General features: G+C 46.2%; 2 protein-coding genes and 6 non-coding genes across 11 annotated transcripts; 3 read left to right on the forward strand and 5 right to left on the reverse strand.

The window, feature by feature from the left end:
* Positions 1-22,133: 22,133 nt before the first annotated feature.
* On the forward strand, positions 22,134-34,414 carry LOC102915752 (low affinity immunoglobulin gamma Fc region receptor III-A-like). The gene is made up of 5 exons (XM_076547954.1): positions 22,134-22,265; positions 22,786-22,806; positions 23,141-23,395; positions 30,274-30,531; positions 33,863-34,414. The coding sequence occupies exons 1-5, from the start codon at positions 22,226-22,228 to the stop codon at positions 34,039-34,041; spliced, it is 753 nt and encodes a 250-aa protein (XP_076404069.1). The 5' UTR covers positions 22,134-22,225; the 3' UTR covers positions 34,042-34,414.
* A 2,952-nt stretch (positions 34,415-37,366) lies between these two features.
* Positions 37,367-37,440, reverse strand: Trnan-guu (transfer RNA asparagine (anticodon GUU)). The gene has a single exon. It is a non-coding gene; the product is annotated as a tRNA-Asn (tRNA).
* A 2,088-nt stretch (positions 37,441-39,528) lies between these two features.
* Trnad-guc (transfer RNA aspartic acid (anticodon GUC)) lies at positions 39,529-39,600 on the reverse strand. Its single transcript has one exon. It is a non-coding gene; the product is annotated as a tRNA-Asp (tRNA).
* A 927-nt stretch (positions 39,601-40,527) lies between these two features.
* Positions 40,528-40,599, reverse strand: Trnag-ucc (transfer RNA glycine (anticodon UCC)). Its single transcript has one exon. It is a non-coding gene; the product is annotated as a tRNA-Gly (tRNA).
* Positions 40,600-41,115: 516 nt separating this feature from the next.
* On the forward strand, positions 41,116-41,198 carry Trnal-cag (transfer RNA leucine (anticodon CAG)). The gene has a single exon. It is a non-coding gene; the product is annotated as a tRNA-Leu (tRNA).
* A 7,486-nt stretch (positions 41,199-48,684) lies between these two features.
* On the forward strand, positions 48,685-48,755 carry Trnag-gcc (transfer RNA glycine (anticodon GCC)). The gene has a single exon. It is a non-coding gene; the product is annotated as a tRNA-Gly (tRNA).
* Positions 48,756-51,523: 2,768 nt separating this feature from the next.
* Positions 51,524-59,644, reverse strand: LOC102915232 (low affinity immunoglobulin gamma Fc region receptor III). Of its 4 annotated transcripts, none has more exons than XM_042258574.2 (6): positions 59,060-59,644; positions 57,987-58,090; positions 57,283-57,303; positions 56,485-56,742; positions 52,671-52,925; positions 51,524-52,166 (listed from the first exon to the last, which is right to left on the reverse strand). In XM_042258574.2, the coding sequence occupies exons 2-6, from the start codon at positions 58,051-58,053 to the stop codon at positions 51,982-51,984; spliced, it is 786 nt and encodes a 261-aa protein (XP_042114508.1). In that variant the 5' UTR covers positions 58,054-58,090; positions 59,060-59,644; the 3' UTR covers positions 51,524-51,981. The 4 variants fall into 4 exon arrangements, with proteins under 4 accessions (XP_042114508.1, XP_042114509.1, XP_006994506.1 ...); XM_042258575.2 differs by having other exon boundaries at positions 56,485-56,739; positions 59,060-59,643; XM_006994444.4 differs by lacking the exon at positions 59,060-59,644 and having other exon boundaries at positions 56,485-56,739; positions 57,987-58,108.
* A 6,411-nt stretch (positions 59,645-66,055) lies between these two features.
* On the reverse strand, positions 66,056-66,127 carry Trnag-gcc (transfer RNA glycine (anticodon GCC)). Its single transcript has one exon. It is a non-coding gene; the product is annotated as a tRNA-Gly (tRNA).
* Between the last annotated feature and the right edge of the window lie 3,966 nt (positions 66,128-70,093).

The following is a 70,093-nucleotide window of genomic DNA, read 5'->3' on the forward strand; positions in this document are numbered from 1 at the left end:
TTCAGCATCAGTTTCGAGAATTAACATCTGAAAACACCAGACCCAAAGCATTCCACCAGGAAGCTCAGGGTCAACATTTCCAGATCTACATTTTGATTAAGCTTCATGGAGATAAAGTCCTTGCATAAGGAGCTCTTTTTCTTCCCTCCCAAATTCTACTGTTAACTCACCAATACCTGAATTTTAGCTAGACCTGGCTAAACGCTGCTCTTTCAAAATAGTGCTTTTGCAGAGCTGGGGATCAAATTCTGGTCCTCTGGGAGAGCAGCAGGTACTCTTAACTACTGAGACTTTAAAAAAAAAAAAAAAAAAAAAAAAAGAATTATCTGATGGATCAGATGACTGCTCAGCTTTAAATCTTTCCATGGCAAGAGAATGCCCAACCCTTAAAGTGACAGTCACACACTTCAGGGCGGCACATAGCATTTGAGAGTCTCGCTGTCATCCATTTCCCCGCTTCATTTTTTTTTTTTTTTTTTTTTTTTTAAGATAGGTTCTCACTGCGTAGCCCTGGCTAGACTGGAACTCACTACGTACACTAGATTGGCCTCCAACTCACAGAGATTCCCCCTGCCTCTGCCAGGATTCAAGGCATTGACCACGATGCCCAGCCCCCACCCCAACTTTAACAGCTTCTAGCTGTTCTCAGATTCTCCAAGCCTTTGCTGTGTGGTGGGTGCAAAGCGACCTTGCACCGCTCACATCCATTCTTCACAGTCACACTCCCTCTCCAGAAGTCTTCCACAAATCATCTGACCCTAATCTGTCACAAGAGGAAAGGTCATCTGCGACTTGCTGACTCTCTGAGGTCAGGTCTGTCTGCACAAAAATCTCCCCCATCTGAGAACATGTGGAGCTTGTGTGACGTTGGAGATGACCATGAGGTTTTGTATTTTTATTTGTTTGTTTCTGAACTTAAAAATATATACTGTTTCGCCACTGTCTACCACCCTCTGCTGAAACAAAGTGAATATCGGCTTCTATGTGACAGGTGAACAGAGTCTAAGACTGCTGAAGAAAGCTCCAAGTAGGTTAACATAAGAAGCAGACAGCTCTTCGTCTGAGGGAATGAGAGTCAGTTTCAGGAACAGAGAGAAGCTAAGGACACCTCTGCTTTAACACACTTGACCATCTCTTCTGGTTGAACAACTCCTGTTCTGTCTCAGTGACAGGATCTCACGGTGTAGTCATAGCTATCCTGAAACCAGTGGTGTAGACTAGGCTGGCCTTGAGCTCTCAAAGATGTCTCTGCCTCCTGAGTGCTGGGACTGGAGGTGTGTACCACCGTGCTCAGCTGACTGAGTGACTTGGTTTTTAAAGAGTTGTGTATTTTGTGTATATGAGTGGTTTGCCTGCACGTATGTCTGTGCACTGTGTGCATGGTGCCACTGGAGGCCAGAAGAGGGCGTAATATTACTTTGAACTGAAGTTACAGATGGTTGTGAGCTGCTGTGTGTGTGCTGAGAACCAAACTCTGGTCCTCCGCAGGCGCAACAGGTGCTTTTAACCACTGAGCCATCTCTCCAACCCCTGATAGAGTAGCCTGGGATCTCAGCATGACCTCAGATTTCAGCATTCAGAAACGCTTCCTCGCTTTTGTTCACCTGGATTCTGAGATGGTATAAACTCACACAACAGCCATCTGGATTTTTACAAAGATGTCAAAAGCATCCACTGGAGAAAAGACAATCTCTTCAACAAACGGTGCTGGGAAAACCGGGTATCAACATGTAAAAGAATGGGACTAGATCCCGTTCACTCATCCTGTACAAAAATAAACTCCAAATGGATCAAAGATTTTAAAGTGAGGTCTTGAACTCTGAAACAGAAAAAAAAAAATAATAAGGGAAGCCCTTCAAGATACAGACATAGGCAAGCACTATATGAGAAGGATTCTAATTGCACAGGAAACAGTGCTAGCGATTGACAGCTGGAATAGCATGACATTTTAAAGTTTCTACAAAGCAAGGGAGACAATCACATAAAGAAATAGATTATAAAATGGGAGAAGGACGTTAGTTAACTACATATCTAACAAAGGATCAATATCTAGAATATAAAAAGAACTCAAGAAATCAAACAACCTACTCAATAAATAAACTAGTGAAACGAACAGACAGATCTTAAGAGATGATGTAACAATGGCTGAGAAACACGGAAAACAATGTTCTGCATCACTAGCCATCAGAGAAATGCAAATTAAAACTGTGCTAAAGCTGGGTGTGGTTGTGTAAACCAGCAACCCCAGCACTCGGGGAGCAGAGGCAGGAAGATGTATATAAAAGGGAAATGTTATACACTGCTGGTGGGAATGTAAATTATCCTAGCCACTGTGGAAGTCCATACGAAGGTTCTCAAAAATGTAAAAAGTCTTTCTCTGTCCCACCAGTCAGCTCTCAAATAATGACACAGAGAGACTTCTTATTAATAAGAAAGCCCGGCTTTAGTATTGTTTCTAAGGAGCTCTTATAACGTAAAGGAACCCATTTCTATTCATCTACATGCTGCCCCACGCTCATGGCCTTTGCTGCTCCTCCTGCATGCTCTGCTTACTCTGCATCTGGCTGTCAAACCCCCCCCCTTTGTTCTTCCCAGAGCTCTCTCTGTCCAGAAGTCCCATCTACTTACCTCCTGCCTAGCTATTGGCCATTTAGCTTTTTAATAAACCAATCACAGTGACATATCTTTATACAGTGTAATCAAATAACTCGAAACACAAAAATCTGAAAATAGATCTGTTACCTGAGTCATCAGGGTCATCCAGGGTCCTAGCAGCCCCATAAAACCATGATCAACCACCTGTTAATCCTACTGGTGGAGAATAAGACCACTACCACAATTTTGAGCCAAATTTGAAAGCTTTCATTAAATACTGGTCAGGAAGTTATATCTCTGGTCAGGTCCATCTCTGGGTTCCCAGAAAATGGCCCCCAGTCACATTTTGCAAGGGTTTAAAAAAAGGCAAAGCCTACAGCTCACTTCATTTCCCATCAGGTCCCATCAGGGACAAGCATACATCCTGACATATTTCCTGCCCACGTACCTCCCACCCACATGTGATCAAGCACACCCAGTGCAGGTGGGAGAAACAAACTTGTCCAGGGGAGTGAAAACATGAACAATAGCCTCCAGCATTTAACTTTGGTTCTCATACACCCTGCCCTCACTAGGTCAACTAAAGAGACAAATCAATCATAAAACAGTAGATTTATTCAATGCGACCATGTTAGGAAAGGGAACAGAGACGCTTGGTGATCCCTCAAACCAATTTTGGGGGTCCTAACATGGAGATTAGAGAGAGTCTGTCTCCAGGGCACTGACAGGAGCTTCGGGCTTAAACGGAAGAGGAACCAGGGCAGAGCGAAGGGAGAACAGATGGTGAAGGCGTCGTGGTCACGGTGTGATCCAGTTGGTGATTCTCTCAACCTGACTGCACAGTGGCCCAAAGAAGTGGTTATGAACGTCATGTGGAGTATCCACCTGATTCTTACATGATCACTTCTTCTTGGGGATGTCTTGTCATCAGAGATAACTCCCTCCTCTGTAGAGTGGTCTGTCTATCTAAGGAGGCTTTCTATTCCTGGAATCCAGGGTCACCATAAGTTTAGGACAATGACTGGACACCTCTGGGCTGCTTTAGGGTGCCTGGAACAGGACATTGTAAAAGCTTACTTTCTGTTATTCTTATCTTTCTGTCTCCAGCCTTGAAGAAGGATGAGGTAGGTTAGGTAGCACTGGTTTTTAGATGAATACTCTGAATGATGTTCATGGCTACGCAGAGTGAAATAGCGGAACTCTAAGTAACTGCCAGGCCTTTTGTCCTGCTTTTGCTTACCAAGTGGATCCAAGAGAGTCAATGCTTTTTAGAAAATCAGTTCCTAAGTGCCTGTTATAACTATTTTTTTTTTCAGCTTCCAGTTGATTTTCTCAAAGCACAATTCATCTCAAGCTCATGTATTTAGCTCTAGCAAAGACCTCTCCTGGAGATACCCAGCTAGTCCTGACCAAGCCACCCATGACCAAGCATGACCCATAGACAACCCACCACCACCACTACCAGATTCAAAATACCCAAACCCCTCACTCAGCTCCACCCCAGCCAAACTACACCATTTCCTCCTTAGTCTGAAGCCAGATTCATCTGCCCCCAGAGCTACTGCAGCAACTTAACTCATCTTTCCCTCGGTCTTATCCCTCAACCTGTCTGCCAACTGGTACCAGAATAGACTTCTTAAAGCCCAAGGCACATTTTGACACTTTCCTGTTTAAAATGATGAGTGGCTCCCCATGACCTAAGGAAAAAGCTCAAAACTCACCATGGGGCATGGAGAGATGGCTCAGCAGTTAAGACCACTGGCTGCTCTTCCAAAGGTCCTGAGTTCAATTCCCAGCAACCACGTGGTGGCTCACAACCATCTATAATGAGATCTGGTGCCCTCTTCTGGCCTGCAAGTATACATGCAGGCAGAACACTGAGTAGCTAAAAAATAAATACATCTTTAAAAACAAACAAAACTCACCATGACATGTAAAGGCCAATGGTGATGTGCAAACGCCTTTTTGCATTCTGCTTGCATCTCACTCTGCTACACTCCTCACAATCAAAATGCAGCACCTTCAATGGGCAGAGGTCTTTTATCTCATTTAAATACTCTGTCTACGAGATGCCTGTCCTGCCTTCCTAAAGTTCAAGAAAGTTTTGCATTTGTATTGGTGTGGTGTGATGTGTGTGTGTTAGGGGGAGAGGCGGGAATGTGAGGTCCTTGAGAGAAATGGAGGCTTTCCCACCTCAAGTGTCTGGGTCCTTTGTCTTTGTGAACTCAAAGCATGAATTTCACAGGCAACAACAGGATATAATAAGTTTATAAAGTTTATTATAGGTTGACAAGGAAGCGTTTAAGAGAAAGGAGGCAGGAAGCTCATGGACAGCAAGAGTAGGCCCCACACAAAGGATTGCCACCGTCGGTCGTTGCCTAGGGATTAGTATGGCTTTTCAAGGTTGAGGCATAGGAATGAGCTGGTTAGCTTTCCAGGCGCTGGGCTCTGGCAGGCTTCCTTTCCCCCAGTGCTTGGCAGCAGTGAACAAGTGGTGCCCTCTAGTGGTAGAGTCCATATGTTAGATGTCCCGGCCTCGGAAATTGGTTCTCTACTACACGTCATGATTCTTTTGTGCATCTAGGAAGTAAAGATTCCTAACCCTTGGTTATGGCTATGGGTAGTCTCTAGTCAGTCCTACATATTTCTATTCCTCAGACTTGGCAGGAGAGAGAGTTATAGCCTTTATGCTACAAGTAACTTTGTGCCATAAAATCGAGGAGTAGGGATTCCTTAGAGCTTAGTATTGGGCAGCATTACAGCCCTTAGCCTGAGGTCTGGACACCCTGGGCCCTCTAGACTCTGCTACATTAACTGGTGTCTCTGAGTACTGGAAGAGAGTATTATCAGGTGGATTTCCACAGCAAATGACAGAAAACAGCTTAAATAAAAAGAATGGCTTAACCAGGTAGTGGTGGCTCATGCCTTTAATCCCAGCACTCGAGAAGCAGGAGCAGGCAGATCTCTGTGAGTTCAAGGCTGGCCCAGGCTACAGAACTAGTTCTAGGATAGCCAGGGTTACACAAAGAAACCCTGTCTCAAAAAAAAAAAAAAAAAAAAAAAAAAAAAAAAAAAAAAAAAAAAAAAACACCAAAAATGTAGGACAGTCCTGGAATTATATAATTTGTAATAATATTGTCACTGGTGGTGAAGTTGAGGAAGCCCCAGAGGGAGGGAGGGAGGGGGAGAGAGAGAGAGAGAGAGAGAGAGAGAGAGAGAGAGAGAGAGAGAGAGAGAGAACTGAAACCTCTACCCAGTGTTTCCAGTTTCTCATCATCAGAAAAATAATCTTTACACTCCCCCCCCCCCATCAATGCCTAAGGTACGTAGTAGAGCTGGCCCCCACCGCCTGCAACACCCAGGAGAGCAGGATCCGCCCCTCATCAGGGCAGCACAATAGAACCAAGCCTGTTAGTGGAGGTGTGGGTGAGCCAGCCGGGAAGTTGTGAGCATGGGAGAACTGTCCCCATTACTCATCTGTCACCTGAGGCAGGTGGGGGAGCTGGCCCAGTGGTCATCAGAATGGGAGAACTCTCCCTGACCCCCATCAGCTGCAACACTCGGGAGAGCAAGGCCTTGCACCAACCCCGGAGCCAACCCTGCTGGCGTAGGTATGGGTGAGCCAGTCACGAGGTTGTAAGCATGGAAGAGCTGTCGTGTCCACTACTGTCTGTCAAGCGGCTGTGTGGGAAGGGGAAAGATGCCCCGCTCACCCCTCGCCCCTTACCACCTGCAAGGAACAAGAGAGCTGACCCTCCCCCCTTACCAACTGCAGCCCTCAGGAGAGTGGGCCCTGATCCTTGCCTAGGCAACATAGCAGAGCTGGCCTAGTAGTCTTTGGAGGTGAGGGTGATCCAGCCCCGATGCTGTGAGCAAGGGAGAGCTGTTCCCATTACTCATCTGAGTGTGGTGGGCTGTGGCGGGCAGACGGGCGGGCAGCATGGGCGGAGGAGAGATGCGCTCCTTCCCATCCACCCACTCCGCCCATCGATGCCTGAGTCAGGTGGAGGAGCTGGCCCTGAGGTCATAAGAGTGGGAGGGATGTCCCTGACCCTCACCAGCCGCAGCGCTCGGGAGAGTGACCCCTGTATCTCAGCTGCGCAACACTCTAGAGCCGGCCCTCAAGGTGTAGGTGTGGGGAGAGCTGACTCTGTGGGCCTGAATGCGGGAGAACTGGCCCCACCCCTCGCTCATTGCTGCAAGAGGTGAATTAGCCTGCAATGCTGAAGAGCTCACCCTGGTGGTGAGGACGGGAAGAACTGGTGGACCGACCAACCCTGCAGCTGCCCAGGCCCAGAACCAGGGTTGTGACTTGGCCCGCCTGAACATCCACCCTATCTATGATCTGTAGCATGTGAAGGGGCCGGTCCTGCAGACCCAAAGCTGCAGATCTCCAGGACACAGAGCAACAACAGGATATCCAAGAGGAGTCCCAGTGAGGACCCAGCATGGATAATGTAGCAGAAACCAGAGGCCTCGAGCCAGACCAATGACTAGTAGCAACGAACACTTGCAAGTGAAGATATATGGACAAAAAAAGGGGGGGTTACTGCGTGACTCACTGTGTCACACTGCAGCTTACATGACGAGATTTTTTTTTTTCATTGCTCCTTTTAATTTTTTTTTTTTACTTGGGGGTGTGCAGGGGTGGAGGGCAGATGTGAAGGGACAGGGAAATGAATGGGATCGAGATACATGATATAAAAGACACATAGAATAAATAAAAAGAAAGAAAAAAAGTAATTTTTAAATGAGGCAAAGTAAGGAATTGGGAGGAAGTTCTGAGGAAGTACCTCAGAACGAAAGTGCATGCTCAGCCAGGGCGTGAGGGCCCCTAGACACAGTCACACTACCCAGGATTTCGGGTAGCTTGTTTGGGGCAAGCTTTAATGGAGGGGAAGATTATTCATGAGTAAAAACAGAGAAAACTCGGGGAACCCAGGAATGGGTTGGGATCCCTTTCATTTCCCCAACAGGGTTACTCCCTCCTAGGGAGTTTTCAGATACATCATAGAGCAGATGCAGGAAGGAAATAAAGCCCCTGTACAAGGCTAATCATATAGAGACATCATTCTGACGAAGCAAATGCTAGCTGGCGTCTCTGTTGTGTCCCAGTCGGTTTGGGGTGGTCTTGCTTTTTACTTATTACGGAGTCTCATCCCAGGGCTGCTGGTGCAGCCGCTCCTAGCCGACCACAGCCCCAGCCGTCACCCAGACACTTCCTCCTCCGCTTCGCTCTCTGCAACACGCCAGCTGCTCTTCTTGTGAGAGCTTGACGAAGATGACTGCGATAGCTCCCAGCATCCCGCTTCAAGGAGCACCTCGTCTAAAGACGGACAGAGAACTCGCCCGTCCTCGTACCTCAGAATCCAGGAGCCTGGGATTCGCTACCCACAGCCGCATCACATGCCCAGCCTAATGACTGACAGTCGGGTGGATTCAGATGATTGCCTCAGAGCTGTGGTTTTCAAAGTCAACATCAGCATTACTTGGAGACTTATTGGAAATGCAAATTCTCTGGCCCTACCAAAATTAGAAACTTTAAGAGAGAGAGTCCCAGTCCTCCAGATGACTCTGTTGAAGCTCAACGTTGAGAACCTCTGGCTTAAACTAACTGAAAATTATTTCCTGGTGCTGGGAAAGTGCTAGCCTTCACTAAACTGCCTGATTATCATAGAGTGAGAAAGATCGTGTTTTGTTACTGTATTAGTAGGTCAGGGAAATAGAACTGATTAAAGGGAGTGGTTATTGGATTGGCTTACTTGGTACAGTCTAGGTAGTCCAACAATGGCTGCTTTCCCAAAGGAAAGGCTGCGGACTGATAGCCAGCAGCTCAGTCCCCAGGGCTGGGAACCTCCACAGTCCCAGCCTGGTGCTGCAGGCCAGGAGGATTCCTGGGGGAGCCACTGATCTTCAGTCCACAGTGAAAGGCAGAAGCTGGGTTCTTGTCAGTGGACAGTGGTGGTAGCAGCAGTGGCAATAACAGGGCAGGTGACCTCACAAGCAGGGCATATGAGCCGGGCGGTGGTGGCACACTCCTTTGATCCCGGCACACGGGAGGCAGAGGCAGGCGGATCTCTGTGAGTTCGAGGCCAGCCTGGGCTACAGAGTGAGTTCCAGAAAGCGGCACCAAAGCTACACAGAGAAACCCTGTCTCCAAAAACAAACAAACAAAGCAGGGCATATGCACTCACTAGTGGGATGGGATGGCGAGAATGCAGAAAGCAGAAGCTTTTCCCTCAGACCTCAGAATACCTGGATCAGCAGCAGCAGCAGCAGCTGCTGCTACCCACGTTTAGAGTGGGTCTTCCCATGTCAAGACACCTAATCAAGAAAACCCCTCACAGATGTACCCATGGGATTGTCTCCTGGTTGATCCCAGTCAATTTGACAACCAAGACTAACAATTACAGTTAATAAGTTAAATTACAGTTGATGTTAAAAAAGAGGAAACAGAAATGGCTGTGGAGTAGACGGCCTCTATCCAGGGACAATTTCAGGTTTGGCTGTTCAGAATGGCCCAAGGTGCCGGGCACAATGGCACACACCTTTAATCCCAGCAGAGGCTGGCAGATCTCTGAGTTGGAGGCCAGCCTGATCTACTTAGTGAATTCCAGGACAGACAGACCTATGTAGATAGACCCTGCCTCACCCCACCCTACCCCACAAAAAAGAGAACAGAATGACCGGTCACTAAGCGATAGAAGAACTCAAAGAAATAAGAGTCTCATCCTTTCCACTGTGAACTGAAGTTCCCTGAGAAGCCTGGTCAGTGTTGAAGATTCTGCAGAATGAGCCAGCAGTGGAGAGGGACATGTTCCTAGGCTGCTGCCCTCAGCAGCCTGTTAGTGACTTCAACTCAGACCAAACTAGGGTCCTTGGCCTCATCACAGAAAAGAATTTCAGACCTGGCTGGTACACCAAAAAAGCACTGGAGATTCTATTAAAATACGTTTATTGATTGATTGCTTGGTTTTTTGAGACAGGGTCTATCTATGCAGTTAGTTCTGACTATCTTGGAACTCACTATGTGGACCAGGCTCACAGAGATCCTTCTGCCTCCTCTCTCTGGACTGCTGGAATTAAAGGTGTGTGCCACCATGCCCCTCTTTATTTTATTATTTTTATTAGTGTGGGTGCATGCACTTGTGGAGGTGGAGAGCAACTTGCTGGAAGTGATTCTCTCCTTCCATTGTTGGGGGTCCCAGTGATCAAACTCGTCTCTGCAGGTCTGGCCACAGCGCCGTTACGAGCTGAGCCATCTCCATTCTGGGCCCCCTAAGTTTTCTCTTCTTTTCTTTCCTTCCTTCCTTTCTTTTTTCTTTTCTTTTCTTTTCTTTTTTTTTTTTTTTTTTTTAGACAGGATTTCTATGTAGCCCTGGCTGGCCTGGAACTCTCTATGTAAACCAGGCTAGCCTCAAACTCGCAGAGATCCACCTGCCTCTACCTCCCTAGTGCTGGGATCCAAGATGTGCCCAGCTCAAGATATTTTAATAAAGGATTGAATTTAAGTGCTAGGGTTAGGAGGAAGGAAGTTCCTTAGGGAAAGAAAATAAGATACACCTAAGATGTGGTGTGTGGTGTGGACTTCTCCAAAAGATGCAGAAAAAGACATTCCCAGGTATGAGTATGTGCTCCTCAAAGGACAGCCTCAGTTAAGTGGATTAGGATTTGTCATATATACCAATTTGGTGGCTCTCAGATTACATCTCAAGAGGTGGCTGAGAAGTTCACCCCCTCCCCTCTTTTTCTAAGGGAGATTCTAGGGTGGTTCTGGAGGTATCTTGTTCAGAATTATAATCTGATAAAACAAAACCAGAAACCATTAGAATTATATAAGGATTTTGGGCATGTCCTTTCCTATAAATGAGATTTCTGGTGCAATGCCTAGAAAATCATAGGCTTGTGGCTGGGAGGGAAGAAGGCCTTACATGGCTACTAGTTCTTTTCCTTTCTCATCTTCAGTAACATTTCCCCGTCTTTCTATCCTGCCTCAGGATGCAGGATGCACTAATTAAAACAAAGCAGTACTCTCACTTCCTTTTTTTTTTTTTTTTTTTTTTTTGAGATAAGGTTTCTCTGTGTAGCCCTGGCTATTCTGGAACTCACTCTGTAGACCAGGCTGGCCTCCAGCTCACAGAGATCTGCCTGCTTGCTAGGATTAAAGGCTTTTGCCACCACCACCACCAGGCTCCCATTTCCTTTTCAAGAACTAAGCCTTCATTTTCCTAACTGGCCCTCTGACTATTTTGCATCTCAGTAAAAGCAAGAATTCCATTTTTTATAACTAATTTTTACATGTTAAAGGTTTGCTTTGCTGACTCTTTTGCCTGCCCGACATGGCCTAAAGGCCTTCATTTGGATTTTCCAGGAAAGAAAGAATACCACTTTCTACACTGTCTAGAAATTATTGATGTCAGTAGTGTGGGGTGGAGACAGGAGGCCCAGCTCCCCAACCATGTCACCTACAGCATCCCCCAAAAGCTCAATTAATCTTTTAGAAACCTTAACTCAGGTCTAATACAGGATTCATGGCTTTGGCCCAGACAACAATTTCAGGAATAGTCAGTATGAAGCAGAGGTGGGGTCTAATTAAGAAATTTTAACAGACTTTAGCATGAAGGTTAAGAGGAAGGGAGGAGGCGCAGAAGCCACAGACACCCTTGAAAGCATGAGTGTGGGGTTGTCCGAGAGTCCTTCCTCATCTTTACGACACTCAAAGATACCATTCTGGTGGATTTTGAAGTTACTGTCTTAAAAGTCTGCTATGAAATGTGGGGGGAGGCTGAGATGATTGCACTCAATAAAGGAAAGCCTGGTTCCCCTGAATACATGGTGGAAAGACATCTGTACTGTAAACAAAGTTAAAAGTCTTGGTTGAGAGCCTCAAGAAATGACAAAGGAATGAGACCCTGGGACCCAAGGTCCGTAAGACTAATTCACTGCTATTTTAAAATAAGATATCTCTACATAAAGGGACATTGATTTTTTTGTTGACATCCTTCACAGCTAATGGTCATTGTACTGGAATTCCTGCTTCTCAGTTGGCAGGAGACTTTAGACTCCTGGGTGAGGGGCTTCTTGCCCATCATATGTTCCCTTAATTTTTCCTGCCTTTCTGGCCTACCTCCACTGGAAGCCAAATCCAGAACTATTGGAAGAGATCGGCTGGAAAGAGCTAGATACATCTAACCTAATTACCTAACTTTATGAATGAGGAAACAGACTTAGGGAAGGGAAGTAGTTTGATACCCCATGAGACCGAAACCAAAACCTGGATTTCCTTCCTTCTAGACCCAATTCTTCTCATAGCAAAACACTCCACCAGCAGTCTTGTGCTTTGAAAATTTTGCTGTTTCACTTAGTTTAAACATTATAGAGTTATAGGCCAGTCTGAAAATATCACACGGTATCCATAAGTGCATACGGCCTTTCTTTTTTTTAATGTGCTAGTTAAAAGGTAAAAACCAACTTTTCAAAAAATTATTTATTAAAAAGAAATTTAGACTTTATTTTTATTTTCTGTGTAGGATGTTTTGCTTGCATGTATATATGTGCATGATGGGCATGCAGTTTCTGTGGAGATCAGAAGAAGGCATCAGATTCCTTAAGACTGGAGTTACTAAGCCACCATGTGGGTGCTGGAAATCAAACCTAGGTCCTCTGGAAGATCAGTCAGTGCTCTTAACGGCTAAGCCATCTCTCCAGCCCCTAAAACTAACTTAAAAGAAAAAAAAAAACTTACTTGATAGGATTTCTGGAGAGATGGCTCAGCAGAAAACCCAAGTTTGGTTCCCAAGACCCACATCTAGTCTCAACTGGCTCACAACTGCCTATAATTCCATGTCCAGGGGATCTGATGCCTCTGACATTTGAGGGCACCTGCACTCATGTTCACATACATACATACATACATACATACACACACACACACACACACACACACTTTAAAATGATAGAAATAAAAACATGGGGTTAGAGAGATGGCTCAGCAGTTAAGAGCACTGGCTGTTCTTCCAGAGGTCCTGAGTGCAATTCCTATTTGGTGACTCAAAACCATCTATAATAAGATCTGATGGCCTTTTCTGACATGTGGATATACATGCAGAGCACTCATACATAAAATACAAATAAATAATTTTTATTTTTTGGTTTTTCAAGACAGGGTTTCTCTGTGTAGCTTTGGAACTTGTCCTGGAACTCAGTCTGTAGACCAGGCTGACCTCAAACTCACAGAGATCCACCTGCCTCTGCCTCCCAAGTGCTGGGATTAAAGGTGTGCACCACCACCACCCTGCTTAATAAAATATTTTTAAAAAAAGAAATAAATATACATTTTAAACATTTTAAAAATTACTTTGTAATTTGAGCAGTGTGTAGCAAGTCTTTCTTTGTACCACCAGCTCCCAATAAGACTTCTTATTAATTATGAAAGCTTGGCCTTTAGCTTAGGCTTGTCTCAACTCGCTCTTATAACTTAAATTAACCCATTTATACTAATCCACGTTCTGCCGTGTGGTATTCTCTCTTTCATCTTGCACCCCCTGTTTCCTCTCCATGTCTGGCTAGTGACTCCACCTTTCCTCTTCCTGGAGTCCTCTCTGTCCCTGGAAGTCCCACCTAACCTCTTCCTGTCTAGCTATTGGCCATTCAGCTCTTTATTAAACCAATCACAGTGACACATCTTCACATATGCTGAGCCTACCTGAAAGAACACTTTCTCAGGCCCTATGTGGAAATTTGAGCCTCCATGTTGGATGCCATATGTAGTCAGACTTCCCTTTGGGGCCACCTCACAATTAACAACATGGAGACTTATTATTAATTATGAAAGCTCTGCCTATAGCTCAGACTTGTTCTTAACTAGCCCTTACAACTCAAATTTACCCATTTGTATTAATCTACATTCCATCACATGACGCTACCTCTCTTCCATCTTATACTTCCTGTTTCCTCTCCATGTCTCCTGGAGTCTCCTCTGCACCTAGATTCTCCTCCTCTTCCTTTCTCTCTCCAGAAATCCCACATATATCTCCTGCCTAACTATTGGTCATTCAGCTTTTTATTACACCAATCACAGCAATCTATCTTCACACCGTGTACAAATATCCCACAACATCAGAGTCTAACTATGCTCTAATGTGGGATAACATAAGGTAGGCTGGTTATAAGTAGGTCTAAGTTTGGAAACTTAGATGGTTTGGAATCATAGTTTGGAAAGTTCCCATATGGCAACATGCTATAATATTTGAATACTCACAGGCAAAGTAAACAAGCTATGGCTTAATGTCACACCACAATCTGTGTTTAAATTCCTCACCGTGTTCTCCTCTTACTTCTGTCTCTCTCTTCCTGTTTGTGGACGTTGTTCTCAGCTGCTTCCCATGACTGCTATTCTGTCTCCAGGTGTACCTGTTTCTGGACCTCTCAGTGTGCGCCTGACTCTACATGCATTTCCTTCTATTTCTAAGACTTGATGTTATTGAACTTGAATGTCTTCCTTAGCATATTCTTTCACTTTTCCAGCCGCTGTCTGCTTTTTTTCCCTTTGAGACAGAGTCTTGTTATGTCATGATAGCTCACCTGGAATTCACTATGCGGACCAGGTTGGATTCAACCCCACAGAGATTCCCCCTACCTCGGTCTCCTGAGTGCTGGGATTAAAGACATGTGCCACCATATCTAGTAACATCTGTCTTTTTATTTACCCCCAGGGGTTCTCTTCTACCTTTTGCCCCATTTAAGATCTCCATGTCCCCGAGGCTGGAGAGATGACAGCTCAGTAGTTAAGAGCACTGGCTACTCTTACAGAGAAGACCAGGGTTTGATTCCTAGCATCCATATGGCTGCTAATAACTGTCTGTAACTCCAGTTCAGGGGCATGTGACGCCCCCTTCTGGACTGCATGGGTACTACATGCACCTGGTGCACATCCATACATGGATGCAAAACATCCATAGAAATCTAATATAAAAGTAAATACCTTTATGTCTCTAACTACCCTCCTCTTCCTTCTATCCTGCCAGTTTCCTGTTTCTTTTCCTTATTTACTAGACATGTAAAGTAAGCACTGTTTTTATTAAATAATTCTGGTACTTATTAGATATAACTTTGAGCTTACATATTTTGTTTTGAGAACTAAAATAGGCAGCTAGAATATTTGCTTAAAAGATAATTAAAGATAACTGCAGTGGTGCATGTCTGTAATCCCAGTTCCGGGGAAGCTGAGCAGGAGTATCTCAAGTTGGAGGCTAGCCTGAGCTACATAGTGAGACCTTGTCTCAACAAAACAAGACAATTAAATTTCTTTTTGTCTTTCTGTGGACATTAATTGTTCATTTGTGTGTGTGTGTGTGTGTGTGTGTGTGTGTGTGTGTGTGTGAGAGAGAGAGAGAGAGAGAGAGAGAGAGAGAGAGAGAGAGAGAGAGAGAGAGAGAGAGAGCTGGTGGGGAATTATCTTTCCTCTGGCTGATATTTGTTAAAACATAAAATTAGATGGGTGAAGCGAGCATGCCTTATAGTGCCTGTTTTTAGGGGGTTCAAGCAAAAAGTCCACAGTGAATTCAAGGTCATCTTGGCCAATATATAAAGACCTTGTAACCAGGGGGCATCTTAGCAAACACATAGTGTGCTCCCCCATTTTACAGATATAAACACTGAAATCCAGCCAGACTCAACTTCTCACCTGGGTTAAACAGCCAGGCCTAGAGTTCCTGGCCTCTAGGTCAGTGTTCTCTCTTCTTCACTAATTGCCCCCTCCTCCCCCAGTCATCACTAGTTTCTTCCAAAGAGAGTTTTGCCAAGGGGTCACGGCTCATGCCTGGGGTTTTAGCACTCAACAGGCTAAAATGGGAGGATCCCTGTGAGTTCAAGTCCAACTGGGCTACAGAGTGAGACCCTGTTTTAAAAAAAAATCAGAGAGTTTCTTGTCCTTTGAGTAGATGCTCAGGAAATGTCTATATATCCCATGGATTCCTTCAGCTGAAGGCAACAGCCTAGAGTTAGAACCGCTTAAGCAACCAGGAGATGTATTTTAAACTGTAGACATATGAATTGGGTGCCTCAGAAGCTCATGATGTCACCAAAAACATATTCCACCTGCCATTGGTCTAGTCTTGATTTTTTTTCTTTGCCTTTGATCTTAACCTTGTAGTCTTTGAAGTCCCAGGCTAAGTGAATGCAAATGCTCCATCATTCAACTACATCTCAAGCTCTTGGATTTGGGGAACATTCTCTCACTAGGTAGTCCAGACTGGCCTGGAACTCATGATCCTCCAAAGCACTAGGATTACAGGTGTGTGCCATTACAAACCCAGCCTCAGAGTCTTCACAAAAGCTGCCAGAAGAATTTGAAAAAAAATCAACCCTTCTTCATGTCCGGTAGAAAAAAAAATACTCTCTCCCAAACACAGTATGCCCTTCTGCCTGGCTGATCAGATTAGGACAATGCTCCCCTTTCTTCCTCATGACTAATAAAAGCCCGAGGGGCTCAGATCAGTGAGAGAATAAAGTAGACTACTGAATAAAATCAGGTTGTACTGTAAAGAAGAAAGATAGGCAATTAATTAGATTCTGTTGAATCAATGAGTTACAGAATTGTTGAATTAGATCAAGCGTTTGAGTTATTATAGACTCAAATCCAGCAAATCTATGTTTCCTATACGTCTCCTATACATGTTAGCATTGCTCTGTAATTGAGTTAAGAGTGTCTCCTTGCTGTTCTAATCTTAGGCAAACCTCTATGTGGTCAAGGGAAGGCATGGGTAACATCTGACTTTCTTCTTTCTAGTTAGTATCAGCTACTTCCTGTTTTCTATGACTTTTCTTGGAATAGAGACTTTTCTTTCCTTTTATATTCCTGTCTCCCAAACATAACTATCGGCCTTTTTCTACACTGAAGGGTTTCATATTAACCACCACAATCCTAAAAGATGGAGAGGTTTTTAAAATTCGTTAGTTGATAGCTGTGGCCATTTTTTAAAATGGCTATAGGTGTCACATGCATATCTCTGTGAGTTCCAGGCTGGGGCTACACAGTGAGACCCTGCCTCAAAATGACTGTGAATACTTCTACACACTTTTCATCAAGATATGGGATCCCCACCCCACTTGAGACAGACTTTCTCTTTGTAGCTCAAGCTGTCCTGGAACTCACTCTGCAGACCAGGCTGGCTTCAAACTTAGAGATCCACTTGCCTCTGCCCCCCAAGTGCTGGAATTAAACGTGTGTGCCACCACCACTTGGCATTTGTTTTGGTTTTGAGATTTTATTTTTATTTTATATGTAGATGAGTATTTGCTTGAGTGTATTCTTGTGCAGTCATGCATGCAGTGAGGAGGCCCTGGAGGCCAGAAGAGCGCATTGAATCCCCCTGGGACTGGAGTTATAGATGGTTGTAGGCTACTATGTGGGTACAATCTCTTCAGCTCCCTGAATCCCTTCTTATGCTGGTCATATCAGAGTAGGACCCATCTCAATGACTTTGCTTTAATTTAATGGCAGGCCACTTTAAAGCCCTGTCCCTAGTACAAGAGGCTCAGCACTTCAACTTTGACATATGGATTTGGGGTAGACACAATTTTGCCCATAACAGTGCCCCGAAGTGGGGCAAAGGAGGATCTGACCCCTGTAGTGTCTGGGGTAGAAAGCAGTAGCCACGTTTTCACACTGAACAGTGGGCTTCCCCAAAAGAGAATGAGATGGTCACAGGAGGAGAGGGCAGGAGATCTGCACAGCCAAGACAAACATCCACATTCCTTCTAAGAAGGAGTGGGACTCTATTCAAAGACCCTCCCTCTTCTTAATTCTCAGTGTGAACTCTCAAGCTTCCGTCCTTCACCTCTGACCTCGGAAACTGGGCCACTGCTAGTTCCCCAGTTGCAACACCGATGGAACCCCATGTACCCTTTCCATTTTGTGGACCACTCCCTGGCTGATGAGCTTCCTGCTTTCTCTTTTGCCCCAACTCCTTGGGCAGCTGTTTTTCCTTTTCACAGGGTGTGAAAATTTGTGCCAAGTTTCTCTTTTCGGCTTCCTCTCCCTCTCACGTTTCTCTCATGGTCCCCCCTTCTCTCCCGGGATACTCTCCATAGTTGGATACAGGGACACTATAGATCTTATCTGTCCTCTGTCGGGAGACCTTCTTCCCCCTATAATGCCGGGAGGCTATCAGGCTAGCAAGCACTTTGCAACTGAGCTGCATGTTACCTTCCTCGGATTTCTGCAGGGGTCAGCATGGATCTCCTTAATAGAGGGGGAAGAGTGTGAATTTGCACATTGTCTTGGGAAAGAACCTAAACTCTTATCTAAAGTTTAGAACATCAAACACGTGTGCCTCCCAAACTGCGTCGTTTGTCCTAATGTGCCTTCTGAGGTTCGGGACTTCACGTCAAACTGATTTCTTGACGTCCTCAGCTGACATCTCCGCAACTGCCTCACACTCAGCAACAACAAAAGCTGAGAACACGGTCCCCCTTCGCAAAGCTGCCTACTCCTCCTGGATCTCTCATGGAAGACACCACCACCCTCCTAATCAGGAAGGGAGGAGTTGAGCCTCACCCAGGCCCTCCCTCTCCATTACCTCCAACGGACAATCATGCACTCAAAGTCTTGTCAATTCCACCTTCTTGGCTCCTCTCTTAGGTTCTACAAATGCATAATCACTTTTAAAACAGAGATCTTTTTTGTTTGTTTGTTTGTTGAGACAGGGTCTCTCTATGTAGCCCTGACTGTTCTGTAACTCACTATGTAGACCAGGCTGGTCTTGAACTCATAGAGATCAGCCTGCTTTTGCCTCCCAAGTGCTGGAACTAATGGCATGTGTCACCATGTGTGGCAAACCAGAAGACCTTTAAAATCTAAGCCCTTTAAAATCTAAGGCCTAAGTTTCAACTAGGTAGTTGACATAATTTCACTCTTCCCTGTTTTTAATCTCTCTGCCCTGTAACTCACTTTCCAGGTGATTACAGTGCTTTTAGATTTTTTAAATATGACACTAATTTTTTTATTTTTTATTTTTAAAATGTATTTAGTTAGGGAGCTGGAGAGCTGGCTGCTCTAGCAGAAAACCTGGGCTCAGCTTCCAGCACCCACATGGCAGCTAACAATCATCTCCAGCTCCAGTTCCAAGAGATCCCAACCCCCTCTCCTGACCTCTACTGGCGTCACACACACACACACACACACACACACACACACACACACACACACACACAGTGCACAGATAAACCTGCAAACAAAACATCCACACAAGTAAAATTAAAAAAAAATACGATTTTCTTTTGGGACTACCAGCCCACAAATAATGACACAGAGATGTGTTGTGAATTATGAAAACTTGCCTTTAGCTTAGGCTTGTTCCCAACTAGCTCTTATAACTTAAATTAACCTGTTTCTGTTCATCTACATTCTGCTACGTTCTTTGCCTCTCCTCCATTCTGTAAGTCAGACTCCCTCCATGTCTCACTGGTGTGTCCCGCATGCCTAGATTCATCCTGAGTTCCTCTCCCTGCCAGGAAGTCCCGCCTAACCTCGGCTGCCTAGCTATTAAGCGAATCACTACTTGGTGCCAGACCCTAGGCTGAATATTGGGAATAAAGCCGTTAAACAAAATGAGCAGACCCCACGCCCTCCAAGGCCTTACGGTCCACAATGTGATGAGTCATACCGAAGCAAAAGTCTCAGAGGTCGGCTGTGTCGCAACTGCTACAGCTCAAGTGTGAAATGTCACCCACAAGCCCTCAGCCTCTAGCTGGTGACACAACCCTTAGGAGGCTGTGAAGCCTTTAGGAGGTGAAGTCTACCTGGGGGAACTGGGCGGGCCAGCGCTTCAGGTTCGTAGCCTCACTCTGCTTCCAGGCCCTTTGCTCTTTTTGCTGCCAAGCCATGAGTAGGTGCATCATGTTGCTCTGTAAGAACTTTAATCTTACCCGACACTGTAAAATGAATCCTTGCAACAACCCCAACAGCATTCCATAAAGGACTACTCAATGAGCAGTCATAAAATCCCTCTGGATGCTTCTTGCCTGTGACGATCAGAATGAAAAGGGCCCCCATAGGCTCACATATTTGAATACTTGGTCCCCAGTTGGTAGAACTGTTTAGGAAGGATTAGGGGGTGTGGCTTTGTTGAAGGAGGTGTGTCACTGGAGGTGAGCTTTGAGGGTTCCAAAGTCCATCCCCAGTGTTTCTCTCTGCCTCCTACCTACCGATGAGGATGTAAACTCTCAGCTACTCCTCCAGCCTGCTGCCATGATGGTGGTGAACTTACCTACTGAAACTCCAAGCCCCAATAACCTTTCTTCTATACGTTGGCTTGGTCATGGTAGTATCTTGTTACAGCAATAAATAGTAAATAGGATGTGATCCATACTGGGCCCCTTTCTCTTCTCTTCTGTTCTCTCTCCTCTCTTTCCTCTATAGCCTAGGCCCATGCTACTAGCAACTTTTTCCATCATCAGAGACGAAATGAAACTCAAAGGAGGCAAACTAAAGTGGAGCCTTATGCCACAAGTTAGCAGAAAGCCACCAGGAAGTTGAAGAACAGAGTGTGCCTGGGAACGCATACCCTTTACCTTAGAGACTGTCCTCAGGCAGATAGGCATCCTTTTTTTTTTTTTTCTGTTTTAGGTTTTCTGGACAAGCATCAAGGCTCTATAGCAAAGTTTCCAGAGCCTCAGCTGTATTTTACATGGCGTGAATTTATTAAGCAACATTAGAAAGGCTGTCTGGATCGTGCCCATTGCCCACCTTCATCAGACATCTAAACCATGGGCCACTTAGAGAGGGGCTTCTGCAAGAACATCCTTTGGAGGGCAATGGGCAGCAGTCAACTAGCTCTACCCGCAAGCAACACAAAACAAAAGTCAAAACTTTTGAGAGAAATGATGTTGGTCTGATTCTGGAGTAGAGAGGGCATTAGCCCAAGGCGGTGGTCAGCAGGACCCTTTGGCAGCCCCTCAACCCTTACTAAGCCTCGTTTACCCTACTTAAATTGCTCACTCAAGTCAGGTGAGAGCTGCCCAGATCCCCAGGAGCCCATTGGGGGACCAGCCCTACCAAACAGGATCATTTGATTTCTTTTGTCTGGGGGCTGAGTTGAGATGACTGTCAAACACTTAGCTTTGTCAAGGGGAGGTTGAGGGAGAACAATGTGTGAATACATTAGGGAGGAGGTGAGACTGAGATGTTAACCAATCTTACCACTTCCTATTCCTCTACTCTCCATGTTTTCTGTTGAGGGGCCCGCACTTGGGCCTTTTGACCTACAGACCAGCCCAGGCCCAGAGAAAGACAGAGCTACCCTGAGCTACTGTGGTGAGCACAGCCCCAGCCACCCTAGAGTGAGGCTAGAGCTTCTGTCCCATCGGCTTTCTGCTGATTGCTTGCCATGAGGTGAGCAGCCTCCTTCGCTACGTGTTCCTGCAACCACAGGGTCTTGCCTCATCATCGGTTCGACACATGGAGCTAAGTGGCCCTGGACTGGAAACTCTGGCCCCCTTTGCAGCTCAGCAGAGAAAGAAAATCCCCTGAGAACGGTGGCGTATCCAATAGGGATGCCTCTACTTCCCTCAGCCCTTTACTGGACACTTGGCTGTGACATCAGCCGCAACGGCTGGCACTCAGCACAAGCCGCTGCTGTTTCATCCAGAAACCCACTGCCAAGTCGCCCACAGCTCACGTCTTCGTCTTGGTTTCCCCACAGAAGAAGTGTGTGTACTTGGTGTGCTGGCTGATTCCTCTATAGAATCAATGAAATCATACAGAGGGGGGAAAAATGTTTAAGGAGTTCCTGTCCTTGCCTGGAGCTCCCGCTTTTCTGTGATTCTCTCAGCCTCCCATTGTTGTCTCCTCTTTCCAGAACATGTCTTTCTCCCTGTGTGAGTTTCTTCAGAAAGACTCAAAACAAACATAATAAACAAAAACAGGAGAATTTAGTGATCAAATTCACGCACAGAAGTTGGTAACTCCTTTGGATTATACATCCCAGGGGTGGACATTTTGAAAGAAAATGTAGGTCAAGATACTATTGAAAAGATGTACTAGTGGATTGAAAGGTTTAAATTATTATTTTATATATAAATATACATTTATGTATTTTTTATATATGTGGTTAGACCCTGGGTTGGATGTGGGCCAGGCAGGAGACTAATGAATTCTGAGAGAGCCAAGGGACCCCTGGGACATGGCCTTGGCTGTGAACGCCATCATCAGGTCATGCTGTCCCAATCTTGGCCCTGGTTGCCCTGAGCCTGCCCAAAGTACCCTCTGATAGAGTCTGTGTGTGTCCCCCAGATGCTCAGCTGTGACAGACATAGAATAAGTGGACCCCCCACCCCCCTCACCCCCCACTCCCCCACCCCCCTCACCCTCCACCCCCCCCACCCCCCACCCCCGGTGTCCTCTCCAGAGGCTCTCCCTCCTGTTCCTAACCCTGCCGCAGGGCTCACTCATCAGAGTTTACATCAGGAATCAGATGATGATGTTTCTGGAAAAGGAAACTAGTGAGAGAGATGGGGGAGGGGGGTTGAGAGGGTTGGGGAAAAACTATTTACTTCCTCTCTTCTAGTCAAATAGGCCCCTTAAGGGTTCCGGATCTCTGTGGTGGCATTTTCTGTCTAGTGCGGCAGCATGTGGCCACTACTACTACCAACCGCTCTGCTACTTTCAGGTAAGTGGGGCTCAGTCTAGATGAAGGTAGAGTTTATGGTGGTCTGTGTTCAGCAGAGACCTCCCCCCTTTTCAGGTCAGGCACGGAATCCCCACTACGGGCCCAGATTTAACTCCTAGGACAGCTTGTTAGAGATGAGCAGCGCCCTGGCTCTGATCCGTTCTTCATCGGGGGTGGGCTGTGAGCTCGCCCATCTGGGTCCCCACTTCCCTAAGTGGAAGCCGAAGAGCAAGGACCCTGCCCTCCAGTCTGACACCCCAGGTTTCCCTTTCCTTCTCTTTCCAGGTGGGGTTAAAGTGGTGTCTGCGGCTTGATTTAGGGAAATGCAATCTTTACTTTTAACCTGACAGTCTGAATGAGGAACAAGAATAAAGGAAACGGTGTCCAAGTCTAGGATTTGAGTTTCCTGCAGGACAGGTCCAGGGCATGGGAGGAGAGAAGGAAGCAGCCGGAGCAGAGGTAGGGGGAGTTGCCCTGCTCAACATCTGATTCGTGCTTCTATTTTTTTTTCCCCTTGCAGTTTCTTCTGACATTGGAGCTGGTGAGTCTGCTTCTGAGTCTTAGATTGGTCAAGTGCGGTACTTACAAAGGCCACAGAAAGTTGGGAAAGGACCATTGTATGGTGTCTGGCATGTCTGGGAGCTGGGAGCAATACCCTAACACAGTTGGGATCAGCCCTACGCATCTCTGGCCACTTTTTCTCCAACTACGGAAAGGGTCAAAAAATGGAGCCAAGTGCTTCCCTGCCTAGAATGAGTCGTAGACAGGCTGAGAGCACCAGGGGTTTGTTCATTCCGCCTGGGTTACCCTGGGAGTGCCAGTCAAGGGCTCACTCATCTGTGTCCTCACTCCGTATTCTCTTGACTCCTCATCAGGTCTCCAAAAGGCTGTGGTGATCCTAGACCCTGAATGGGTCAGCTTGCTCGAGGAAGACAACGTGACCCTCAGGTGCCAGGGCACCTACTCACCTGAGGACAATTCTACCAAGTGGTTCCATAATGGAAGCCTCATCTCACACCAGAGCGCCAACTATTCCATTAGAACTGCCAGAGTAAATGACAGTGGAGAGTATAAGTGCCAGACAGCCCTCTCCATGCCCAGTGACCCGGTGAGACTTGAAGTCCATATAGGTGAGTTGAAGGGAAAGAAGGGCCCTGAATTACTTGGGGGAAAGCCCTATGGTTTGGGTTAATATGGAAGTGAAGTGATATGTGTTCCATCAGATGGGAACAGAACTATGGTTCTCGCTGTAAGTAAGCCCTAAGCAAAGCATCAAAACCTTTCTTGCAGTGTATACAGGATGGAGACATTGAATGATTCCAGGAATTGGCATTTTCACGGAGCACATACAACATAGATATGTGCTCTGAGGTCAGGGCAGGCCCCGCAACATTCATTACTTAGACTAATGAATGTGTTCTTAGGATCTCAGTTTCCTTCTCACTCTCAGATATTACACTCAAGCTCATCTAGAAGGCCAAAACAGCGGCCCTTCTCCATTTCAGAGCTTTCGTAGTCTGTTACCTATGTTACACTAAGTGTTACATCACTTAGTGTCTGTCTGTGCTATATTCCCATCAACGCTATGCTGAAACTCACATGTTAGCACACACTTGGACCCTTCCAGGGGTGCCACGTCTAGTACAGCTCCAGAGACAGATCTGACTAGGAAGGAGAGGGAATAAAGAAAAGATAAACACACATGGACACCCAGAAAAACTGGGATCCGATGGACTGGGCTCTCTGATGGAGAAACCACAGCATCCAGGAAGCTCAGCTTGTTTACTATATAGAGTTGAACAGGGAGTGGAGCTACTGCATACAGCTGAGCAAGGAACCTGGGTTATCACACACAGATAAACAAGGAGACGGGCGTTCCTGCTGTATACAAATGATCAAGGAGGCAGGTTTGGCTAATCTAGGTGGGAACCGTCTCCGTAGCTGTCTTCAGGCCATAATCATCCAGGGGGAGAGAGCTATGATGGGCATTTTCTGCACACACTATCAACGTCCACACTCAGACCATCCCTCTAAATCTCACCCTCTAGAGAAGGCTTTGCCATTGGCCCATGGGTCTGAGGCTCTGGAATCCTCAACACAGCTGTGTGGAGGTGTCTATACACTCATCCTCTGCATTTGTCATAGGATGGACATGTCTGTGTCCATTAGCAACATCCTGCTATCACTAGTGGGTAAGAGAACTATTTTTTTCAGGTGTAGATCTTTCCCAGCATTCTTGGAATGACATCAAATACTGTAGGTTTTACTCTATTTACCCAGCTGTCCCTTTTGTACAGTGTGAGTTGGTGGACAGGTTGGGGGGCAGGGGTAGATGAAACAGAAGCAGCTCTGCAGTAGGGTCCCACTGAATTAGGCCTATGGAATAGCTGGGTTCTGTGGCTCCTTTGCCTCAACTATATCACCTGGACAGCATGGTTCTCACTCTGCAGAGCGACAAAAAGGAATATCAGTTAACCTTGTTGGGTGAGAGACGGCTACCTAAGAGTAAATAAAGTGAGGAATTACTGAGAGGAAGCAATGGGAAAACCAAGTCTCAGGGCTGGGGAGGTGGCTCGGCTGGAAAAGGTGCTTGCTGCTAAGCCTGAGTTCAGGTCCCAAAAGCCACAGGGTGGAAGGAAAGAGCCCACTCCTGGAAGCTGTCCTTGGATCTCTCGTAAGCATGATCTCTCTCTCTCTCTCTCTCTCTCTCTCTCTCTCTCTCTCTCTCTCTCTCTCTCACACACACACACACACACACACACACACACATTTTGAAAAAAAGAAAAATCAAGGATCAGGCATGGTGGCTCATGCTTTTTAATCCCAGCACTCATGAGGCAGAGACAGGAGAATCTCTGTGAGTTTGAGGCCAGTGTGATCTACAGAGTGAGTTCCAGAACAGCCAGAGCTACGTAGTGAGACCCTGTCTCAAAAAAAAAAAAAAGAAAAGAAAAGAAAAGAAAAGAAAAAGGAAAGAAAGAAAAGAAAAAAGTTAAAAAGAGGAAAGAAAAGAAATCTCAAGGCTAAGGATTATTAGTTTGCCTTGACTTTGCTCTAAAAATGGGCTTTGGACGTCTAGTTAACAAGACCTGCATGAGGCGGCAACCATGAACATTAAATTCACCAGGAAGACCGCAGACTCTCTTTTAGGACCAGTTTCACTGCACTCATACCCTGTACTTTCTTTGAGTAGATGTTTTTTTTTATTCTAATCTCATTGGCTCTATATAGACCTTACCACACTGCAGTATACCGCTTCAGAGTATATGTTTCTAAGTTCTAGACTGTAGGTTCTGTGAGGTTAGGAATCATACACCTTAGTCATCTGAAAATCCCCAGTGTAAAATGTCCGTCACATGTTTGTTGAACAAATATGTGCCTGTGTATTAGTTATGTTCACAACAAGACAGACAAAACAAGAATAGTCCCCCAGCCATTGTAGTGAGCATACCTGTGACCCCAGCTCTCGGGAGGTGGAGCAGGAAGATCAGGGGACACAAGACCATGCTTGGCTGTATAAAGTAAACCTTGACTACCTGAGACCCTGTCTCCAAACAGAAGTAAATGAACATACTATTTTAAATAAAAGAATATTACCCCCAGACACCAAGCTATATCCATATCAATCACAATCTTATGCTAATTGCAATACATTCCTTATTGATAACCAATATATCTTGTTTATTTATAGTTTTCATTTGTTTGGGGGGCATTTCCTTCTCTTTTTTTTTTGGGGGGGGGGGGATCCATGCTGGTAGATCAGAGAGATAGAACAAGCCACAGCTATCTCACCTTGCCAATTCCTCAGCTGGTCCTGTTTCCTCAGACTGGAAGCTTCTGTGTCCTCATCCCAATGGCTCTCAGCTGAACTGCTGCTTAAAAGCCTGAATGCTTATCCAGCCAAATCTTAACCAGCCAAATGCCTCTAGTTTCTGGTCCTCACGCCTTATATATCTTTCTACTTTCTACCACCACTCCTTGGGATTAAAGGCTGGCTTTCTGGGATTAAAGGCGTGTCACCATGCTTGGCTGTTTCCAATGTGGCCTTGAACTCACAGAGATCCATAGGGATTTCTATCTCTGGAATGCTAGGATTAAAGGTGTGAGTGCCACCATTTTCTAGCCTTTGTATCTAGTGGCTGTCTGTTCTCTGACCCCAGATAAGTTTATTAAGGTACACAATATTTTGGTGACACAATACCACCACATCTCCTCTCTTTTTGTCTAAAATTTAAAAAAAGCTTATAACTAATACATGAAAAACTATCCAATAAGCATATACAATATATACAGCCAAAAATTACATTAATGATGTCTAATCCATTAACATTTGACAGATTCAGATAAAAAACTCGATTATATATATTAACAATGTCCCGTCCAGTAACATCTGATAAACTCAGACCAAAAAATTTTCATTACTTATCTTATTTAAAACAAGTAGTTCCTTTTTAAAAGTAGATTCCATAATCTCCCTTTTTTATCTTATCATATCCATATTTTCTCTTTTTTCTTTTCATAATAGATTCAGTAGTCTACCTTTTGTCATTTTTATATCTTCCCCTTTTTCTTCAGTGTAGATTCAGTGATCTACCTATTTATCCTATTATTTCTTTATCTTTTTTTCTCAGAGTAGATTTGATGATCTATCTCATATCTATATTCTCTTTTTCTTTTTGCTTTCTAGGGGTGAAGATATCTTTAGGTAATCTTGAAAAGAAAATTTTGGGGTTAATCATCAAGTCCTTTTTCGTTTGTCCACTCTCTGCATAATAGGAAAATTCAGGGCTTGTTTCAAGTCCTTGTTTGAGTAGTCTGTCAAGCTGGATCATCTCAACTAGTCCTCTCGAAATTGTTCTGACCAGTTTGTAGTCCAAAGTCGAGTTTTCCATGGTGTTAATCGGCTTAATGGCCTTATCATAGTCCATGTGGAATCATCGTTGTAGGATCCTGTCATCTTTTTGAAGATTTCAAAGTCACTGTTAGGCATGGTCATGGTTTCCTGCAGACTTTTTTTTTTTTTTTTTTTTTTTTTTTTTTTGCCTCCTCTGTGGTTTGGAGCAATCACAGTCTGATAAATGTCTCTCTCTCGGAACCATGAACATTCTTCCCTAGTACAGGAAATCTTCACAGCAATTTCTCCCCACCATTTGTCTTGCCAAGCTTTTCCAAACTGACCTTTGCCGATGCTTTCTTGTAACATGATGGTCCTGGCAATTCTTCTCTGAACCAGCAGCAGTAAACCCTTTGTTCCAGGTAGCAGCATCACCGCAGTCACCAACATGATGAGAAGGAGCTGGCAATGTGGAGCAGTAGCCACTGCTTCCATGGTCCCACCACTGTTTGCGGCTCAGTCCAGGCCAAAGCTTCTCCCAAGCCTCCTAGGCCGGCCTCAAACTCCGGATCCTACTGCCTCTGTCTCCTTCAGCAAATCCTACCGGTGCGCCACCACCGGCCGAGTGTAGCTTGGGCCTGAGCTAGGGCTCACAGGGCCACAGGCAAACAGCTTTTTCATGAATTCGTAACACGAACGTTGGGCGCCAGATGTAGCAGGAATCTTAAAAGTTCTTATTAATAAAATCAAACCCGAGGCGAGTTATTGGGGTCCATGCTGGTAGATCAGAGAGACAGAACAAGCCACAGCTATCTCACCTTGCCAATTCCTCAGCTGGTCCTGTTTCCTCAGACTGGAAGCTTCTGTGTCCTCATCCCAATGGCTCTCAGCTGAACTGCTCTCATTCTCTTTTTTTAAAATAATAAGTCCTATGTAGTTCAGCATTGCCTGGAATTCACTATGTAGTCTAGGCTAGCCTTAAAATGCTGTTTTTCTCTCCTCGGCTCCTTGTATACTGTCTTCACTGATAAATGACCTACCTTATTAAATATTAGAAATTGCTCTCTGCTTGGCAAGTTTTCCTGGGTAAAGAATCTCCATCAAAATGTTCTACCAATTTTGTTTAGCACTGGGCAGCAAAATTTAAAAGCTACCAAATATTTTGCTTTGTTCTTACTATAAACATCATTTGGGTTGTATTTTGAAAATCAGTAAGAAGGAACCAGGTATGGTGGTGCATGCCTTTAATCCCGGTACTCGGGAGGCAGAGGCCAACTTGGTCTATAGACTGAGTTCCAGGACATCCAGGGCTGTTACACAGAGAAACCCTGTCTTGGAAAAAAAAAATCAATAAAAAGGAAAATATTTTAATTTCCTTTCATCCTACACCTCCTGTGAAAATTCCTGTTAATCTTCAAAAACACATCCTTCATTTTTCTGTGCATTGTCCCATTAATATCTGCACCTGCCACTGATACTTTTCGACATGTCATTTTTATTTCCCCAGGTCCCCTCCTACCTTGACGTCCCCTTCTCTCTGTGGAGTCTGATTACCTGAGGTGATTGTGAGAGAAGGCAACCTGGCTGTCATTTCTCTCTTCAAAGCTATGCTCGTCATGGTCTCCCTGAGGCCCCATAGCCTGTCAAAAACCAGCCAACATTCACCTTTCCCTCCCTCCTCCTCTTCTTCTTCCCTCCCTCCCTCCCCCCACTACCCTCCTCCTGACTTCACAGTGAGGGTTCCTACACCATCTTTGTAAGCCCTTCCATGGACACTGGTCTCCTTAATCCTGACTGCTGCAAGAGTCTTTTGAAATCCAACTTTTTTTTTTTAATGTGGAAAGCTTTTGTTTTGTTTTGTTTTGTTTTGTTTTGTTTTGTTTTGTTTAGAGGCAGGATTTCCCTGTGTAACAGTTCTGGCTATCCTAGAACTCCCTTTTAGACTGCCTAGAGCGCACCAAGATCCCCCCGCCTCTGCCTCCCAAGTTCTGGAATTAAAGGCGTGTGCCGCTGCCGCCAACACCGCCGCCGCCGCCGCCGCCGCCGCTGCCACCACCACCACCCCCCAGCTAGAAAGCCATTGTGTGTGTGTGCTGTGGGATGTTAATGTATGTCCTGTGGGAGCCCTTCTTGGGTTCCTTGTGGCGTTACCCAGCAGGTTTGCATAGAGGATGATTAGGACCATGGGCCTGAGTGCAGGTGTCTGAGATGGTCTGCACTTGGCTGTACTGGGGGATGGTCTGTATGTCAAGTTGCTCTGATTGGTCAATAAATAAAACCTGATTGGTCGTGGCTAGGCAGGAAGTATAGGTGGGACTAACAGAGAGGAGAAATAAAAGAACAGGAAGGCAGGGAGAGACGCTGCAGCCGCCGCCATGACCAGCAGCATGTGAAGACGCCAGTAAGCCACCAGCCACGTGGCAAGGTATAGATTTATGGAAATGGTTAATTTAAGATAAAGGAACAGTTGGCAGGAGGCCTGCCACGGCCATACAGTTTGTAAGCAATATAAGTCTCTGTGTTTACTTGGTTGGGTCTGAGCGGCTGTGGGACTGGCAGGTGACAGAGATTTGTCCTGACTGTGGGCAAGGCCGGAAAACTTTTTTTTTGTGTGTGTGTGTGTGTGTGTGTATGTGTGTGTGGTACAGTCTAGTGTTTATTTATGCTACGGCAGATACACTTGAATTTCAAAATTTAAAACATATAAAAAGTGGCTTGGGACTGACACCTGCATCAACAGTTGACAGGTGTCTTGGTGGTTTATTATACAGCAGCGTATGTGGTTGTGCTGATGCCAACTGGGGGCATGGGATGAGATCATCAGTAGGCTTTCTACAGGCAACAGTGTATGCTGCTGTTTGAGAGATTCAGAATCTGCTTCCAATGCTCACTATTTAACCTTAGAGATGTTAGAAAGCCATTTTTAAATGTAATTTTTACCCTTTGGTTTAGAAATACTGTGAGTCCTTATTACCCCTGCCAAACCAAACCTAAGCCCAGCACACAGGGAACCCGCAGCTGTCCTCAGCTGCGCTTCTCACCTCCCTCATTCCCGCTTCTTCATTCTAGCAATCCTCAGTCTGCTTCCCCATCCAGGATCGAGTAGTTCCGAGTTTCCCCTTCGGAAGATTCGCAGAGTCTGACCTCCGGCTCTAAGACCTCTCTGTCTTTCAGGCTGGCTGTTGCTTCAGACCACTCAGCGGCCTGAGTTCCAGGAGGGGGACACCATTCGGCTGAACTGCCACAGCTGGAAAAACAAACGTGTATATAAAGTCACCTATTTACAGAACGGCAGAGGCAAGAAATTTTTCCACGAGAATACTGAATTCCGCATTCCAGAAGCTACACAAAAGGACAGCGGCTCCTACTTCTGCCGAGGGATGATTGGACAAAACAACAAGTCTTCAGAGACTTTAAGAATCACCGTAGGAGGTGAGAGCTCTTCAGAACCTTTTATGGTGTGCTAGGGGTTTTTATATTATTATTATTATTATTTATTATTATTATTATTATTATTATTAGGTTTTTATATTATTCCTTATTATTATTCCTTTTATTTATTGTATGTGTGCATGCATGTCTGTGTGCACATGCCACCGTGAGCTTGTAGAGATGAGAAGACAACTTTTAGGAGTCAGTTCTCTCATTCTGCCACATGAGTCCTGGGGATTGATGAACTAAGGTGGTCAGGATTGGCCTCTTTTCAATTTTTGTTTACTCTTAATCTGGCACAGATAAGGAGGACCTATTGTACTTCCAAAGGATGTCTTAGTTCCTTTCATATTGCCGAGAAGAGACACTATGACCAAGGACACTCATAAAAGAAAGCATTTAATTGGAGGGTTGCTTACAGTTTGAGAGGGTGAAGTAGCTGAGAGCTGCTTCTATCTTCTCCACAAGCTAACTTTCCCATAGCTGGCAGAGAGCATGAGAGACTCGGTGATAGATCTCCTCCAACAAGACCACACCTGCTAATCCTTCCAAAACAGTTCCACCAACTAGGGAACAACAGCTAGGCTCGTTCAAATACATGAGCCTTTGGGGACCATTTTCCTTTCACCCACCACGAGAGGTGACAGAGGGAAGACCAAAGGAAGAAACTAACAAGTAAAATGAAAACAATTAGAGAATCTAAGTAGACATATGAGAGTTCTTCATGCTAGTAAGGTAAATTTGTTCATAGTTTAAAACCATATCAAAATTTAAAGTTAAGGGTCTGGGGGGACGACTCAGAGGTTAAGAGCACTAGTTGCTTTTGCAGAGGACCTGAGTTCACTCCAAGCACCCACATGGTGTCTCACAATCATCCATAATTCCAGTTCCGTGGGATCTGATGCCTGCCTCTTCTTACCTGCCAGGGCACTACATGAATGTGGTGCCATGCACACACCCAGGCACACATACATACATTAAAAAAAATTGCCGGGCGGTGGTGGCACACGCCTTTAATCCCAGCACTCGGGAGGCAGAGCCAGGCGGATCTCTGTGAGTTCGAGGCCAGCCTGGGCTACCAAGTGAGTTCCAGGAAAGGCGCAAAGCTACACAGAGAAACCCTGTCTCAAAAAACCAAAAAATAAAATAAAATAAAATAAATATTTTTAAAAAGTAAAAATTAAAATTAAAACTGGACTAGACATGGCGGCTCATGCCTTTAATCCCAGCACTCTGAGGCAGAGGCAGGTGGATCTCTGTGAGCTGGAGGCCAGCCAGGACTTTATAAGTGAGTTTCAGGCCAGCCAGGGCCACATAGTAAGACCCCGTTTCAAACAACCAAAGAAACGTAACTAGGTCTGGGGAGCTAGCTGAGTTCATCTTAAAGCGCTTGCCTCACGAATGTGGGGGCCTGCATCCAAGTCCTAGAGTCACGAAGCAATGCTAGGTGTGGTGGCACACCAATAACCCCAACACTAGGAAGATGGAGACAAGGGACCCCGGGGCACTCCGTTTAGTCTAAATGGTGAACTCCAGGCCAACGAGAGACCCTATCTCTTCGAGCTGGCTTTCTGTTGTGATAAATGCCGTGACCCAAAACAACTTGGAGGAGGAGAGGGTTTATTTCACCTTATGTTTCTAGGTCCTAGTCCATCGTTGAGGGAAGTCACAGCACAAACACGAACAAGAACTAAAGCAGAAACCATGGAAGAACACTGCTTCCTCCCTTGCTCTCTGGCTCAGACTCAGCTTGTTTTCTTACATAGCTCACCTGCCTAGGAGTGGCGCTGCCCACAGTGGGCTGGCCTTCCCACATCAATCATCAGTCAAGACAGTTTCTCACAAGCAGTCTGACTTGGGCAATTACTCAACGGAGGTTCCCTCTTCCTAGGTGATCTTAGGCTGTGTCAGATTGACAGTAAAAACTAACCAAAACATTGTCTAAAGGAAGTGAACAGCATCTTTCTTTCCTTTCCTTTCTTTCTTCCTTTCTCTTTGGTTTTTCAAGACAAAGTTTCTCTGTGTAGTCCTGGCTATCCTAGAACTAGCTCTGTAGACCAGGCTGGCCTTGAACTCAGAGATCCACCTGCCTCTGCCTCCCAAGTGCTGAGATTAAAGACATGCACCACCATCACCCAATTGTGAACAGCATTTCTGAGGATAATGGCCAAGGTTGTCCTCTGATCTCCATATGCACACACAGACAAACACACATATATACACACAGAGACATACAAATGCATGAGCACACACACACACACATACCACATGCATAAAATTTTTAATAGAAAAATATTGAACCCAGGGCTAGAGAGATTGCTCAGTGGTTAAGAGCACTGGCTGCTCTTCCAGAGGACCTGGGTTTGACTCCCAGCACCCACATGGAGGCTCACAATTGTAACTCCAGTTCCAGGGGATTAACACCCTTTTCTGGCCTCTGTGGGCACCAGACATGAACCTGATACACACATATACATGCAAGTAAAATGCCTATACACATAAAATAAAAATATTTAAATAATGAAAATATTGAGCTGGACTTGGTGATGCACATCTTTAATAGCAGTACTCAGGAAGCAGAAACAGGTGGTTATCTCTGAGTTTGAGGACATTCTGGTACATAGCAAGTTCCAGACCAGCCAGGGCTACATAGTGAGACCCTGTTTTTAAAAATTAACAAAGAGAAAGAAAGAAAGGGCCAGGCGGCGGTGGTGCACGCCTTTAATCCCAGCACTCAGGAGGCAGAACCTGGTGGATCTCTGTGAGTTCGAGGCCAGCCTGGTCTGCAGCGCGAGATCCAGTACAGGCACCAAAACTACACAGAGAAACCCTGTCTCAGAGGGAGGGAGGGAGGGAGGGAGGGAGGGAGGGAGGGAGGGAGGAAGGGAGGAAGAAAGAAAGAAAGAAAGAAAGAAAGAAAGAAAGAAAGAAAGAAAGAAAGAAAGAAAGAAAGAAAGAAAGAGCAACAAAAAAAGCTGAAATGCACAAATTGGTCCACTTTCTAGACAACGGTAATATGGCAACTTCACAACTATCATGTGACTCCTGTAGACAACTTATCTTGCCAGGCCTCCCAACGCCCCCCCCAGTTGCGTCACCCCCAAACAAGCGGAAGCAGTGACTAAGTGTTTGGTCTGCGGAGCTCGGCTCAGATCGAGATTCAGTGCTCGAGAGGAAAGAGCTTGCCCGGGCTCTCCCATCTGTTTGTTTCCTCATACCTGATTCTTGGCAGACGTCAGGAACACTGTCTGTCTGGTGGTGTTGACTTCACTGTGTATTCCGAATCTCTGCCTTAATGAGAGTCATCTTTCTCATCTATCTCTCCTACTAGATCCGACAACATCGCCGTCCGTCCCACCGTGGCATCAAATCACTTTCTGCCTGCTGATAGGACTCTTGTTTGCCATAGACACAGTGCTGTATTTCTCTATGCAGAGGGGTCTTCGAAGCTCAACGGCCGTCTATGAGGAACCCAAGTTGCACTGGAGCAAGGAACCTCAGGACAAGTGAGCCGTTGTCTCATCGAGTGCTAAGAGCAATGATGTAACGCCTATGAACCTCGCTGTGGACTTGCAGCCTCATTATCCGCACTGGGCATCATGCATTGAGCAGCAGGAATAACACAAAGAAAGGCCCCTCCCCCAACTTTTCTTTTTGTCTCCAAAGACCGTCTCAGGGGACAGGAAAAGCTTCAGATCCCAAAAGGCCAACAGTGAAGCATCAGAGAGTAGGTAGCTGACCTCCGGAGAAGTGATGCTGCCGAGTTTTATTATGCTTTCTCTGTCCCAAACTCCCTCATAGCAAAGCAGCAGCCCGGGCTCTGGGTGGTGACCCTTTCCATGCTTAACAATTGTTCCTAAATAAACTTCTGTAGAAAAGTGAATTACTGGTGGAGCTATGGAACAGCTGCCTGCGTCTGTTTCTTCAGGCCCGGTTGCCTTCAGGGAACCCCCAGACTTCTTCCAGAGCGTGGGAAGTCCTAGAAGACCCAGGCAGTGCAGCTGAACTGATGAAGTAGACAGCTGGGGGGGGGGGGGGGCGGTCTCACCCCTCCCTGAGCAGCTGGGGCCAGTAGGCGATTTCTGGGGAGGAGGAAGTCCCTTTCTTCCGTCCTGTAGCCTCTGTAAATTCCCCTTATTCCAGTAAATATGACCTAGCACCTGTTCTCCTGTGAGTAACCCAAGTTAAACTCAGCGGGAACCAACAAGACATAAAAGAAAGTTGGGGAGGGACTGGTTTAGAAGAGGGGCTTCAGTGGGAATGAGAAGGGGTAAGAAGGTGGTGTCGGGGTGTCCCGTGGGCTGGTAAAGGGCACGGAGATGAACTACTCCAGAGACAGTTTCAGGGAACAGCGTCTGCTTTATTGCGTGTGAGTAGCCACTTACAGAGTGGAAACCTACCGACTGTGATCATTTAGTCCATTACCTTGGATTGGACAGTGAGCGTTCATACCACCAGGGTCTCTGTGAGGAAGAATTACATTAAAGAAGACAGGGAGAGTGCAAACAAACCAGCTACCAGCTACTCATGTTACTTCAGAGTTCAGTGTTCTGACTTCTGGGGCATGGGGTGCCATGCCTCTTATTTAGAAGTACAGGATGCCAAGTAGGCTGGCCACCAGATCATGCCTGCATTTTCTTCTACAGAGAATGACCAAAATATATTGTACGCATGTATAAAACTGTCAAAAATATTTAGATTTATTTATCTTTATGTGTATGAGTATTTTGCCTTCATGTATGTATGCACACCATGTATGTGCCTGGTGTTTTCAGAGGTCAGAAGAGGGAGTCAGATCCCCTAGGATGGAGTTATAGATGGTTGTTAGCCACCATGTGGGTGCTGGGCACTGAATCCAGTGCCTCTGCAAGAAATGCTCTTAACCACTGAGTCATCTCTTCAGTTCCATGTCAAACAATTTTTTTAATTATAAAAAGCAGGGGAGGGAGCTGGAGAGATGACTCATCAGTTAAGGGCATTTGCTGCTGTTCTCGCAGAGGCCCTGGGTTTGACTCCCAGAACCCACAGCGTGGTTCACACGCATCTGTAATTCCAGTTCTAAGGGATCCCATGCCCTCTTCTGACTTCCGCTGGCACGAGGCACCAAAAGCAAAAGTGGTGTGCATATGGATGCAGGCAAAACACTCATACACATAAAATAAAAATAAAGCTAAGAAGGAAAACAGGGGAGCCCAGAGCAGCCCAGGGAGACTTCACCATCTGACTCCGGAGATAAGGTTATCTTCCCAGACCAGGAGCCACGACTAAGTGAGCTAGTAAGACATTGCACATGTGACATCAGCTTGAGCTGTTCAGGGGGCTCTCCACCGGAATTGCCATGGTCTCAGAGCATGTCATATTGAAATGTCTTCATGTGTGGGCCTGGGGCATCACTCAATTCTGTGGGGGTGGGGTGGGGGTGGAAAGAAAGCAGCGAATAACCTGAGCTGTGCTGAGTGAACAAACGCAGCTAACTCAGGATCTGGACAGGGAAAGCATGTTAAGAGTCCACCTACAAGTTCACAGGAAGGAATGGCCGGAAGGTGAAGAGTTTTGTTGACCAAAGTCGTCTTAGTAAAAATTAGAAAAGGCACTGAGACCATAAAAAAACAGCTTTTCTGTTTCTATGTCCCTTCCCAGAATACATTTGATTTTAGTCATATGCACTCTCTGTTGTGCCTAGGCATAAGATGCTAAGTAGGAGAATCTCCCTAAAAGGTGCTAAAGGACATGTACCCCAAACCAATTCAGGCTGGGTCAGTTCTTCTGCTCTTCATACCCAGGTACACTGGGCATGCACTTGAATAATAGAAACTATCTAAATTTGATTGTTGCCAGGAGTGGGGAGACGTTATTTTTCAAAGATGGAGTACGTATAACCAACCGTGCAGGTTGGGAGTGGGAGGGTTCTGAGGTTGCTCCAAGCATTGCTTGGAGAGGGATATGTGTGTCATAGTCATTCAGGTGGAGGAACTAGTCTGCCTATTGCATTATAGCAAGAGTGTGTGTCGGGTCCCAGGGGAGTGACTGTCTCCCGTGCGTACCTTCTTCGCCTACAATGTGCCAGCAGTGAATATAGGTGCTGGAAAGGTCACATCAACACTCAGTTTCATCCTGGATCCAGAAGCTTCCGTTCTAGTGAGCAAACCAGACAGGCAGCGGGAGAGCGGAAGAAGCCCGCAGAGAAAGTTTGTTCCGGGTGAGGGCATGAAAGCGGAAGTTTGCCGGGCAAGAAAGAAAGAAGTTGGAAGTCCATAGCAAAGATTTAAGAGCCAAACTGTGCGTTTAGGAGCTGTGGTTCTACGGGGTCTAAAAGAGGCAGTGAGAGAGAGAAAAGGGGGTGTTCTGAGGCCACTCGCTGTAAGACCTTGCTCTCCGAGCTGGAGAGATGCCATCAGAAGGCGCCAGGTCCCGAAGGAGCTGACGCTGATCCCGTGCGGAGTTAACAGATTCTAGGGCAGCTACCGGAGCTGAGAAGTAAAGAACTGAGAAACGGAACCCCTCGCGGTCCTAGCAGATGATGCTGAGACTGAGGAGGCTTAAATAAGGAGTGGCAAGTGGCAGCCAGGGAGGGATTCGGGAACAAGGAATACAAAGGAAAGCTAGGCACAATTTCCCCGGGAGTATCAGCTTTCTGGTGTAATTTCAGCAGCGAAACTGCAACCTTAAACGCGAAAACTAGAGGCGGCTAGCAAAACAGGTAAGCTAAGGAGTTTTTAACCACAACACTAAGAAAGTCAGTCACGGGGACACGGGCGGTTAGCTGAGTTTAGATTGAAGTTCTTCGAACGACAGATTTCGAGGAGGTGAGCGAGGTACACAAAATGCTCCTTCCCGTCCCTGGGTGGGCTCGAACCACCAACCTTTCAGTTAACAGCCGAACGCGCTAACCGATTGCGCCACAGAGACAGGTGATCCTGAGGCTTGCTGTCAAGTCAGTTCACTAAAGAATATATTGGTCAAGTCAGTTCACTAAAGAATATATTGGTCGTCTACGTCTGCCAAAAACTGTGGTTGGAATTGAAGCCGAAACTGGTGGCACCCCGCCGTGAAGACCGTCAGCAAGGGCGCCAACGCCTACTTCGATAAGAACCCACTGAGGCTGAGAAAAGGGGAGCGCAAGAAGATGAACGAAGCAAGAGCGTTTGTGAAATCCGAAATGGACGCTCTCTGAGTTTGGGAATTCGGTTGGTTTTGCTCAGAAACATTGCTGGTCTAGGTAATTTACGTGCGTGCCGAAGTACTGATTCATTTACTCATTATTTTTAACCTGACATCCACGTTTCCGGGCATGTCTGGCAGAAAGTATTAAGGGTTCTTACAACAAAACAAATCACACCAACTGTTTTGAGGTCTACAGGCGCATGAGTCATCCAGGCAAAACAGGAAATGTTTAAATTCTTGTAAACTCTTGACGCTAACCATGACACACCTGCAAACAAATATTAAAGCGCGCATTCTCCTTATTCTACTGCCTTCAGCGAAGGGTCCTCATCAGGGCTGGGGTCTAATGAGCCGTTTTCTATGTTGCTCAGGTCTCAGAGTTTCCTGGAGCCTCTACGCACTAGTACCTCCTTGTAGACACATTTCTGTAGCATCTTCCATTAATACTGAGGTTCAGTTTAAGTGCTGGTCAGTATTTTCAAAGATTTTATACAAACATAGTTACCTGTATGCAGAAATTATACATGCATATATCTTATATTTTATAAATCCGTCTCTCATCTTCACTATGAACCCAAGGCAGCTCTAAAAATCAGTCTTATCAAAGAGCAAGCAACACGCACAGTTTTATCCAACTTTATTTTCAAAACGTGCACCCCACCCCACCCCCACGCACACACACACAAACCAAGGGAGCTAGCTGGAGATGTAGCACTTGCCTAGCATGCAGGAAACCCTAGACTCTATTCCCAGCACTGGAAGAATAAATGCCAGAGAAATATTCACCAAAACATGAACAGGTATTTTCTGTATGAGGGTGGAGTGTCTTTTATTCCTTTATTCTCTATTTTTCTGCAATGTATTACAGGAAAACAAATACACACACACACACACACACACACACACACATTTTTCAAAATGAGCGTATGAGCAAATACTATATGCCAGGTTCTTTTACACATACAATCATTTACACTCAAAGCAACCATTCAAAATAGATTTAATTAACAGAGAGAGAGAGAGAGAGAGAGAGAGAGAGAGAGAGAGAGAGAGAGAGAGAGAGAGAGAGAGATCCACTGGAAATAAGAAATTTGTTAACGAAATTATGGTGTAGTTATGTAGCTTAACACAACGAAGTGATTAAAACGAATGCTGAAACTTGAGCTTTAATAAATTGAACAATTTGAGGTCAGAGAGCTGAGATTAAAAATCCATTTGTACAAATCACATTCTTCCTTGTGAGAGATTGTGCTTCGCGGGACCTTAATACTGCAAAGGGTTTCGGAGATCGTGGATCCAGTGTGTGAGTGTAGAACACAAAGTCTTGCCGAAGCAAACAAATTATTTCCCCCAAAGCAACTTTTCCTTAGTGATTTAAAACAACCAACAATAAAACAAAAGGCAAGCCTCCCGATCTTCAGACCCGTGCTCCTGTGCTAGGGTCAGACAGGACATTTCTGTTATTCTGCGTCATCACCTGCAGGGGTGAATGGCTGTTTCCCAGATTTACATGCCTGCAGTGTAGCAGTGGAAAGGAGGTCGGACTTCAAAACTTGGTCTGGTCGGGGCTGCCACCTCGCTATGGAGCAGCATCATTGGTGGGAATCATCGTGATGGCCAGTATTTCAGGAAGTGTGAAAATGTCTGAACCTTAGACACATGCAGGGTTAAGTAACTGCACTTAATGAATTAATAGCTAGCCCTTTCATACTAGTTTGGATAGAGAGAGACAGTTTCCTGAAGTCTAAGCCTTGAGCTTTTAAAAAATGATTGTCCCTCTTTTATAGGAAGGCTGATCAAAGGTAGATATGGATGAAAAAAGACTCTGCTAGCCTCCCCGTCGGGGAATCGAACCCCGGTCTCCCGCGTGACAGGCGGGGATACTCACCACTATACTAACGAGGATGACCATGCTACGGGCCTCAAAACAGCTGCCCAAGAAAGGTATTTCTAAGCGATCTCTGTACCCTGGAAGTTAGTGGAATGCATTTTTATTGTCTGGATCAGCAGACTAAAAAACAAATGCAGCATATATCCGCCAGTTTTCTAACAGCCAGATCAAACAGTAGAAAGAAACAGGTTCCTCATTAAAATCAGTGGGTCACAAAGGACTCGAAAGTGGGAAAGGGATTGAAGGGAGAAGGAAGGAAACACAGAGGTGAGAGGGAAATAAAAAGGGGGCGCGAGGTGAGTATAAACAAGTCACGTGTGCAATTATCAAAGAACAAATTTAATCAATAACAAAAACATGATAAGTTTAATAATTCCTATTTAGCCCCACACATCCAAAATATTTCAACATATAATCATACCAAAAAATTAATTAGATTATTTCTTCTTAGTCTTCAAAGTCTGGAATGTATTTTACACTCAAAGTTTTAGAAAGAACAAAGGGTATCTATACAGATTTCATAAAAATATACAAATCAAAAATACACATATACCTTTTTCCTGCTTAAAAGGTCTTCAGTAGCCGAAATGAGTAGCCATTTAGATATTTCCATCTATTTGATTGCTCCATTAATTACTTATTTCAATTAGTTCAATTAAAACAAAATTTGAAAATGTGATTCTTACACGCACCGGCCAGTTTCAAAACGCTCAAGAACTCGCGCCTACTGTATAATCCTCTCCGGTACGGAGGCCTGTACGAGTCTGAGATTCTGACAAGAGATTCGAGACTCCAGAAGATTCCCAAAACAAAAAAAGGTAAGATGAAATACCTTCAGGAACCTAATTCGGTCGGCCCCAATTTGGCGGGACTGGTTTTGTTCAAAAATAAAAAAATAGAACACTCTTGTCCTACATAAGAAACAAAAGCAAAAGCGGACATGCGTTGGCCGGGAATCGAACCCGGGTCAACTGCTTGGAAGGCAGCTATGCTCACCACTATACCACCAACGCAATGCGCGGGGTGGCTCCCTCTAGTTTCTCTAATACATGTGAGAAATTTGCCGACCGTGTTTTGGGTCTGTTTTCTACAAGCCTAAAAATGGGTCCCGTAAGAAAACCTGGCATCCGCCTGGCGGAAAACATTTTCTCTCCTCCCCGGCTCACAGCCCAACATTCCCAGCTCCGGGCTCCACACCCACTTAGCTCCGCCAGGCAGAACCCAGAGTCCACTCGGCACGGGTTCGGTTAGGCGATAATTTAGGACAGAAGCGGGGAGAACTGGCCGATAGGAGGTTCTCCCTGGCCTGATGCAGCCCCTCTAGACGAGAGACCGAAAGGTCCCCAGAAGAGATGGAGATGGAAAGTTTAAAGTGATGAGGAAGTAGGAGGTAGGAAAGATCTGTCACTCACTTTCACCTCTCCAGCTTTGCTTTTTATTTGAAACCATAGGCAAACGAAACACAGGTGATGCGTGCGTCATCAGTGCTGATGAACTCATAAGGAAGTATGGAAAACAGAGCACACTATGTCAGGATGGCCGAGCGGTCTAAGGCGCTGCGTTCAGGTCGCAGTCTCCCCTGGAGGCGTGGGTTCGAATCCCACTTCTGACAACACTTACTTTTCCTCCTGTTGGAAGTGTATTTGACCTTTCTGAGTTTTAATTCCCTTCCTAGTAAAATGGATATAAGAATTGATAGCGTCTATTCATTAGGAAATCTGAATTCAGGTTCTGTCACAGGCCTGCTGTCTGCCCCTTATGAGATACTTAGGTAATTGGCATGTATAGGACAGTTTAGTAAAGTTTCAGAAGGCCAATCCTTTTCACTCATACTGACCTAGAGGTGCCCTTTCTCTTGCCTCTCAGGAGGCCACCTTTTACTCTGTATCATTTAATCATTTATAATAGGTCAGACACTAAACTTAACAAAGGATACAAAGTCACCATGTAGGAAAATAGATGTTAGACATGTCAGAAAATTCTTTGGGGGGGAGGGAGGTGTGGTTTTACGAGTCAGGGTCTCTCTGTGTAACACAGTCCTAGCTGTTCTGGAACGCTCTGTAGACCAGTCTGGCCTACGAAACTCCTGCTTCTCCCTCCCAAATTCGGGGATTAAAGGCTGTGCCACCATGCCCAGCCTCTTAAAAGGAACGTGAGCCAAGCATTAAAAGTAGTATCACGTGTGATTAGTCACACTGATATATGGACAGGTACCCAATGCTATAATGTGATGCCTTGAGCACTCTCGTTCCTGTGTTATTCTCCACAAAAGTGTCAACCATGTCAGGAAAAAACAAAATCAGCTTCCCCCAGAAGACACAGTAATTAAAAGAAAACCACAGTGTCAAAGGTAGACTCCCTCTCTGTGAGCTATTATTAGTCAGAGAGGCCCCAGAGGTTGTTGCCATCCCACCTGGTTGCCCACCATGCTATTTGGTAGGACCCCATTGCTGAAGACACAACGTACTGTAGCTTCGGGACATAGAGAAATCAATCTTGTACTGACTAGAAATTTCCTCCCTGATGGCTAGCAGTCATGTTGCTAGGAGCTGTTATTCAGGCTGCAAGGACACACAGACATACACAATTAAAAAAACACACACACACACAAATCAACATTACGAGATCATTTATAAAATACCTGACTTGTCTTTAAAAGACTGTGAAACTATCACAGAATATATAGAGTTTAGGAAGCATGATGTCAGTGTGATATGATACCCAACACTGACTTCTGAAACAAAAAAAGGACGCATTGGTAGGAAGTGTGAAACCCGAAAGAAGTCAACAGCTTAATTAAGAGTAATTTTCCAATGACATTTCCTGAAGTTTGATAAGTGTATCATGGTTATGTAACACCTAAACATTAGAAGTTGGCTGGCAGGCATGTAGTAATTTTCCATCATATCTTTGCAGTTCCTTTATTAATCTAAAATTACTGCAAAAAAAAAACTTGAAAGTAATTGCCTATGAGGAGGAATTGGGAGGAGGGCAAGAAACAGCCCATAGCAGTATTGGATTTCTTCATAATGGGCATGTATGCTGATTTAATTTGTTCTAACCTTTTGTAGGAACTGAGTAAACATAGTTGTGATTACAATAAAGTAAGACGGTGGGAGTGGAGGCGGCCCTGAGCGAGGCAAGTCCTGCGGGAATATGTGCTGTTGACATGGCTGAGGGCCACGGGAGAGGGAAGCTCAGAGGATGGCAAAACCTTCCTCTGGTCTGGGCATATGTTGACAGAAGGGCAGAAATGTCCACCATAACTCTCTCCCCCTGGATGTTTAAGGCCGGAGACTGCTCCCTAGAGAGACTGCTCCCGGTGAGATTAGCTAAGCCTGCCTCCTTATTCAGCGGTATGCAATAACCGCACTCACCGCTCAGCTCTCCATAATAAACACGCTGAGCTGCTTGGGCGCTGTGGTCTCTCCAACAAAAGGCCAACCCCCTTGACCCTAGATTTCCTAGGTGTTCATGTGCCTGTGCGTGTTTTCTTTTCTTCATTTCCTTCTTGCCTCCGTCAGGTCAGTTCCTAAGGCCATGCAAGGGCTCGGTCATACGACCATCATACAACCAAAGGATCTGTAGTGGTCAACTATATAAGAAACATTTTAAAAGAAACTAAGTCAAAATGGTCAGCAACGGCCACTTAAAAATAGATGCGGAACTTAATTTGCTTTAATCTTGCTATACAAAATTAATACCACCCATTTGGGAGGAGCTGTGGTTTTTTGTTTTTTTTGTTTGTTTGTTTGTTTGTTTTGTTTTTTACAACAAATACATACATTTACAAACTTAAAAGAGAAAGGCCTGCTGTTGAAATGCCAAGAAACTCTGAAATCCTGCATCATCGTTCCTCTTTGGAAGAACAGGTTGAAGTGATGAATGTTATAAGTTAAAGAGAAAGGAAGGGGAGGGCCTACTCTATGCAACTCTATCTTTCCTGGCCTGTCTGCAATGCCTTTAAAAAAAAAAAAATACGATTGCTTTTCATGTAAAGCCAGATTGCATTTGGATCAGGTGCAGGCAAACAACACACTTAAAAATAACATCCAGGGACTTGGTAGTGTAACCTCCTCTCTACCAGAAAAAGATGATCGGACTCAATACAAGTAGCATTGCTCTGTACAAGCTCATTTCCCTTTCTGAAGCCGAAGCATCCCACAGTTCATGAAACAGAAGTGAAATGAGCTGAATGGAAATGAAGCCATGCTCGCTTATCCTCGTCATTTGCTAGGCTGAGCTGGAGGATATTTTCCTTGTTTCAGTCACTTGAGAATGGGTCTTTAAGCCGAGCTGTCCCTCTCTCTGTTCTCACAATAACTATATGACCTTGAACAGATTGTTTGACCTCTTTGTACTTTAGAATATTCATCTTTAAATTAGAGCATGGTAAGACAACTCAGCACACGAACCTGACAACCTGAGTTCTATCCTAAAAACTACCTACAGGTGGAAGGGGAGAGCCAACTCCACAGAGCTGTGCTCTGATCTCCACACTCACGCTATGTGTATTATAATAATAATGCTTCATGACACTGCTATTGGATTAGTTGGGTATACCAAATATCTGTTACTGTTGTACCCGTGTTGAGAAACCCCCAGAGACCACCAAGGAGCCGGTTTCCCATGTAAGAACACAAGGGTCTTTTTATTGTCAGGTTCCAACCTGGACTGCCGCCTGGTGGATGGAGGGAAATTTGGTGGCCCAGAACTCAGTGTAGGAGGGTTCTTAAGGGAAAACACACACACACACACACAATCCAGGAATTACATGCCTTGGCCCTTTTGGATTGGGTAAAAGGGATATGAGGCAAGGTGATTTTTGAAACCATTGGTCGGGAATTTCAGTGCAAAATCACATTTGAAACTATTGGGTTAGACTTTTGGTGGGGAACCACAACCTGCTGACAGGATTATCTGGATATCTGCAAGGGCCATAAACCGCCAACAAAATGTCTGTGGGAGCATCTGGATCTTGTTAAACTTTACTGCCCTGTTTCTTAATTGGCTGCTTCTAGGGTAGCTGTTCAAGTTGTCATGGCACATTCCTGAGGTTCTTCCTGGAACTGAGTACAGCCCTCGGTCACCAGGTAGTCTAAGATGGTGGCCCTTCCCTGAGATGGAGGCTGCAAAGTCAAGTCTAGGCCTTCATATTGCCTTCACATTACCTAATTAGTACTCAAAGAATAATACCTAGTAACAACTCATGTTTGTCAGCAGGGCTGAATGTCTAACATTCTTCTTCACCTCTTACGTCTACTGAGCCCTCACAGCAATGCAGAGGAATGCTGTTGTAGAGGGGAAGGTTGACGTTTGGAGGGTTTGATTTGCACACTAGTTTATGGTGGGGCTGAGAAGCTAAGCAGGCTGGTATGTTGATGTTATTATCCTCCTACCCTGCTCCTGTCCTCATCAGAAACAGAAGCAACCTAAGCTTAGTTGCCTCCTCAGACCTGCTCTAACATACCTAGAGACTTGAGTGGTCTTATCTCCAAAAGGACAATGAAATGACATGATTAAAAATCAGGCATGCACACGGGCCCAGCCTGTGGCCTGTACCTTTAATCCCAGCACGCTGGGGACAAAGGCAGGAGGATCTATGAGAGTTCAAGGCCAGCCTGGTCTACATAGTGAGCTCTAGGCCAGCCAGGGCAACATAGTGAGACCCTATATCAAAAAGCACCAAAGCAAAGAAACAAACCAAACAATAATATAAACTACTTATTAGTGCAATTAAAGCGGACAAACTACACTTCCAATATATAATTTTACCTTTAGGGTCCCATATGATCACCATATCTCTTTTCCAGCACAATCATCACACCACCACACTCTTTCATTGTGTTCACCTCAAATTTTTCCACTTACCGTTTTCTCCATATAGAAATCTTGTATATAATGAGTTGGGGTGTGTTTGTGTGCACACACGTGTGTGTGCGCGTGCGCGTGTGCGTGTGCGTGTGCGTGTGTGTGTGTGTGTGTGTGTGTCACAAAACTGGAAAGGGGAACGTGAGAGAGGAAGAAGAGATCTTAAGTAAGGTGGGTAAAAGGACAATGGAATAATGTAGTAAGAAAGCAGAAGGGAAACTAACTATAAGAAGAAAAGGAACCAGCTGGAGGGAGAGGGGACATAGGGAAGGACAGTTGGGGAGTAAGGAGTGAGAAGGAAGTAGAACGGCATGTATGCACGAACATGCCATAATGACACCCATTTAAAAAAAGGAAAAGAAAGACATTATTTTAAGGGCTGGAGAGTTGGTGCAGTTATGAGAGCACATTGCTGTTATAGAAGACCTGAGTTTGGGTCTCACATTCCATACCAGGTGGATCACAACTGCTTGTAGCTCCAACTCCAAGCAGATCCCATACCTCTGGCCTCCAAGGGCACCAGCACTCACATGCACAGTCCTCTGTCCCCTCCACACACAATTAAAAACAATGAAAGTCAATCCTGTTTTTGGTTTTTCAAGACAGGATTTCTCTTTGTAGCCTTGGCTGTCCTGGAACTTGCTCTGTTGACCAGGCTGGTCTCAAATCTGAACTCATAGAAATCCACCTCCTTCTGCCTCCCAAGTGTTAGGATTAAAGGGGTGCTCCATCACCCCCCAGCTTTTAAAAGTGAACCCTTAAAAAAATACAAATTAGTTTTAAAGAAAGATATGTTGTACATAGCCTTGTGGATTTCCTTCACGGTCTTCCTTCAACATCTACTCCAAAAGTGTTTCTGAAAACTGAGTCCCACCATCTACTTACTGCTTGGAATAAAAACAAAGTAGGACTTTTTTTTTTAAAGTTTATTTAGATCTACAACCATATTGCACATAACAAAATTCATTTCATGCAACTACAAATTAAATTAAATATAGATGAAGACAGTGGCAAAATGCCACAAAACACTCATGACAAAAGAGCTTTTTAAAAAAAAAAATGGGACAAGTGGATTTGTCTATTTGTTTGTTTTTTGAGACAGGGTCCCTTCACATAGCTCTGGCTGTCCTAGAACTTGCTATGTAAAACAGGATGGCCTCAAACTCAGAGACAGCCCTGCTTCAGCCTCCTGAGTGCTGGTATTAAAGGCATGCACCATCATGCCTGGCAAGAAAAAAAAAATCAAACAACATAGACCCGAATTATAAAACATAATGAGAAAAAAGCTCCCAGCTTCCAGGGTAAGATGCCCCACTCACCTCTGAAGTTATAAGGTGGGAATATAGAAGAGTCTAGAAGACCCCTAAGTCCAGCCCTTACAGACACAGATGACCTCAATCATGACAGGTCATTCAATCAAGTTCCCCAATGAGGGGGCCAGTACCAGGCCTCTCCTGGCAAACTTGAGCCTCACTACTGCTACCCCTAGGAACATCAGGCCCCGCGTAAAACCTACAGAAGATGGGGCAGCAGGTCTGCTCAGTGCCCTCTTCTGATGCACACACTCCTTCCTTGCCTGTCAACTGGCTGTGCTCTAGCCAGGCCAGGACTTCCTGACACTTGTCTTGCTCTTCGCATCTGTCCTCCTCTGGAATCTTTTCCCTACGGCTATCTTCTTGCGAGGAACTCTTTACACGGAAGACGTGGACTTCCAGGAAGTTTTTGGCAGCCACTCTGTCCCTCCGGACCTCACCCTCAGCCTTGTACTGTTCAGCCTTATGAACCATCCTCTCCACGTCCTCCTTGCTGAGCTAGCCCTTGTCATTGGTGATGACGAGCGTGTTAGTCTTGCCAGTACTCCAGTCGGTGGCTGTCACACTTAACGAGACCATTGGTATCCATGCCAGCATTTACTTCGATCTGGGGGACTCCACGTGGAGTAGGAAGAATGCTACTGAGCTCAAAGCTGCCCAGCAGGTTGCTGTTCTTCGTCACAGCCCTCTCACCCTCCTTCACCTGGATCAGGACCCCAGGCTGGTTGTCACAGTAAGTAGTGAAGGCTTGGGTCTGTTTGGTAGGGATGGTGGCATTCCACCGGATTAATGTGGCCATCACATTAATCCCTCCAGCCCCAGGGACAAACAAGGGAGCCACATCCAGCAGGAGGAGATCCTGCACCTTCTCACATTTGTCTATCAACACAACCACCTGCACAGCAGCCCCACGGGCCACAGCCTCATCAGGTCGATGTTCTTGTTCAGCTCCTTGACGCTGAAGAAGTCTTATAGACGCCTTTCCACCTTAGAGATACGGGTAGAACCACCCACCAGGATTAGCTCATGGATTTGGGCCTTGGCCAGTTCAGCATCGCTCAGGGTCCTCTCCACAGGGTCCAGGGGGCTGCAGAAAAGGTCTGAACACAGTTCCTCAGTGTGGGCATGAGTAATGGACGTGTAGAAGCCCACATCTTCGAACAAGAAGTTGATCTGCAAGGTGCCACTTCCCTGGGAACAGACATGGCCTCTCGCTCTCAGGTTAGAAGAGGACGCAGATGCTCGAGGTGGCGGGAATTGGTACAGCTCAGCACTGCTGTCCTTTCGCGGCCTCTCCAGTCGGCCCAGCTGGGATCGGCCTGATTCAGCGCCACGGGCTTTCTACCCGGTTGTGGGAGCCCCGCCTCCTCCTGCCCTCGCTGGCAAGAACCTTCGCGCACCTTCTGCGCCCATCCGAGCCCTCGAGCCCTCGGACGAGCCAAGACCAGCCGCGCTGCCTCCCTAAGAAGACTCGGGCCTAGCGGCCCGGAGAGGAGGAGTGCAGAGTGACTGGCTCCCATCCGCCACTTTGATTCAGAGCTGCTGCAAAGAAATGCACCGTGGGTTCCAGTTCTCCCCGGCTGATTCTAAAGGAGCAGGGTGGTGACAGCAGCAAGTCAAGCTACCTTTCCCGGCTACTGTTTGGACGGCAGTCCTGCGCTGGTGCGAGTCCGTCTCCCCGCCCCGGCCCCTCTTACCTCCCGCCCCCGAAAGCCGGGCGCGTGCTGCCGCGCAAACAGAGCCATAGCTTCTGAGCTAGAAATGTAAATACTGGCGTGGGGTTTGTTTTTTAAGAAAATGAATTCTTGGAACACGAGGGTCGGAGTCTCAAAACAGAGTCAAAAAGAATGATTACGTGCCACTAGAAGTAGAGATATACTGAAATAGGAGTACTGCAAGCATCTCTCACGGTTAGCATTGGTGGTTCAGTGGTAGAATTCTCGCCTGCCACGCGGGAGGCCCGGGTTCGATTCCCGGCCAATGCACACATGTTTTTGTGTGGAATTTTTCTTTAAGGTTTGATCCCTTTTCTTCTCCAGCCTTCCGCCAGAACTCAGGGTTCTTTCGATTTGACTCCTGTTCTTTCACCAGTTTGCCTCTGAGGAACTCGAACAACGCTGTGGTCATGGGATTGCGGAACCTTAACCGACCAACCCATGAGAGCGCTGGACACCGGCAAGCCTGCGTTTCACTCCTGTATTTGAGACTAATGCTTTAAAATTCCTCTCCCAAAGAAGCATCGTTCTCAGAGTGTTTTGGAAAGACTTTGTGTTTTTTATCTGTGAGCCTGTTTTTCTCTCAGGTGGAAGTGACCCCAGGATTCAGATGTAGAACAAATTGCTGCAGCATATGCCCTAAAGCAGTGGTTCTCAACCCTCCAAACGCTGCGACCCTTTAATACAGTTCCTCATGTTGTGGTGAACCCCCGCCCCCCAACTTAAAATTATTTTCGTTGCTACTGCGTAACTGTAATTTTGCTTCTGTTATGAATCATAATGTAAATATCTGATATACAAGATATCAAATATGCGACCTCTATGAAAGGGTCAGTTGGTACACCCCTCTAAGAGGGTCGCATCCCACAGGTTGAGAACCACTGCCCTAAAGGCTGAAGCGAGTTCATCAAGCAGTAAACTGCATTGCTTCCTACTGTCTGAGGATTTGAAGACTGAGTCTTTTTATCGTGTCCCATTTTCTTTCATTCAGAGCATTCCATTTTGACTTTCCGATGTTGGACTTACATTGAAATTCAAAAGATTTCAAAAATGCCCTTGAGGAAGAGGTCAGATCTCTCTCTGTCTCTGTCTCTGTCTCTGTCTCTGTCTCTGTCTCTCTGTCTCTCTGTCTCTCTCTGTCTGTCTCTCTCTCTCTCTCTCTCTCTCTCTCTCTCTCTCTCTCACACACACACACACACACACACACACACACACACACACCCCGCCCCGCCTCACCAGGGAATACAAACCTGGATTTCCTAAATTGCTTCAGTCTAGGGGTCTGATAGAGTTCGTTTTCTCTGCCAGTTAAAGAATTAAAAGGCAAAAAAAAAAAAAAAAAAAAAATCTCAGCTCAACAGGGGGAGTGCAGAAACCTCAAGCTCCAAAGACAGCATCAGCAACTGAGAAAAGGCATTTATTGGAGGTGAGGACACACACATGCTTCAGAAGCTACACAGAGAAAGAGCCTCTGCAAAGTGCCCCCCCCACCCCCGCTCAGGAAGCCAGAAAACCCAGCCTCTTCTAGAGAATCTGAGTTTCCTTTTGCAAGTTCTCAGTCTCATTGATAAAAGAACCCAAAAGGAAAGTCATAAGGAAACTCAAGGACCATTTCATTAGAATTTGAGGGAAAACCACAAAGTGGGCCCACTGCAGATCTCAGAAGCTACCAAGAGGAGGAAGATGGAGAAGTCATGCCCTTCGGTCAGCAATGGAGGTCTGCAAGCAGCTATAGACAGGGCCTGGAAGTCTTCAAGAAAACAGTAAGAAAGACAAGTGTCCTGGGCGAGCACACTTAGGATTCTGGTCAGCATCTTAAGAGAAGAGAAAGAGAGGGAAAGCGCTAGGCATGGTGGACACGCCTTTAATCCCAGCACTCAGGAGGCAGAGGCAGGGGATTTCTGTGAGTTCCTAGGTCAGCCTGGTCTACATAGTGAGTTCTAGGACAGTCAGGGCTGCTTGTCTCAAGAAGAAGAAGGAGGAGGACGAAGGGGATGAGGGTGAGGAAGAGGAGGAGAAAGAAAGAAAGAAACTAATTGGTGGAAGAGGAAAGTCCCACGCTAAACAAGCAAGCATACAGCGTATTGATGATGATGATAAGTGCAAAGGAGAAAAATAAACAGGGAAGGAGACTTAAGAGAGGAATAAGGTTATACGACTGAATAATCAAAGCGTCCTGACTGATGACATCTGAATAAAAACCGAATCTTAGTGGTAGAGTAAAGCATATGCTACTAGGTTCTTTATTTATTTATTTATTTATTTATTTATTTATTTATTTATTTATTTATTTATTTATTTATAGAAAAAAGGTTTATTTAGGTCACAGTTACAGAGACTTTAGTCCAAGTTCAGATGGTCACATCCGCTTGGCTCCTGATGAGGACCTTGTGTTGCTCTGTGCATGGCTGAGAAACACAAGAGCAAGCAAGGGTCCTGGGAAGACTGCAAGCTGCTAAGCTGCCAGATGGCTAAGCGATTCCTCCTGAAGAGCATCAAGCTATGCGCCTGTGGAGGCATCCAAGCATCCCTCATGATCGGAATGCTTCCCATTGGTCTCCGCCTCCTAGCACCACTGCCCTGAGCGTCAAGCCTCAGTCTGAGTTTTGCCTGGAACAATTTATACTTTGCATGGTGAAACAGGATGTGGGCCTCTGTAAACAAGAACATCCCTGGAACAGAAATGATGGTATATAAAATATAGGTGCTGTGTCCGAGGAAGAGTGAAAATGACCAAGAATAAGCCAGGAAAAGGAGAAGGAAATGAGATCAGAGTGGCAAGATCATGTGGTATCATCTCGGAGAACACTGAAAAGTCATTAGACTTCCTTTTAGTACAAGGGAAGGCTTTTACATTATTTTAAACAAACAAGTCACTAAAGGGAGATCCTTAGCCCAGATTGGGTTTTGTTTTATTGCTGGAGGTCAAACCCAGGACATCATGTATACTGAATAACAGTTCTGCCACCAATCCTCAGCCCTCTCTTTCTCCCTTTCTTGTTAAAAAAAAAAACAAAAACAAAAAACGAAAAAAAAGGACATTTTAATGTCTTTATTTTGTGTGTGCATGTAGAAAGAGAAGGTGCACCTGCCGTGGTGGATGTGTGGAGGTCAGAGGACAACTTTCAGGAATTTGTTCTGTCCTCCCGCCATGTGGGTCCCCAGGATCAAACTCTGCTCTTGTTGGCAGGCTTAGCAACAGGTGCCCTTTCTTGGTAAGCCATCTAAACACAACCTGCACACTGTCCCTATCCAGCCTTCTTTTCTTGAAACAGGATGTCACTAAGTTATCCAGGCTAGACTTGCACTCACTCTGGCACCTAGGCAGGCCTTGAACCGGTGATCCTGCCACAGCCTCCTGTGTAACTGTAATTGCAGGACCACATGTCAGGCCTGGCTCTAAGCTGCTTTTTTAAAAGGAAGGCTGCAGGAGAAGCAACAGGGTGGCTGAAAAGATGCTGCTGCCACTGCTATTTGCCACCCTTACGATGAGATGTCACTTGTCCTGAGGAGCCTGACACTTTCTGACTGACAGAGTTTTCCTCCAGGCCTCCACTGGGGGTTGAAGGTTTTTCCGTACACAGAAATAAAGGCCCGTGTCCACTACAAACAGGAGGCACATCACTAGGCAGAAAGCGGCGTGGTACCAAAGCAGAGAGGCGATGGGTGCAGTCGCTGGACCTGGTGGGAGAGATGCACCATTAAGACAGAAATTTGGAATAAACTGTGGGGTCCTCAGTGCAGAGTCCTCTTTGTATAGTCCTCACACCTCGTACTTAAAGTAGGGACAAGAGCACATCAGTAAGCCAGGAAGCCTCAGTGGACTTTTTATCTCTCAGCCGCCCCCCCAGATGTTGCTAAATCTGCATTTCCTGAAGGGTGGCCACAGCCACATCTGTATGAGATTACAGGAAGTGACACCTCAGCTCTTTGGAATGTCTGGAATGTCTGGGAACTTGGAGGACCTTTGCACCAATGACAAGGCTCTCTTTCACTGCTGCCTTGTCACCCACCACCTGCAAGTGAAGAGCTCTGGGCTGGGCCCACTTGCCATCACTTGGCAAGGGCTTCACAGCTCTCCTCTTTGCCTCCGATCCCAGTTCCTAGGTCTCCATGTGGGGCTACACAACTCTGGCCTTTGTCTGTCTCTTCTCCCTTTCCAACATTTTGACAGAGTCCCCATACCTTGGACAGTGATGGTCACAAGCTTCGACCAGTGTTTTGTCTTTCCTAGAAATCCTGTGCAGTTGTAATCACCACTGTGGCTGTGATTGGCTTTGGAGATGGAGAAGTTGCCACTGTAATGATGAAATTTCACCGATTTTCCATTCTGGTAGAATGTGATCTTGTTCAGGGGTTTGCTCCTCCAACTATGGCACCTCAGCATGATGGTTTCCCCTTCCCGGAATACCAGTTGTGGGGTCTGGAGCAGCAGCCAGTCTGAAAGATGGAAGGGAAATTTACTAAGAGTAGGATACCAAGAGGCTGGAGATATGGCTCAGTACAATGCATACATCAGAGCCTGGGCTCAATCCCTAACACCCAGTCGGAAAGTGTACAATCACAACACCTCAGAGGTGGAGCCAGAAATTCAAGGCCGTCCTCAGCTATACAGCAAGCCTGGACTACATGAAACCCTGTCTCAAAAATCAAAAACAAACAAAATCCCAAGGCCCTTGCGTCAGCCTCTCACACAGGCCCACATGACTCACACAGGGAAAACATGGCATTACATCTATGAGATACTAAAATAATTTTAAAACAGTTTCATGGATTAAAAAACACATGCTCATGTAGGAAATGCATTAATCTCAATAACTATAGGAGTTATAGAATAGAGCCTGAATCCTTCAGTGTATTATAAGTATAGTGTTTATGGTTTAGGAATACTAATTTAAGGATGTGACTTTTGAACAAATCTTAGGAAGCAAGGTAAGTAGCCATAACTGTGTTAGCAGTGAGTAGAGCCTGAATAATGCAAGCCCTTCTGTCATGGTTTACTCAGGCTGCTTTGACAAAGAACCATAAACTAAGCACCCACAAGCCAGATGTGGGAGTACATGTCTGTATTCCCAGAACCTGGGCAGTAGAGCAGAAGGATCAGGAGTTCACAGTCATCATCACCTAAATAGTGAGCTGGAGTCTAGCCTGGGCTATATGATACTCTATCTTAATAAACAAATGTTCAAAACATAACCTCCATGGTTTATAAACAATACACATTTACTTCTCAAATTTTTGAAGACTTTTGAAATCCAAAGCAAGAGGCTAGAAATGTTTGCATCTGATGAGTCCACTTCCTAGTTCATAGAATTGAAGCTCATTGTCACACTCTTACAGGATTCTTGTAGATCTCCCTAATAAGGACTTCACTTTCATGACCTAGTTACCTCCCCAAAGGACCACCTCCTAATACTCTCCCCTTGGTGGTTAAGACCGCAACATCTCAGTCTTTGAACATGAACATTTGAGAGCACAACACACCCTGAATAGAATCTTCCACCCACATTAAAAAAAAAGAAAGAAAGAAAGTATATGACCTTTGGGGGCAATGTAGGAGTTTGTGACATTGAAGCTCAGGCTGGCCAGGACTCATTATGTAGCGAAGGCTAGCCTCAAACTTTCAGCAAGCGGCAATCCTCCTGCCTCAGTTGGTATTACATACAGGTGAGAGCTATCATGCCCCATCAGGTAAGACTGCTTGTTTGTTGTTTGGTTTTATTTGTTTTTAAGATGTGTCAGGTCTCACTATAGTAGCCCTGGCTGTCCTGGAACTCACTATGAAGACCAGGCTAGCCTCACAGAAATTCTTCTGCCTCTGCCTCCTAAGTGCTGGGATTAAAGGTGTGTGTCACCACACCAGGCTTTTGGATAAGATCTTTTGAATTCAGTGTTCTCTTGTGAATTAGAACAAAAAGGGCAGAACATTTTAAAACTTAAAATCACTTTTCTACCATCATTAAGAACATCCTCACAACCATCCCCAGCCTTTATTGATGGTGGGAGTCACACACACACACACACATACACACACACACACACACACACACACACACACACACACACACACGGTGTGTGTGCATGCTCCATCTTACACACATGGAGGCCAGAGTTGGTTCTCTCCTTCCGCCTTGGCTTCCAGAGATTGAACTCAGGTTTGCATGCTTGTATGGAAAGTGATTTTACCGAGAGAGCCATCTTGCCAGCTCTACATTTTTCTGTTTGTTTGTTTTTTGGGGGTACATTTTTGTTTTTGGTTTCCTTGTTTGTTTGGTTGGTTTGGTTTCTCAAGACAGGGTCTCTCTGTGTAGACCACCCTGTCCTGGAACTCACACAGTTCTGAATGTCCTCTGCCTCTCAAGTGCTGGGATTAAAGGCATGTGCCACCACCTCCGCCCTGCTTGTTTTCATTTTTTTGAGAGAATCTTATGTAGCCCAGTTGGACTTCCAATTTATTGTGTAGCTTTGGCATTGGGACCTTAAAGAATCATTTTATTTTATCTTGAGACAGTCTCACTCTGTAGCCCTGGTTGATCTGGAATTTACAGAGAGATACCTGCCTATGCCCCTACAGTGCTGTGATAAATAAATGCATGTGCAATCATACTCTGCCTAAAAGTACTGTTTTTAAAAGTCACCTTCTTGGTGTTAAACAGGAGAATCTAAAACACTAGATACTGACATGTACCATCTTCAGGGCAGGAACAAGGTAGATCTGAAGCAAACTATAAACATACTCCTATTTTCAGATATTGGAGTGGGACAGAAATAGTGCTCAAGGGCATTTTCATTATAGATTCTATTAAACTGAACATTGTCACATATTTACACAAACCTAAATCAGATCATGTGACTCCTTAAATTAAAACCGTCTCCTGATGACACAAAGGAATACTATTCAGCCCTAAGAATAAATCCTATCTAATTGGAAATCATGTTAAGAGAGCTAAGCCAGGCATAGAAAGACAAGTATGCATCCGGCGGTGGTGGCACACACCTTTCATCCCAGCACTCGGGAGGCAGAGCCAGGCGGATCTATGAGAGTTTAAGGCCAGCCTGGTCTACAGAGAGAAATCCAAGACAGGCCCCAAAACTATACAGAGAAACGCCATCTCGAAAAACCAACCCCCCCCCAAAAAAAGAAAGAAAGACGAGTATGGGAAGAAAAGAGGGGAGGGTGAAATGGGGAAAGGTTGATCAACAGGTAGTGATTTATAGTCAGACAGGAGAAAGGCATTTTGAGGAGCTATTGTATAGTAAGATGTTTATAGACAACGATATTGTATATTCCAAAGGGGGGGGGGGAACAGAAATAAGGATTCTCAATTTTATACTATAAATAAATGGTAAATATTTGAGGTGATAAATATACCTAATCCAATCTAAGAACTAAACAATTATATACACATAACAAAATGTCACACGCTGTCCTCCACAAATATATTAGTTTCAAGTTTTTAAAACTACTTCACAGGCTTCCATCTCATTTAGGGGCAAAAGTCATCACACAGCCTATCCTCTTCTACCTGTTGGACACAGTTCCCCTCCGCCTTCCCTGGGAGGTTCCACCTCCTGTGTCCTGGCACTGACAAGCCTGCCCCTGTGTCCTGGCACTGACAAGCCTGCCCCTGTGTCCTGGCACTGACAAGCCTACCCCTGTCTCTGCAGGTCCACTTGCCTGTAGTCTTGGTGCTTTCCCACACAGCATCACAGAAGTGATGTTTATGAAGCAAGAACTTCCTTCTGTTTTTCTCACAGCAGCCTTTCTGTGGCCTTGAACCTCTTGCTCAGTTAGGTCTGAGACAGATAAAGCTGTCCCTTTCACACCGTACTAAACAGAGTGGGTGAAAAGGGAAATGAGTGGACAAATGTCTTTCAAAAAAGCTCTCCGTGATGCTTCCCAGAAATCAGGCCACCCTCTTTCTCGTAAACTTCTGTCCTGTAAGCAGATTCCCTGGGTCTGGTATCCCGGCTCCTCCCTGGGCCTGTGTCTACTGACCAGAAATCACTCCCAGATGTACAGGGTCGCTGAGGCTGGTCTGGCCCGTTTGACACTGGTATTCTCCACTGTTATTGGCTGTGGCTTTAAACGTGTAGCTGGGATGGGCCTGGCTGCTGATGGATCTCCCATTGTGGAGCCACAGGGTCGAATCGTTCCCAAGGTTGGGGGTCCCTTCGCATTTCAGTGTCACACTGTCTTCGCGGAGCACCTGGATCCATGGGGGCTCAAGTTTCACCACAGCCTTCGGGAGATCTGCTGAGAATAAGAGATCAAAAAGGAATGTGAACAAGTAAGCTGTGAGAGACTGTGGTTTCTAAAGGGGAGCCCAGGGGCCAGGGAGTCCCTGTCATTGACCCAGAAAAATACTGGGATGATGACTCACAGCTATAATCTAGCAATGGGAAGGACGAAGCATTTAAGATCTGACTGTGATATATAATTAATTCAAGACCCCTTGTGGGCAACTGAGCATGTCTGTTTCAAAATAAATTTTAAAAGGGTTAGGGTTATAACTCAATGGCAGAAGCTTTCGCAGCACACCCCAGGTCCTGGGTTCAATCTCTAGACCATTACAAAAAAAAAAAATGTGTGCTTGCACCAGTCTCTTTTCCTTGGGTTCTTGGAGAACCCAGCTGGAGGCTTCCCAACGATCATTCTCCAGGCCCTGCTGTGAGAGAACTACCCAATATGAACCCAAGCCTGATCCTTGGTAGAACAGACATTTCCCTACAAAGTAAACACAGCACTTTGTTGTAAGGAAGTAACACTGTGAAAACAAGGGAAACACGAACTTACCAGTCTGCCTGTCTGCAAAAGCTGTAAATAAGAAGAGAAGGGGTCAGTGGAGCAGCAGCAGACAAAAGCAAATTGTACCTAAGGAACATCAGGATGGGCTTAGAGCCTCCTCCCCGCCTCAGGAGTCTGGTTCTAGTTTCTCTCTCACATATCCTCCCCACCTCACCCTGCCAAGGGGTTGGCTTGGCTGCCAAGCAAGTATGAATGTTTGGTGCAAGACAGACTTTCAGGACCTGTAAAGGTACCTCTGAATTCCTAGCTTAAAAAAGCTTTAGCGTAGTCAAAAGTTAGAAACCTCTCCTTGTTGTTGTTGAGACAGGGTATCACCATGTAGCTCTGGCTGGCCTGGAACTCACTGTGTCGACCAGACTAACCACTTGCCTCTGTCTCCTAAGTGCTAAGATTAAGGCATGGATCACCACACCTAGTTCTAGAAACCCCTTTTTTCCACAGGGTCCCGTGAAGCCAGGTTGGCCTGGAATTAGAACTCACTATAGCTGAGGCTAACCTCGAACTCCTGGTTCCCCTATCATGAAAGTGCTGGCGTTAGAAGCAGATACCACCAGACCTGGATCTCTTGCCTTTCTATCTCCCCCCTCCCACCCCCGCCTTCCCGAGCTTCTAAACCAGGCCTGCTCCTTACTATCCTGGTCTCTGGAGTCCAGACGCTAAGAGAGGCGGAAATCACTGTGACCCTTACTCACCAAACAGCAGCAAAATTGTCAGTGGTTGAAGCAGCCATTGGCTTCCAGAATGTACATTCTGAAACATTTGTGTCTCCAAAGTCTTTCAGGAACTGGGTCAGAGTCTGATGGGGTATAGGAGATGAACTATGAAAATAGGAAGGAAGTGGACTCATCTGCTTGCATAATCAGGTGGGTCAGCAGACTCTGTTTCTGCTAACTTAACAATTACTGGTCAAACAAGATATGGAATCTGCTTAACAGATAGAACTTTCTACGTGTAGTCCCTTGTTGTACCCTTGGGGAAAACCCCGAGTTACTGTTTGCTGGTGAGGACACTGGGGGGAACACTAGAAAGCAGAGAAGGGAGTCTCCAGTTAGTGTCGGGGCCTCAATGTTGTATTGCTTTCACAAGTTCCAGTGCTGCCGCACAGACCAATACAGAAAGCTCTAAGGGAGCCTTGGCAAAGGAATTTTGACCCAGATGAGATAAAGAGAACTTCTAAACAGGTTATTGAAAGAATCATTGGGGAAAAAAAAATAATATCTGAAGAAAACAGTCCAAGAATGTCTCTATCCTACATGCAAGAGTCTGACCTTGCCCTCCACACACATAAGAAAGTTGTTGAGAGTTTTTGCTTTGTTTTGATTTTTTTTGAAACACTGTCTCTCTAGTTACCCATGACTGACCTGAAACTCACTATATAGACCGGGCTGACCTTGAACTTAGAGATCAGCCTGCTTGTGCCACATGAGTGCTGGGATTAAAGGCGTGTGATACCATGCCCAGAGCAAAAACAAAGTTTTTAAGTATAAGAAATAAATTTGTTAATAAAGAAATTGTAATAGCAGAAATTCTACTCAAAAGAGGAAATTGGGAGCCGGCAAGGTGACTCAGTAGGTAAAGGCACTTACTGCCATGCCTGTTAACCAGGGTTCCACCTCTGGAACCTACATGGTGTTTGGAGAGAAATGATTTCCTTTGTGCGTTGAACATACGCGCGCGCACACACACACACACACACACACACACACACACACACACACAGTTAAACAAATGTTTAAAAACACATACTTTTTTGGTCTGTACTCACCAGCTACACACTTCTGACACCAAATATGTGGGGGGTAGTGTCCATACCAGACAATTCTCCAACACCGTCTGGAATTCCTACCATTTCAACTCAGTTCTGACATTATCTACCTGGAATAAACATGACTGTTTCACAGAACAGACATAACAAAAGTCGGAAAAACTCGAGCAGGCTTGTATAGTTATCACGGAAGTTAACAGAGTCCTTCTGTGGGTGATGGCTGGCTGTTCAGTCATCTTTCCTGGAACTGTGACTTCTTCTGTCACGTCTCAGGCTAGGCTCTCCTGCAGAACTGTTAACGCTTTACATGCTTTGTCACAGGGTTTCAGTGCTTCACACATTTTTGGTGTTCCAATGTGGGTGTTTCTCATAGGGCCTGAGAAAACTGGAAAAGAAAAAAGAAAGGAAGGAAGGAAGGAAGGAAGGAAGGAAGGAAGGAAGGAAGGAAGGAAAGAAGGAAGGAAGGAAGGGGAAAAAGGATATGGCTCCTTTAAGAGGCTCTGCTGTAATGGTAGAAACAGCAAGCTAAGTAAAAACCACACACCGCAGTGCCGTGCGGAGCACCAACTCCCTAGAGCTGGTGTGGTTCAATGCTGCTCTCAGCTGAACACAGCTCTCCGCCAGGCTCCTAGGTCATAAAGCTCAGCTGCCCTGAGTGGGGTGGAGTCAGCCAGCACAAAGCCACTTAGCAGTTTAAGGTTTGGCTCAGGAGGCTAGAGACATGCAGTAAAGACAGATCCAGGCTGGTTACAGTGTGTTTAAAAATGTGAGTAGGAGCCCGGCGGTGGTGGCACACGCCTGTAATCCCAGCACTCGGGAGGCAGAGGCAGGTGGATCTCTGTGAGCTCGAGGCCAGCCTGGTCTATAGAGCTAGTCCAGGACAGGCTCCAAAGCTACAGAGAAACCCTGTCTCGAATCCCCCTCCCCCCCCCAAAAAAATGTGAGTAGGCTTAAGAAAGAAAATGGGTATAGACAGTCATAGAAAAAAGTAGACAGTTTATAAATAATAAAGTAAAGTCATAGTTGAAAGTTTTCTCCTGTCTCGCCTGGCCCCATGGTCCCGTAGCCACTTATAAAATAATTACTCAGAGGCTTAATATTATTTACAAACTGTATGACCTATGGCAGGCCTCTTGCTAGCCAGCTCTTTATATCTTAAATTAACACATTTCTACTAATCTGTTTTGCCACATGTTCCATGGCTTTACTGGTCTGCTGGCATGTTGCTCCTTGGGCAGCAGGCTGGCATCCCCCCAGACTCTGCCTTTCTCTTCACAGTCTCTCTCCTTGGATTTCCCACCTGTCTGCCTCTAAGCTGCCTTGCCATGGGCCAAAGCAGCTTATTTATTTATTTATTTATTTATTTATTTATTTATTTACCCATTCATTCATTCATTCATTTATTTATATTTTGGGGTTTTTTTGAGACAGGGTTTCTCAATGTAGTTTTGGTGCCTGTACTGGATCTCACTCTGTAGCCCAGGCTGGTCTTGAACTCACAGAGATCCACTTGGGTCTGCCTCCCGAGTGCTGGGATTAAAGGTGTGCACCACCACCACCGCCTGGCACAGCTTATTACTTAACCAATGGGAACAACATATATTCACAGTGTACAGAAAGACATCCCCCCAGCATAAAGTCTTAAAAGAAGGATTAAAGTAATATAAAAGAAAAAAAGCCATGTAAAGATGTAAATGTATAGGGAGCCTGGTTTCTGCATGGTGTTATGTAAACTGAATTTTTTGAATGCTAATGAGAGACCAATGCTGCTGAGAGACATGGGATTGTAACAGGGACTGATGGATTAAACCAACCTAGATACTTTAGGGACGCCTTAACTTTAAAATGGAAGTCAGAAAATGTATTGCATTGGAGAAGGAGTTATGCTTTTGTTTCCACAGGAAACGGAAGGCTGTGGAATCCTTCAAGGTTAATAGAGATCTGTAGCTGTAAGTTTCTCTGGTTCCACCTGGCCCCGAGGTCCCACAGCCACTTATAAAATAATCATTCAGAGGCTTATTATTAATTGCAAATTATATGACCTATGGCTCAGGCTTCTTACTAGCTAGCTCTTACAACTTAACTCAACCCATGACTCTTAATCTATGTGTCACCATGTATTCCTTGACTTTACCTGTGTTCTCTTTCATGTTGCTCCTTGGACAGCTGTTTGGTGTCTCCCCTTACTCTCCTTTCTCATCACTATCTCACTTGGATTTTCTCACCTGGCTCCATCCTGCCCTGCCATAGGCCAATGCAGTTTTATTTATTAACCAGTGGGAGTAACACATATTCATAGCATACAGAAAGACATCCCACAGCAGAGATCAGGTTTGATCAAGGGAGACCTCCTGAAAATCTTGGCTACAGACATAAAGAAATAAACCTAGAAAAACTACAAGACATGTATATTATACTTGCTCAAACATAAAACAAAAAAAAATCACCTTTGTCTAGCTTATATACAATGCACAGTACATACTTGTATTAATGCAGGTATGTATGTTACCTTTGAAAGTTTATGTGTTTTCGGAGCAAGGGGACCAGACAATGAAAACGGGTGGCTGAGGTGATCCAGCCTCTCAGATGCCTCTGTTTCCTCAGAGTTCTGTAACCAGGGCAGCTTCAAGGCTGCTGGCTGAGATGGTCCAGCCTCACAGGTTATTCTAGCCAGGACTGCAGATAAGCCTTGTGCTTTCCCGTTGCACAGAGACTGGACAGCTGTAGACAAATTGCTAAATGTTCTTATTAAATAAAATACTCGGAGCCAGACATTGGGGTTAAAGCCTGAGAGAGATCAGAGGAATAGAAAAAGCCACAAGCTAACCTCGCCTCACAGATACCTCAGTCTTCAAAGAGACCTACTTCCTGTCTTCCCATGCCTACATGCCTTTCTGTTCTGCTCTCTCATTTGCTCTCTCAGCCCAGCTACATCGCTTCCTCTTCTTGCCCAGCTCTGTCACTTCCTGTCTGTCTGTACAGACCTCCAGACCTCTGTGGTTAGTGCTGGGATTAAAGGCATGTGTCACCACACTTGGCTCTGTTCCCAGTGTGGCTTTGAACTCACAGAGATCCAGACAGAGTCCTGCCTCCCGAATGATAGGATTAAGGGTGTGTGCTACCATTGCCTGACTTCTATGTTTAATATAGTGGCTGGCTTTTTCCTCTGATCCTCACAGTGGGGGACACAGTATATTGGGGACACTATACATCACCACAGACAACAAATGTTATGACTAGTTTTCCCAGGACTTGACCATTATCTCAATTTTCTCAGGTGTCCTAAAGATGTCATCATCCACAGACAACAAGAAACAGACTAGAGAATACAATGCCCACATTCCCAAGAATTGGGGTGGGTGGTTGATCCTTTGTTGGGTTATACATGTTTGTCATCATTTAGGGGGATTATGGGAATATAGGATAAAAAGACAACTATTAACATCAAATACTTTACATTGATATGGATTTTGGTATATTAATACAAATTTAAAGTTATTTTTGTTATACTACATTCATGTTTCTACTCTTCTTTGGGGTATTGTGCTTATGCAGATCATTTAAAAATGTAATGTATAGGGCTGGAGAGATGGCTCAGCGGTTAAGAGCACTGGCTGCTCTTCCAAAGGTCCTGAGTTCAATTCCCAGCAACCACATGGTGGCTCACAACCATCTATAATGAGATCTGGTGCCCTCTTCTGGCCTGCAGGCAGAACACTGTATATGTAATAAATAAATAACTCTTAAAAAAAAATGTAATGTATAACTTAAAAATGCGGGGCTGGTGAGGTGGCTCAGAGGTAAGAGCAGTGGCTATTCTTCCAGAAGTTCTGAGTTCAATTCCCAGCAACCACATGGTGGCTCACAACCATAGATAATGAGATATGGTGTCCTTTTCTGGCCTGCAGGCAACATGCAGGAGGAATATTGTATACATAGTAAATAAATAAATCTTTAAAAATGCAGGTTGGTAGTTATCTATAATAATAAAACTTGAAGTCATATTAGGTATGTTTTCAAGATCATACAGAGACATATTTTAGATAGATAGGTGATCTTCAAACACCTCAGAGATCTAAAGAATATGGCACTGAAGATGTTTAATAACCTAAGGCTTTTCACGACAGTGAGACTTGTCTACTCCAGGCAGCACCAATATACTTTATAAAAGGATGATGGACATCAAAGAACCTCCATATGGAGTTTGCTTTCAGTGTGGCAAACTTAGCCATTTGGGCAAGAAACAGACCTTGCTTTGACTACTGATGGTATGCTGTGCAAACTGGACAAGAAGGACACAGAGGAAAAAGACTGCTGAATTTTGCCAAGATAAGGCGGGACAGTCCTTCAAAATTGCTGCTTCATAGAAAAGTCTGCTAGATCTTCTATGTCTGTAGGCTGAAGAAGGACGTCCCATCAATGCAGAGGAATCTTGAGTGACTATCCAGGTAGGCAGATGTTTGTAGTTTTGGAAGTGGATTGCACTGCACTTCCTGTTTACTCAGGTGATATTATAGTCTTCTGGGGTCTTTGATAAAGTGGAAGACTAGATAGTTATAGTTTTCCTTAGTTATTATAGAGGGTAAATTAGGTACAGAACTTTGAACTCACCAAGATAGGATAGATAATGGAGTATTTTCTTTGATTTTGCCAAATACAAATGTGTGTTACATTTGTTTATGCTGCATTTGTTTAATTATGTAAAGATGTACTGCTGCTTCACCTTGTCTGCCCAAGGCTCCTGATTTGGTTTAATAAAAAGCTGAAGAGCCAATGGCTAGTCAGGAGAGGGATAGGTGGGAATGGCAGGCAGAGAGAATGGGAAGAGGAGTCTGGGCTCAAGAGGGAAGAGAAGGAACAAAAGGAACCAGGGAGAAAGAGAGGGACACACCTGGCACCAGAAAGGCAGATAGCTGCCGGACAAACAGACTAGTGACAGCAGAAAGGTAAGATAGAAAAAAATGTAAACAGGTGTAGTGGCACACGCCTTTAATCCCAGCCTTCGAGAGGCAAAGACAAGCAGATCTCTGTGAGTTCGAGGCCAGCCTGGACTACAAAGTGAGTTCCAGGGAAAGGCGCAAAGCTACACAGAGAAACCCTGTTTCGAAAAAAGAAAAAAAAAAAAAAAAGGATAAACCTCTGAGGCAAAATGTAGATAAAGAGAAACAGATTAAAACAAGAGCTAAGCTAAGGCCGAGCATTAAAAACTAATAAAAAAGTCTATATCATGATTTGGGAGCTGGTTGGGGGCCCAAGAGAAAGCTTGCTACACCTTTTAATTACCAAAGCCAAATATATCGTCTTGCAACCAACAATTTTCATTTTAGACTGAATTTTAAGTATTTTCAGGGTGAAAAAACGGTGGCGAGTGGCGGGACCTTCCATTGTATGAGATGCTCCCTGGTGGTCAAGTGATTAGGATTGGCTAGGGTTCGATTCCGGTCAGGGAAGCCTTTCTTCTTCCACTCTGTACATTGGCCTCCTCTCCACCGCCCTGTGTCCTGTCTCCTGACCCGGGCTTGGCTCCATCACCACACCACTCACACCTCCCTTTAGCTCAACACCATCTGGGCTCCACGCTGCCGCTCTGCATCCCGACCCCACCCATCACAACACAGCCCGCTCCCTGTCTGCACAGCCCATCCATTGCCTCGCTTCCCACTGCCGCCCACCGTCTCTCACACAAGACGCCAACTCTGCGCCTGGACAGCTCAGCCTGGCTGCTTCCCGTCCTGCCCAGCTTACACACCGCCACCATCACGCGGGCACACACACCCACCACGCAGCCCTGGAGCACACGCTTCCGAGCCGCTCATGGACCCCACAGAGTCTCCACCTCACTCTCCCGCCTGTTCTGAGGTCCAGAAGAAGCCCCAGCTGCCCCACCTGCCTCACCTGCCTCCTCACAGGCTCCCTGTGAGCTTTACCGTGCTCTTCACAACTCAAAGTCCGCTTCAAACAGTGGAGCCAAAAACTACCAAGATTGAGTTGTCTCTGTTTGTGCTTCTCTGGCCCGTACCCGAAATTTCTCCCTCTCCTTCTCTTTCTCCTTCTCCTTCTCCTTCTCCGTCTCCCTCTCTCCCTCCCTCCCTCCCTCCTTCCTTCCCTCCCTCCTACCCTCTGTCCCACCATCACCCCTCCGTCCCTGCGTGTCTCTCTCTCTCTCTCTCTCTCTCTCTCTCTCTCTCTCTCTCTCTCTCTCTCTCTCTCTCTCTCTCTCTCTCAGAGAGAGACAGACAGAGAAACAGAGAGACAGAGAGATTTTAGCAGGGAGGGAGTAGTGTCCTGTAGGGCCAAAGACCCTGTGGTTGACCAAGGGTGTGGGTGGGCTCTGGGCCGAGTGAGACGCGGGAGCAGTGGGGTTCTCCACCTCCACATGGTGGAAGAGGGTGCGAGGAAACACCTCCTGCCGAGTCACGGGAGCTGGGATGCACTCAGGGGTCTGGAGGAGTTGCTGTGGGCAATGCGCTAGGGGAAATAAGGCATCCTGGTCTCTACCGGAGTTGTCCCTCCTCAGCAAAGGAGGCAAAAGGAGGTCCAGAATCAGGGACGGGATTCGGACCCCCATCAAGAGAGGTCCGCGAGTTAAGTCTCCATCGTGAGAGAGGCAGGCTGTGTGGGGCCGGTACTGTGGGGTGGGAGGCTGGAGGTGTGGGGTGTGGGTGATGTCGGGGGCGTGGTCTAAGAACCACGGAGTCGCTGGCTGCTGGCGCCAGTGTGCAGAGGAGATGTGCTAGGTATGGCAGGTGCTTTGAAGTGTCCAGGAAGTGAGTGAGGGATGCAGTGTCTTTGCAGTTGGGTCTGGCTGGCTGAGTTGAGGAGAAGCGACCAGGTTAGTGGGTAGGCGCTGGCTCACTGGAGCGCAGCTGGCACTGGCGCTGGCCAAGAAGAGTCCTTGTGTGGTGTGCAGAGTGCGCGCGCGACTGGGGACTAGGAAGGACTGGCGGCCGGCCGGGACACTGGACGTGTGGCTGAGGACCAAAAGGGACTGGACTCTGCATGGGCCGGGAATCAAACCCGGGCCTCCCGCGTGGCAGGCGAGAATTCTACCACTGAACCACCCCATGCCATGGCCAACACTCTTCCCCGACTGCTCCCACAGCCTCTGCTCCCCGACAGTCCCTCCATCAGCTGGATCCTGGGCCCTGGCTGGATGGACCGGCCAGGGGAGCGCCACGGCCACGGCCACGAGAGTTCCCGGTCCAGACTGAGGCTCTGGGGCTCAAGCGCGCCTCTCCCGGACGGACGCCTAGGCCCCACGTCACCCCTGCCCCTGCTGGCCGACGGAGCGGGCGCGTGGCTGTGCGAGCACCAAGCGTCTGCCAGGCGTTGGCAGGGAAAGGCCACCTCCGCACACGAGAATCCCCGACGACCACAGACCACCAAGATGGGTGCGGTGGGCGTCTCCCGCGGCAGCAGGAGGGAATGGAATGGGCCCGAAAGGGCTGGCGGGCGCGAGGGCTGGGCGAAGAGTTCCGGGGGTCGGGTGGGGGTGGACCAAGTCCTGTGTTGGCCAAAGAATGGCAGCGGGCAGGCTGGCTGGCTGGCTGGCTGGCTGGGCGGCCGGGGCGCTCAGGATCGGCCGTCTCACTTTCTCCTGCACGCTCCCCATGCGCTCTCCTCCAGGAGTTGGTGGCAGCTGAGAGGAGGGCGCTCCTCTTGGCACAGGTGTGGGCGCGAAGGTTTCGGGTTCGAGGGGAGCGGCGGCGCTGGAGGGCTTGTGCAAGGAGGCGCGAGCTGCGATCTCTCTCTCTCTCTCTCTCTCTCTCGGTGACAGGCATAGTGGGAGATGCCAGTAGATCCTGGGGGAGCCCAGACAGAGCCTGTTCCCCACCGGACTCCAGCCCTCCCCTGTCCCAGAAGCCCTCCCAGTCCCGGGCGCCTGGAGACACCAGTGTGAAGCGGCATCTGGGAAGGGTCCGTCAGGCCGCCCCCTGGCCACCCGTGTGACTCAGAGAGAAGGCCTGGGGGGACCGGCGCGGGGGAGGGAAGGCAGACACCGGACAATCCTTCGCTAACTGTCCATGGAATGCCAACCGCAGGGATGCAGGGATGTCTGGCTCTGTGCTAGCTGGCTTTGGGCAACGTGACACCTCTGGGAAGAGGGACTGTAGCGTGAGAAAACGTCTCTATAGCGTGTGCCTGCCCTGAGTGATGGATGTGGGACAGCCCAGAGGAGGTAAGTAGGCATGGTGTTGGGGTGCGGGGAAGGGAGCGGGCACCGGATGAGGGAATGGCGAGTTGTGGCGGGGGGGGGGGGGCCTTCCCACCCCTGGGCAGGCAATCCTGAGCTGTGTAGGACAGCTGGCTGAGCAAGCCGGTGGGGAGCACTCTCCCACAGACACCTGCTACAGCAGTTCCTGCCTCCGGGATCCCACCCTGGCTTCCCTCTGGGGAGGGACTTGGGAGCCTTAGGGTGAAACGAACGCTTCTCCGCCCAAGCGGCTTTGGGTCACGGTGTTTGATCGCAATAATACAAACCCTAACTCCGGAGGAACCTGGTTCCTGGAGTGGAGTCTTGCTGTGACAGACCGGATCACCTGGCCTTCCCCAGGATTGGGAAAGGCCCTTGAACTGTGGGCAGGCGGGCAAAGCAGCTGACTGCTCCAAGCTGGCTGTGCTCCTCTAGGGCAGCTTGGAAGGGAATGTCAGCTCCACTGGAGCTGAGAAGCCAGCGGTGATTAAGAAGACAGCAGCGTCCCCGCGCAGAGGTGAAACCTCCCCACCCCCCTACCCTTCCCCGGGGAGCGGGGAGTTCCTGAAGGTCAGCATGCAGAGGCTGAACCCCATGCCAGCCAGCCAATTTGAAAACGAGTAGGACTCGCCTATGTGGTGATGGCATTGAAGGTGTGGAAGGATGGATCACAGAGAGCAGCGGAGGCTTGGGGTGGGCGGTGGCTCTGGAGTCCCCAGGGAGAGGCTGAGAGGAGACATGAGCAAAGGTGCAGCCTCGGGTGAACCCACCGCGACCGACCGGAAGGGGTGGAACGTGGGGAACAGCTGAGGCCTGGCATTTCCACAAGGCATGTTCAGAGAACCCCCGAAGAGAGCCCAGCAGAGGCAGGCTGTCGCCGGCGAAGGCGGGGGTCTTGGAGAGGCGGGTACCCCGGACAACTACCAAAGGGGAGCAGCGGCCTCAGAGTGGAGCCCATCTAGGCCTGGGAGAGCAGCCTCAGGTGCTGTGAATGGCAGAGCTGAGGGAGGGTGACTGTCCTCCCCCTCTGGACCCACAAGAGAGCCAGTGAACAGGAGAGGCCAGACGCTGGGCTTGTGACAGTGTTGGACTTCGGTTTTGCTTTCCTAGGATAATGATCTGCCCGGATTCTTTCTTCTCCGTGCACAAGTGCCTTTAACTTCAAACAAAACAAAACAAGGAAAAAAAATTCAAAACAAAGCAATAACAACAACCAAACTCTCTGTGTTTTAAGAACACTGAACGTTGAATCTCTGACTTGAAAAAGACTGTGGCACCTATGAAGTTCTCGGTTGTGGCATATTTGCTGTGGATGTGTTCCATTCGATCATGATGTGGAATGTTTGCTTAATGATGCAAAGAAGGATGGCACTCTTTGATGTTGCATTTGTCTAACTCTGTGAAGCTGTGTTATTTTGACCGCCTCAAACACCTTCTTGGTCTAAGAAAGGGCTGAGCGGCCAATATTTAGGATGGAGATAGCTGAGCAGGGCTGCCAGGCAGGGGGAATAAACAGGAGCAGAAGTAAGGAGAGTATCGAGAAAAGGAGAGGGAAAGAGGACGCCAGAGGCCAGCCACACAACCATTCAGCCAGCTGCTCAATCAAAGCAAAGAAAAGCATACAGGATAGACAAAGGTAAAAAAGTTCAGAGGGGGACAAAATTAAATGGGATAATTAAAGTGAAGAAAAGATGGAAAGAAAAGAGCCAAGTTAAGCCCAGGCATTTATAAGTAAGAATACGTCTCTGTGTATTTATTTGAGTGCTGGGTGTCGGGCTCCCAAGAGTAAAATATTATGAAAACAAACAAACAAGCAAACAAACCAAAAAAAACCACGACAGTTCTTGATGTTTTACATTGTGGTGTGGAGATGAAAATGAGCTCTGAGGGATGAACAAGAAAGGAAAGGTTATGGCTCAATAAGGGACCTGGTTGTGTGCCAGGTTGACCAAGGGTCAACGATGCTGGTTGGTTCTGGTGAACTTGACAAAAACCTGGACTCCTCTGAGAAGAGCGAATGGGAATCGAGAAGAGTCTTCCCTGAGCCGGGCCTTCAGCCCAGTTTGTAGGTTATTGTTTGATTCACGACGGATGTGGGAGGGCACGTGAAGAGAGGAGGTGGGTGAGTGGTCAGTGCCAATCCCTGGGCAGATGGCCCTGTGTGGGATAAGAGAGCAGGCTGAGCAAGCCGGTAGGCGGCCCTCATGCAGGTCCTCTGCATCAATTCCTGCCTCTAGGTAGGTCTCTCCCCTCACCACACCTCCCCCAAGACCCGACTCTGACCACCTAAGCCCCATAAACCCAGCCCTCCCCACCTCCCCCACCCATCCACCCTTTCACCACTGTGGTGCTAAGCAGTTGAAAGAAGAAATCAAACCTTCTCACCCCAAGGTTGCTTTCAGTCAAACATTTGATCACAACAGTAACAACCTCAACTAAAAACATGATCCTGGTCCCTACTCAGAAGGAAAGGGGCAGGAGCCCCAGGAGATGGTTCTAGGAGCCTGCTGGCAGAGATTGGGCTGCTTGTGTTCCTGCTCAATTCCAACTCCCTCTCATTCCAACATCCCTGAGCATCAGCATCAGCATCAGGAGAAGAAGAAGGAGGAGGAGGAGGAGGAGGAGGAGGAGAAAAGAAGAAGAAAAGAAGAAGAAGAATAGAAGAAGAAGAAGAAGAAGAAGAAGAAGAAGAAGAAGAAGAAGAAGAAGAACAACAACAACAACAACAACAACAAGAAGGATTAGAAGAGGTAGGAGGAGGAGTAGGAAGAGGAAAGGGAGAAGTACAATGAGAAACATAATCGTAGTATTTGTAGTAGCAGTAGAAGACGAAGAAGGAG

This window comes from Peromyscus maniculatus, chromosome 11 (genome assembly GCF_049852395.1).
Source record: "Peromyscus maniculatus bairdii isolate BWxNUB_F1_BW_parent chromosome 11, HU_Pman_BW_mat_3.1, whole genome shotgun sequence".
Classification (NCBI taxonomy): domain Eukaryota; kingdom Metazoa; phylum Chordata; class Mammalia; order Rodentia; family Cricetidae; genus Peromyscus; species Peromyscus maniculatus.

Bases quoted from the DNA above. Each gene is read 5' to 3' on its own strand.
- LOC102915752 (XM_076547954.1), top strand. From the start codon at position 22,226: ATGTGGCCACTACTACTACCAACCGCTCTGCTACTTTCAG. The intron at 22,807-23,140 runs GTGAGTCTGCTT...ACTCCTCATCAG, and splicing joins TTCTTCTGACATTGGAGCTG to GTCTCCAAAAGGCTGTGGTG. The intron at 30,532-33,862 runs GTGAGAGCTCTT...CTCTCCTACTAG, and splicing joins TTTAAGAATCACCGTAGGAG to ATCCGACAACATCGCCGTCC.
- LOC102915232 (XM_042258574.2), bottom strand. From the start codon at position 58,053: ATGTTTCAGAATGTACATTCTGGAAGCCAATGGCTGCTTCAACCACTG. The intron at 52,926-56,484 runs GTCAGTAGACAC...TCCATCTTTCAG, and splicing joins ACATCTGGGAGTGATTTCTG to ACTGGCTGCTGCTCCAGACC. The intron at 52,167-52,670 runs GTATGGGGACTC...CTCTCCCACCAG, and splicing joins TGTGACCATCACTGTCCAAG to GTCCAGCGACTGCACCCATC.